This window comes from Capsicum annuum, chromosome 5, assembly GCF_002878395.1.
Source record: "Capsicum annuum cultivar UCD-10X-F1 chromosome 5, UCD10Xv1.1, whole genome shotgun sequence".
NCBI lineage: Eukaryota > Viridiplantae > Streptophyta > Magnoliopsida > Solanales > Solanaceae > Capsicum > Capsicum annuum.
In genome coordinates, this window is record NC_061115.1 from 148,365,578 (window position 1) to 148,437,666 (window position 72,089).

The following is a 72,089-nucleotide window of genomic DNA, read 5'->3' on the forward strand; positions in this document are numbered from 1 at the left end:
ATTTCAAAAAATGACTTTTCTGGGATTTTTTTAAAAAAAATCAAAATCAAAACCTAAATATAGCATGTAACAACAACAATGCAATATAGCAGTATCAAATTAAATACAGCAGCAATAACAACTAAAAACCAAATGTAAATACTTTCAAAAGTGGACAACACATACAAAATGTCCAACAAAAGTGAGTATAAAAATACTACAACAATAGTTTCAAACAACAAAATGTCTAAATTCAAAGTACAACACATACAAAAATTAAAAAACTAAAAGTCATCATCATTGAATTCATCCTCGTCTTCCATATCATCATCCATGCTGAAATCATCCAGGGGGCCTAGACCCTTTGCGGCCCGAACTGCATCACCAGGACATAGAGGAACAACCCATGCAGTCTGAATGAAAGAGCTCAACTGTTGCTACAGTTTCTTGAATTGTGATGTTGTTGCCTTCTCCGTCTTCTTCTGCCTCTCTCTCTGTTCAGCAAGCTCTTCAGTGAGTTGAGAAATCGTATTTTGTAGTCTTTCAATGGTTTCTCTATCAACTGAAGAGCTAGAATAGGAAGTGCCGGACGAACACCTAATATTATCGCCAAAATATTTTGTGTGGTATCCGTAGAAATGACCTCTATTTGCAGGACCCATAACATTTGTCCATAACTCCTCCTGTACATGCTGTGGTATTGGGTCACCCTAACTTTCAGGAGGCTGACTACTACGATACTCACCAGCAAGACGCGTATATACGTACTATATTCAAAGTAAAAGTTAATAATAAAAGTCAAAAAAATTAAAGTAGTTATAATTGAATAATATCAACTTTGAGAAAAAGATTCATAAATTCAAAATTTATTTCTTACGTGGACAGGTTTTGCACGAGCTTCAACGCAGACATTTTCATCAGTCGGGTTCTTTTTTTTTCAGATGAGTCTGCTCGAATAGCTCATCAGTTGATATTTTTCTACCCTTTTCTTTTTCCTACATATGAAAAAATTATCAATGTTCAAATAATTAAAAGATTTAAATAGAAATAAATAATTAAAACTGTAAAAGTTACATACCATTTTTTCCTTCACAGCAAGAGTACTTCTGGCACCCGCTGTATGTAGGGAGCCACCCTTGGATGATGCCCGGTCTTTCTTTCCTTTTTCACTCAATAATTGATATTCTGCACTACATCAATGGCGAAGGTACAGTTGCCATGTGGCTTCAGGAATCCACTTAGGTTTTACGAATTTCTTTCGGGCATAATTCAAGAGATCATTAAATCTGGCTTTACATCTTATGAGAAAGTTCTTCTTTATAAGAAATGTATTTGTATCACCCCACCAGTAAAATTTCTACAACAAAAATATAATATTCAATCTTGTGTTCTAACAAAGTGTTAATAAGTAGTCGATAAGTTAATTCCTTACCTTAAATTCTTCAAACATTCTATCCCTATCAAGTTCTGAAATCTTTTGCCAGCTAGTCTAGTAGCCATTGAAGTGTTGAGTAATGCATATTCGCACCTTTTGTCCAACTCCAGTATTCGGCCTAAACCTACAACACAAGATCAAATAGTAATTTCATAGAGCATAATAATATAGTAATGAAAAAATGAGTAACGTTATTATATTTTGAAATCTTACCCTCTCACAATTGGAATAAGATAAATCCTTCTAGAATCATATCTGTCTCTTGTCTGCCTAGAAAGTGATGGTGGATGCACTGGTGTGGGCGGATCTGAAGCACCAGATGGAGTGACTCCAAGCTGAAGATCCAACAACCCAATAGATCCAGCTGAATCACTGTGCGAAGCTATGTGACTGCTGCAGGAGGATATCGATGATGGTAGATGTCGGGAGGGGCCAGCAGCCGTCCGATAGTACTTTGCTGGTGCTGGCACGGTCATAGGAGCAGAATGAGTCGGTGTAGACCCATGTAGTGGCCCCACATATGTAGGAGTAGGTATTGAATCCTCGGACGACCTAGAATATGAGGGTTCTACTGTCGCGTCAGCAAAACGACCCTCAGATATATGAATACTTGTCAGTTGTTTATAAGGCGGAGGTTGTCTATTCTTTTTTTGATTTCGTAGTATCAACTTTTCCTTTACCTTTGTCACCTCTGCCTAACATCTAAATTATGTTAAGTTAACAAGTAGTTAGTTCCTACAAAATGAATGTATAAGAAAATATTCGAAGTAAATAATTTCAAGTTACTAATTCACATTTCAAATCGCTCCAACAACACGAGATATAGATAAAAAAACTTTATTACTATATAAATCATGAAAAAGTGGAAACAACAAACTTAAACAGTATATTACATATCAATCTTAAACAAGACACATAAAGGTAAATATATAGTACAAAGCATAAATACATCAATACATAATAAATACAGCCTACGCAACTAATCCTCCTCTTCTGAAGACTCTCCACTAAACCATTCTCCCTCTTTGGAGGTTTCCCCATCTCCTACCCACTCAGCCTCTTCTTCCACAATATTAACTTCTTCAAATATATTTTCTGGGTGATTCAAACCGTCCACTAATTCAATGTCCACTAGCTGGTGATCAATCTGCATTTTATTTTGATACACATTCTCCAGCGCATTCTCAACTTCCAACAGGCCTATAGGCTTTGTTTTGATTACATCCCACCAATCAGACTTATCATTGCGCAACGGATAAGGAGCATAATACACTTGTTTAGCATTTTGCGCTAGAAAAAATAGATCGTAAATAGGATATGAGCTATTGTGCTTCATTTCAATGATGTTATGCTCTCTATGTACTCTTGTGCTTGGATTAAACCACTTACATCGAAAGAGGATAATTTTTTTATTGGAAACCAATATACTCCAGTTCTAAGATCTCGTGTACAATGTCAAAGTAATTAACATCATCATCACCCTTAACCCAAATACCACTATTGTTTGTTTTCCTTATTTTGGAGTGTTGTTTGGTGGAAAACTTAAACTCATTTACTTTGTATTGGGACATTGCATTAGCTTCAACTGGACCCAAAGAAATATCTCTCAAGAGCTGATCGTATGCGGCTGCATTTGGTGAATGGTGTACCTAAAAATATTATACATATATATATTTTAGTTGAGGAATGTGTAAATATTTAAACTTTGTAGAAATATTAATACACTTACGAACCTTATGTTTAAACCATGTTACAAAGGATGCATACACTTGATTTTTATGGAATTGAGTGTTAAATAAACTGAACATCCAACATGGGAAACACAATTAGTTTCTTTAAGGGAATGAGTAAACAAATAAGATACGTTAAAATTTTAATCTCCTTACTTCAGAAAGGGCTCAATTTTTGGGCAACTCAGCATAACATACAAAGTTGCTGATTTGCGCTCCGTGGGAGTGAGCCGGCGAGGTATGGTCTTTTTAGCCTTACAACCAGATTGATTGAAAATTGATATCGGTTGCAAATAAGGCTCATTCACATCGTCCTGATGACGATTCAATAGGTTTCTTGAACAAGCAACTTCATCACGAAAGTAGTATGAACAAAATTGAGAAGTTTCTCTTGCAAGATATGCCTCAACTATAAAGCCTTCAACCCTATGTTTGTTTTTGGGACCCCTTTTCAATTTTTTAATTTCCCTGTATAATTTTAAGGTTAGATGTTTACTATATTTAAAAAAGCTATGTATGAATTTAAATATGTTGTAAATGCTTACCGTTTGAATGGATACATCCACTTAGTTTGAACTGGACCGCCTAGTCGAGCTTTGTGCACAAGGTGAATGGGAAGATGTTCCATCACAATGAAGAACGCTGGCGGGAAAATCTTCTCCAGCTTGTTGGTGATAACAACAATATTACTTTCCATTCACGCCAGATTTTCTTCTTTTAATATGGTGGCATATAAGTCTTTGAAGAACAAACTGATCTCTGCTATTGGTTTCCATATGTTTTCAGGTAAATCAATAAAAGTAATTGGAAGTAATTGTTCCATGAAAACATTACAATCATGGCTTTTCATTCCATACAAGATTCCTTGTATCATATCAACTCTCTTTCCCAAATTTGAAGCATATCTATCGAGCATCTTCAAACTTTGAACCCACTCACATATTTGACACTTTTGGTCCAACTTGAATGTAAAACTAGCCTTGGGCTTAAGAACATTATCGTTGGGCCCTTACTGTAAGTGTAATTCTTTGTGGTTGCGATATTCTGGTAAGTCAAGTCTGGCCTTAGGATTGTCCTTTGTTTTGCCGGTGACCTCCATAACTGTGTTGAACAAGTTGTCAAAATAGTTCTTCTCAGTATGTATGACATCAACATTATTTCTAAGTAAATTATCTGGCTAATATTCTAACTCCCAAAATATACTTTACTTAGTCCATTTATGCTAAACGTCATATCCATCAAGCCTATACAATCGTTCCGTGCTGGCTTTAGGCAAATCCTGAACTATTTCCCAGACGTCATGACCAGACAGCCATGGAGGTGGACCATTATGATCCCTTCTATACCTTCTAAATACATTCTTGAGTCTCCTAAATTCATGATTAGGTGGCAAGAAACAATGATGACAGTCAAACTATGAATTTTTCCTGCCATGTCTCAATGTGAAAGATTTTATTTTTTCCATGCAGTATGGACAAGCCAGCTTTCCAGCTGTCATCCACCCAGACAACATTCCATAAGCAGGAAAATCATTAACAGTCCACATTAGATATGCACGCAGATTAAAATTCTATTTAAGAGAGATGTCCCAAGTTTCAACCCCCTCATGCCATAAAATTTGAAGTTTATTAATCAAAGGTTGTAAGTAGGCATCTATTCTGCTTTTTGGATTACACGGGCCAGGAATAACACAATTTAGAAGTATATAGGACTAGTCATCAATAGTTTAGGAGGAAGATTATAAGGAGTGATAAATACAGGCCAACATAAATATGGCGCACCACTAACTGAAAAAACAAGAGAACCCATCCGCACATAATCCCAATCGAATATTTCGTGGCTTAGCTACAAAATCTGGATAAGTCGCATCAAAATGTTTCCAAGCCTCTCCATCAGATGGATAACACATCACACCAGTGGGCCTTCTATTTTCACTGTGCCATTTCATATAAGGAGATGAGCTATTTGAAGCATACAACCTCTTCAACCTTGGTATAAGAGGTAAATAATGCATCGCCTTAATAGCAATTTTATTTCCAGTAGAACCACTCTTATATCAAGAGTGTTGACAAAACTTATAGAACTCTAGCTTAGCATCTTTCTTAAAGTATAACATACAACCATTTTCACAACAATCAATTCTAACCGAGGAGAGACCTAACTTTGACACCAATCTTTTTGCCTTATAGAAAGAATTAGAAACCTCCAAGCCGAGGTCAATTAACTCTTTAATAAAGTCTATCATTGAGTCCATTGCTTCTTCAACAATATTTCAGTCAGATTTAATACTTAATAATCTAACAAAAACAGACAAATAAGAGTGCGAACACCCGTCAAACAAAGGATGACTAGAAGCATACAATTCTTTGTAGAAATTTCCCGCTTCTCTATTAGGAACATCTTCAATATTTTCCCTAAAGTCAATCCCATGTTGCATCCCAAAAGCATTGTGCACAATTTCTGTCATCCTAGTATCTTGATATTCATTATGCCCTGCAGGCCTACTACTTTCTCCAACAACAAAGTTATTTCGCGCAACATCCCCATGAAAACCACACAAACTTAAAAAGTCATCGTGAAACCCCTTACTATAAAGATGTTCCTTTACATCTTCTTCACTTACAAAATTTATACCATCACATCTAACACGAGGACAACGAATAACCCGATAACGTGTCCACATATCAAGTGTCTTAGCATGTCCAACAAATCTTTTGACACCTTCAACAAATTCCTCCCTAATACCTATTCTATTATCATTGCTCCGTTGATATATCCAACTATAAACAGGTTCCATCTACGCAATCAATTAGATTCAACTAATTAAATAAAGTCACAAAAATTTAACTATTTTCAAACAACTAAGTCACCTAACAAACCACATTCAAAACAAAAAAATTCCCTTTAAAGTCCCTAAACTTAACCATTTTCACTACTAAGTCACCTAACAAACCACATTCAAAACAAAAAAATCTCCTTTAAAGACCCTAAACTTAACCATTTTCAAGCAACTAAGGCACTTAACAAACCATATTCAAAACAAAAAAATCTTTTTTAAACTTCCTAGACTTAACCATATTCAAGTGACTAACTCACCTACCAAACCACATTCAAAACAAAAAATCCCCTTTAAAGTTCCTAAACTTAACCATTTTCAAGCAACTAAGTCACCTAACAAACCACATTCAAAACAAGAAAAAAATCCTCTTTAAAGTCCCTACACTTAACCATTTTCAACCAACTAAGTGTCAAAACAAAACCACATTCAAAACGAAAAAATTCCCTTTAAAGTCCCTAAACTTAACAATTTTCAAGCAACTAAGTCACCTAACAAACCACATTCAAAAAAAAAATCCTTTTAAAGTTCCTAGACTTAACCAGATTCAAGTGACTAAGTCACCTACCAAACCACATTCAAAGCAAAAAAATTTCCTTTAAAGTCCCTACACTTAACCATTTTCAACCAACTAAGTATCAAAATAAAATCACATTCAAAACACAAAATCCCCTTCAAAGTCCCTAGACTTAGTATCAAAATAAAATCACATTCAAAATACAAAATTCCGTTCAAAGTCCCTAGACTTAACCATTTTCAACCAACTACGTCACCTACCAAACCACATTCAAAACAAAAAAATCTCCTTTAAAGACCCTAAACTTAACCATTTTCAAGCAACTAAGTCACTTAACAAACCATATTCAAAATAAAAAAATCTTTTTTAAACTTCCTAGACTTAACCATATTCAAGTGACTAACTCACCTACCAAACCACATTCAAAACAAAAAATCCCCTTTAAAGTTCCTAAACTTAACCATTTTCAAGAAACTAAGTCACCTAACAAACCACATTCAAAACAAAAAAAAATCCTCTTTAAAGTCCCTACACTTAACCATTTTCAACCAACTAAGTATCAAAACAAAACCACATTCAAAACACAAAAATCCCCTTTAAAGTTCCTAAACTTAACCATTTTCAACCAACTAAGTATCAAAACAAAATCACATTCAAAAAAAAAAAATCCCCTTTAAAGTTCCTAAACTTAACCATATTTAAGTGACTAAGCTACCTACCAAACCACATTCAAAACAAAAAAATATCCTTTAAAGTCCCAACACTTAACTATTTTCAAGCAAATAAGTCACTTACCAAACCACATTCAAAACAAAAAAATCCTCTTTAAAGTCCCTACACTTAACCATTTTCAACCAACTAAGTATCAAAACAAAACCACATTCAAAACGCAAAATACCCTTTAAAGTCCCTACACTTAATCATTTTCAACCAACTAAGTATGAAAACAAAATCATATTCAAAACAAAAAAAAATCTCCTTTGAAGTCTCGACACTTAACCATTTTCAACCAACTTAGTATCAAAACAAAACCACATTCAAAATAAAAAAATCTCCTTTAAAGTTCCTACACTTAACCATATTCATGTGACTAAGTCACTTACCAAACCACATTCAAAACAAAAAAATCCTCTTTAAAGTCCCTATACTTAATCATTTTCAACCAACTAAGTATCAAAACAAAACCACATTCAAAACAAAAAAACTCCCTTTCAAGTTCCTACACTTAACCATTTTCAACCAACTAAGTATCAAAACAAAAAAAATTCCTTTAAAGTTCCTACACTTAACCATATTCAAGTGACTAAGTCACCTACCAAACCACATTCAAAACAAAAAAATCCTCTTTAAAGTTCCTACACTCAACCATTTTCAACGAACTAAGTATTAAAACAAAACCACATTCAAAACAAAAAAATCCCCTTTAAAATCCCTACATTTAATCATTTTCAACCAAGTATCAAAACAAAACCACATTCAAAATACAAAATCCCCTTCAAAGTCCCTAGACTTAACCATTTTCAACCAACTAAGTCACCTACCAAACCATATTCAAAACAAAAAAAATCCTCTTTAAAGTTCCTACACTTAACCATTTTCAACGAACTAAGTATTAAAACAAAACCACATTCAAAACAAAAAAATACCCTTTAAAGTCCCTAAACTTAATCATTTTCAACCAAGTATCAAAACAAAACCACATTCAAGATACAAAATCCCCTTCAAAGTCCCTAAACTTAACCATTTTCAACCAACTAAGTCACCTACCAAACCATATTCAAAATAAAAAAAATCCTCTTTAAAGTTCCTACACGTAACTATTTTCAAGCAACTAAGTCACCTAACAAACCACATTCAAAATAAAATATCAATAAGACCAACAAGATGTCAAGAACAATGCTAGTGAATCGCACAAGGCCACACACGGTTTCACTAGACTTTAATATGATCAATGAAAGGAAGATAACAACAATAGTGAATCACACAAGGCCCCACACGGCTTCACTATGTCAACATATCTTTGATATTTTCCTTAATTTCTTGATATTTCAAAATGGCAGCTTCAATCTGCTTATAGATTCTCTCACAGGAAGTTGCAATATCGAAAATAATGAGCTTAGCAAATTAAAAGATAGAATACTGCAATTTTCTTCAAAATGCCCATCTACTCTATGCAAGATATTACTCATTTCATTCCACATAAAACACACAATCCATACTACATTCAAGTTTATATCCAATTTCCCCATTTTCAACCAAAACATAAGAACTAGGGTTTCAAAATTTAAAATAAAGTGAAGTTAACTCAAAATAAGATCAACAAATCTCACATTCTTATTTACTTGAGTTGGAGAAATCAAGATTTGCTACGAGAACCTACTTGTTAGAATGATTTCGAGTGTCAGTATGTGTTTGTGTGTGTATGCGGGTTGAGTGTTTGTGTGTATATGTTGTTTCCCATTTTTTTTGTGTATATCAATTGGGAAAGTGAATTATTTGGGTGGATCGGGTTGGGTTATAAATTGTTTTTATTTTTTTATTTAACAGTAAAACCGACCACACGTTGTTGGTTTTCTAAAAATATTTTTGAAAACCGACCACTTGTGGTCGATTTTTATAAATTTTTTGATAAATTAAATTTTAATAAACTACAATTAGTAAATTAAAATAAATTAATAAATTAAAATTAATTTTTAATAAATTAAATTTTTTAATAAATGCTATAATATTTATAATAATATCCAATTAATTTAATACAATGTGTATTATATAAATCAGATAATTAGTTATTTTATCATCACATTAACACGAGTAGTATATTTCTTCCATCCTATAATAATATCAATGAATTTCGCAAATTACGATAAATTTTTGGTTCACTAGCTTTTAATTACGATATTTTATATATATATATATACACATATACATATATATATATATATACGTGTTAATCAGATAAATTATCAACGTCTTACGTTATTACAACTTCAACATTATACGCGTATCTACATTGACACAAAATAGTATATCTATTTCTTCAATAGTATGATATCAATGTATTATTCAAAATATTTTGATATATAGATTCAGTTATCGAGCTTTCGATTACTGCATATGTCACTACACGAGATATATGTATATATACATATATTCAATTATTTATCACCGTTTAAATACGTAATATAAATATCACATATACTCATATACACAATTTTTAAGCAAAAAAACTCAAATTCACCGCCAAGATTTGGCGGTCGTTCAAAATTCAAAATTTAAAGCAAATGGTAAGTATATACCAGTTTCATGATTCAATTTTTTGTCTCCCTCCCCTACTTCTTTCCTCCCCCCATATACCTCGTAGTAATTGCCTTACATTATTACAACTTCAACAATATACGTGTGTCTACACTATATTGACACAAAATAGTATATCTATTTCATCACTACACGAGATATACGTATATATAAATATATTCAATTGGCTATCAATATGAATGTTCTAAAACACTAAAAATAGCCTCGATATGATAAAACTTGTACTCCTGTGAAAAATTTTTAGCATACTTTCTAATTACTACAAATTAAATATTCTAAAACAAAATTTATGGTTTGAACACAACATAATATTAATAGTGTACAACTTTCGAAAATTCAATTTCATGTTCTCATTACACGTGCAAAGCAATAATTTTCATGTCGTGTCCAGAGACTATTTTCATTTTATACATCAATTGATACCTCTAAAAGTGAAAAGATCTAGGAACCAGAGCAAACACTTTCATGAGGACAATAGAGCCCCATACCTTCAAAGACGAAAGTGAAAATACAGCTGAAATATCTTGCAACCCCTAGAAACTAATATCATAAGATATTCTGCCATCTTCTTTGAAGAGTTCAAAGTTCCTCTCTGATAATTGACCTACCTTTTGATACTCACTGAACAATTCTAAAATATATACCTTCAATATTTTTTCGACCTCAAAGGAGTTCCTTTCTTTTTGGCCGGCATTTTATGCAAAGTGCAATTATATGTTCTAGCATTACTCGGCGTGGCAGCAGTTTCATTATTGTCACCATCTGAGGCCAGTCTGTTCCATTAACTATAACTTTTATTTTTCTAAAATCATTACCTCTAGAGCTACATATGTTGCATCAACTTGAGCATTGAGCAATTTATCATAATAGAGATGAGTTCTACTATCAATAATTTCCTTATTTGACTCAAAAAAGAATAATTTATATCTATTGTATCTGGATCATAGGTGGTCCCCCAAAACAAGTAAGAATTTAAACGGCATGGAGATCTAATTTTCAAGAAAAACTCTAAAAGTGGCTTTAGCAACACCATCCTTAAATAAACAGATTAGAGGGAATGAATCAACAAAAATAGACAGTGGATGAGCAATCGATAACTGAACATCATCACTTATGCCAAGAGATTTTGTTACATTATATATATTCTTTACAACATTCAGAAGATCTATCTCCAGTTCATTATCGCTACCCCTCAAAACATCATTTTGAATAGCCATGCCAACAATTTTGATATCAAAAAGGAATGTTTTCACATTATTTTTACCAAATTCAAAGCATGATCTATATTAATACTCATTTCTTTTACCAATCCATTCAGAAGTCCAACCACCTACTCAAGCCTTGTCCCTTTAAATGCATTAAGGACACTAGGTTCTACATAAAAAATTCTAACATTCTTAATTTTTGTTGCTCTAAATAGTTTAACCACTATAATAGGTGAAGGGATGTTATCTGCAATTCTTCCATAGTTAATCCATATGTTCCCGTGAATGCTCTTCTAGTCGATTGAACTGAAAAAAGAAGGCAAACAAAGCCAATCAGTATAAAGGAAAAGAATAAGAAAATCAGTTCCACACGAAATGTTAGGGACTCAAATGTGTCTGACATAGAATGTAGACATTAAAGATGAAACTATTGATGTTGATTCGGGTCAAACCATACATTTTAGCCAGCCTATCAATTCATAAGAGTCAACTTGATGTGATAAGGGTTTGGTAAATTAAAATTAACATAGACTTGCAGGAAATTTGTTTAGTCAATTTCTAATGAAACTTGTGAAGCATGCACCTAAATTATTAAGCAATAAATAGTTTGAGACTAAACTAAAAGGATTGTTGCCTCAATTTTTTTGTTAGAGAAAAAACAACTCCCAAAACTCAGAGTACAACTTATAAATCTTAAAACTTTCTATAGCCGTAAAAATTATGGAGATAATGCTATCGTTGAGATTAAGTCCATGTCCATATCAAAATTCATTTTAGTATCAATTATAAAAAAATACATCAAAGGTGCTTCTTAGAGCATTTTCAACTTATAACCAAGATCATTCTTCAAAGTCATAATGCAATAATGCATTTACAGAACCTATCTACTGATGAATTGAATATAGGAAGAATGAAAAAAGTCAAATCTTTCATGAAATGTTCAAAGTGTTAAAAGAAAATATTTATCAAATTAAAATCTCACTTGGTAATTGTATGGAAGCATATGTAAAACTTCACTAAAAAAATAACTACTCAAAAAGATCGTTGATAAAGTAGGAAAGGTCAACATATGGTAGTAACATAAGCAATACATAATTGTAGACATTAGCTAATATATTTCATGAAAAGTATATCAAAAATAAAAATTCTTATATCGTTAATTAACTGAATGCTTTTTTGATAATTTCATCTTAAATGTCCTTTATGTTGAGTGATCATCTTTGCTATTTGACATCAATTACCTAATCAATAGCTTCATGTCTTTTAATCTTTTAGCTCGAGACAAAGCCACACAAAGATGACCATGGAAAAAATGGGCTCATGCAAATAAATTCTAACATAGACTAATGTTTGATCTTGAGCCTTATTTATAGTCATAGTAAAACATAATCGTATTGCAAATTGTGCTCTCTTGAAAGAATCTGACAAATTCTCATCAAATAATGTTGATAGTGGTATGCGAGGAATAAAGACATGTTTGTTTTGAAAATTACCGCTGACAATTTTAGCACGTATAACATGTGTTTTAAAATTACAATACGTCAATTGATACTGTTACATAAAATTTTAAAAGGATTTAAGTTTTGTAGCAATATCGTTCTTTTAAAGTTAACATGTAAGGTGGTAAATTGGCGGGATGTAAAGTATGTAGATAATCTTCAAGTTGACTTTGATCATTTGGTTTTATAGTTTTATCAGTCGCAATAAATAATTTTATAGTATTCAAAAATTTTGATATAATCATATCATTTATTTCATGAAGATAATCATTTTTTGTTGTTAAGATAATACAAAAATCTAAAGAAGAAGAGTTATGAAATAACAAATTATATTAGGATATGTTACCTTGAATAATTCATTTAGAGATTGTCCCTTGGTAGTAAAAGAAACGAGCAAAGATTTGAGAATTTCAACTTTGTTGTTGGAGTTAAGTTTTTCTTTTTCATTGTCAATCCTCATCAGGTACTGAGAAAAAGATAGATCTTCGTGCACACATATTCTTTGATAGATGTAATTTTTCTAGTTGGTTCTAGATTCGTGAATACAGTAAAGCTTGTGAAATGAAGTCTTTTTTTTATTTCGAAAAATAGAAAGAATTTATCTAAAATCACCACCTAAAATAACAACTTTTCCATCAAAAAATATCCTCGTATCCATTAGATCTTTCAAGAGTATATAAAAAGCTTAAATAGTTTTTCCTTTAGCCATTGATGTTTCATCTCATACAATTAACTTTGCATCTCGAATTAAAGAGGAAAGTGAGCTTTGTTTTCTAATATTGCAATTGATATTTTCATCAACATCAATAAGTATTTTAAAGCATGAATGAGCAGTTCGTCCTCTAGAAAGAATAGAGGCTGCGACACTGAAACTTGTAGTTGCTAATGCAACAAATTCTTTTGTTATTATCAAAGCTAATATAAATAGATATAAGAAACTATGACCATTTCCTTCATGTCCATCAACAAAGAAAGCTCCTGCTCTATTTGAAAAAAAAAACTCTACCAATTATTAAGGTATAAGCTCTTCTTTGTTCTATATTAAGTTATTTTCCTAATAATAAATTCTCTTTGCAATCTTTTATATTTCTCTCAAAGTGAACATATTTATCTTTTTTGAAGTTACGGAGTATTTAATATTGTCTAAAATAGACTTGTAGTCATTAATATTGTGTCTCATCGAGTGTAATTCGTCATTAATATAATTCAAACCTCGACCATGAATAGCTTTAAGTTCAATGCTTTTTAAGTTTTAGATCTCCAGACATAGAGTCATCAAATTGTTTCCATAATTCTTTAGTATGGGTAGAATTATAATACACTAATAACGTAGAGAATAATCGTCTCAAACTATATGGTAATCGGTAACACACAACTTCTGTCATACAATCAATCAAATTGTTATAAGAATGTAGTAATCTTCTTTTTTGCTGATTCTCTAAAAGTAGAAAAATTTCTTTCGGTGACTTTATGAAGATATCTATATGACTCTGGTGCTCATACATTCATTAATTTTAATCTAAAATAATATCTTTCTCCTTCTGTTGAATAACATGAAACAATGCACTCGATAACTAAATTTTTTTTTTTTACATGTCCACATTTAATATGTGTTTGACCATAAAAAATATTTAGGGGACTCTTTGAATAATAGTTTAAGTTCTTTAGCATCTTTATTTGTCTGATTCATTATAAAGAATTCAGCTAGCATTGTTTTCTAATAATTGGATTCATATAATTGAAATTATAGTTTGAATACTTAAGAAAATATATTGTTAGTCTTCAAGATGTAATTGAAGATGGTATACACTTGGTGTCATCTCGCTAATATAAAATTCAAATAAGCGCTATATAGATTTAGACAAAGATACCCACCGATCAGATTGATACTCTTTTATATCATCGATTTTTGTTTGTTTATCATGCTCATGTATATAAAAATAATTTTATCGTGTCTTTTACAATTTATTTGTAAAGATACTTCACAACTTTGATGTTAGAACATATTTTAACATTTATATGACAGTTAAATTTATCAAGTAAAAATAAATTGTATGGTACCACCCACGAATTATCGAGAAATTATTCTCTAACATTTATAGTATGTGAGAAATTATTCTCTAACATTTATAGTATGTCCCGTCTTTCGTCTTTTATAAGTTGGATATGAGTTTTTATCTTTTGATATTCGCTCAGCAAAACCTCTAAGATAGTAAAATTTACAATATTCATTTTGCATACATAGATTTGTAGGATTTAAGTGGCCACAAGGACCATATATAATATGATGTACAACAACCGTATGTATGTAAGTTTCTTTATTGGAATCACATAATTCAGCATGAATAAATTTTTCATAGGACTCAGGTGTCAAAAATTTGTATTCATTAGCAAGAATTATAAGAAAATGTGCATGTGGGAGACCACATTTTTGTAATTCTATACTATAAATGAAAGCAACAACCTTTCCGAATACATTTCTCTTTAGTACATTGGTTTTAGTTCCTCAACCTTTGCCCTAAAAACTCTGTTAATTAAATCATGTTTGTTTTGTGCTTTGTTAGAAGGTAACAAATGTTCTTTTATTTGTGACCATGCTAGATTATATGACATTGTTAAAAATAAATCAGATTTTTTGAAATGTTAGACTAAAGCAATAAAATCAAGATATCACTAACGCATGTCTCTTGGCCCTCTCGTAAATGTAACAGGAATGAATGTTTGTTTTTCAGTTTTTGCAGCATCTCTTTTACCATGTCTTAAGACATTAAGAAGTCCTTGCAAAACTTTCATTCGAAATAATTTTGGATTGAAGGAAAATAATTCAGTCTTTGTGCTTCAAGTTTTATGAGCATATCAATAATATATTGTTGGAATTCTCTTTCAGTATGTAAGAGTTCATCATTTTCATTTGAATTTTGTAGAAATAATATCATGACAAGAGAAGTATTTTTTTTTGTTTATTGTTCGAGCATTTGATCTTTCATATCAAGAAAGTTATCTATTGAACAAATGTTTCTAACACTTGATAAGTGTTCCTATTCACAAGAGGCATGATATGTGGTAGTATTATTTAGTTGTAGTATTTTTTTTTATACCACAATGTCATCCATTTTGATCATACGAAAATAATAATGGGTGTTACAAGGGATCATAACATTTGTTTTAGTAATTAACTAATTGGCTTAGATTATTGTGAGTATAAATTTGAATATGAGGTGTGGAGATAGAATGCACATCTCCATCAGCCCATACTGCTAAAATCTCAGATATAATAGTAAAATTATATACACCACTACTAAAAACATGGCTATTAGTTGCCAAGGTTAGCGAGGGAAAAAATATATGTCGCTATTGCGAGGGACTTTGCGATCTTGTCCCTCGCGCAAGTCAAATATTTTAACTTTTAATTTTTTAGAAGATAAAGAGGGATATCCCTCACTAAATTATGGTGATGATAAAAAACTGATATTTAATTTACTATAGCGAGGGACTCTCTCTCTCGCTAAATAAGAAGAAATAAAGTAATATTTCAAATAAATTTAAATATAATAATTATTATTTTTTGGCTAGTACCCAATGATTTATTAATTAAAAATAAATAAAAATGAAATATAAGTTATCCAAAGAGTCCTTCGATATGATATATTTTATTATTTTATAATTTTTTCCCAATGTAGCGAGAGAAGTCTCTCACTAAATTAAATATGTAAAATTATATTTTTAATAAATAACTATATTATGTATTTAAAGAAGAACAATAACAATAATATCCAAGTTTTTGATCCCTCAATAATTATTTTAAAACTTTTCTTTTCTTTTCATACTTTTATACTACATCACTTATATATATATATGTATATATATACATACACACACACACTTTAAAATATTATAATTGAATGAGTATCTTAGAAAAGTGGAGTAAATTAAAGAAAAGGTGTCATTTAAGTCTTGAATGAAGGATTGGTGACATTGACCAACTTAAAGGGTCAAACATAATTAGGAAACTTGATTAAGTCAATTGTGGACTGAATTAATATTTTAAAAACTTTCTAATCTTTTCAAAAATACAAATCAACCCACACCCCTCTCCTAAAAAAATCAAACGTCTCTCATCTCTCTCGATCGATAGTTTCTCCCAACCAATAGTTCTGCAAATTGCTCCTTTCGATTCCCGACGACTTCAACCTCCGGCAATAAATAGTTGAGCTTCGAGTTTCTTTTCGACTTTTAACCATCAATCAACGCGACAACCTTTCTCCTTGTCCATAAAAGCTTCGAGTTCTTCATACTCCCTTTTCTTCTTTCACAGGTAAAAAATTATGGCCTTTTTAGTTTTGAAGAAAAAGAGGAACTTGAGCTAATTTTTCACTTCTCTTCTGTTCTAGTATTGGTGAACAATTTTAATATTTGTTGCTTTAATTTTAAATGAGTTCTAAATAAAACCCTATTTTCTTATATTTCTTCTCATCTCTTTTCGGAGTGAAATATAATTTTTTGAAGTTTGATTTTTGTTATTTTTGTTTGTACAAATAAAATAATGATGTTGGTGTTTTTGGTGTTGCGCCCGTTGTTGGGTTGATTTTTTCTTGTTCTTGGTAAAAATGGTGATATTGATGTTGTTCTATTAAACAAATCATGCTACTATTTTTTTATTTGCAATCGATTAACCATCCGATGCAATAAATTAATCATTTGGCGAAACAAATTAACCATCTGGTGCAACAGATTAACCATCTGAGGCAACAGAGGAACCATCAGATAAAAAATTTGTTGCAACAGATTAACCATCTATTGCAATAGAGAAACCATCGAATTAATAATCTGATGCAACAGATTAACCATCTGATGCAACAAAGTTACCGTCGGATTAAAAATCTGATGCAACAGATTAACCATATGATGCAACAAATTTAACATCGGATGTAACAGAGGAACCATTTGATTAAAAATATGACATAATAGATTTACCGTCTGATTCAATGGAGGAACCATTAGAATAAAAATATAATGCAATAGATTAATCATCTGATGCAATATATGAACCTTCTGTTGGATAAAATCCTATCAATTATTCCAACAGGACATGTCCAAGACTTGATTTTTTCAACTGATTATTTAGTTGTCTCGATAGACAACCCTTCTATTAGAAGAAATCTAAATAATATTGATCATTGATAACTGTTCCAACATATTACTCATATGTTATAACAGATGTGTGATCTGTTGCAGAAACCAGTCATTTGTTTCAACAGATGAGTGTTCAATTTTTATTATTGCAACAGATTACTCATCCGTTGCAATAGGTTAGTTATATTATAATGCCCCAAAAATGGGTCCCGAGACGTCACACAATGCTTAGGACCACAAGTGATCCCAAGCTAACCCATGAGCTGGCATACTGATAAGCAACTGATTAAACATGTATAAAATGACAGAGTTCACTGTACGGAAACATAACCATGATGGAATCTGAGAAAAATACAATACTGGTACACTTGTATATTCTGATAAAATCTGAAAAGAGGGACTAAATACATAACTGACCCTAACTAACATCTGTAAAGCCTCTACTATACTGACTATAGATAGTTGGGACATGACCCCTAACTATCCTAAAGCAATACGACTAAATAGATAAAATAAAATACTACTCAAACTATATGACTGACTCGAGCCCTTGAATTAAGAGGACTCGTCACCTGCTGACTGGAAGCTGCAATCTATTTTAATATGGTATGTGTGCTACAACTGAACTGATACCTACATTATGAGACAATGTAGCACATAGACGTATATGTAGATCATTATTTTAAGGATGTACTGAGTATATAGGGGTGAATGCATAAGTAAAACATAATATCAATCATGATAATTTGTAAGACAATTCCTACTAAATGTAAATGACTCACATAAGTTGGAATATCTGAAATACTGAAGATCATGAGTAACAAATCATACTTTATAAATCTAGTGAGTCATAACATCTAGTTCTAAAAGTTGTACTTGCATTCTCTCTTTAAACCATACTATTTAAGTGTAGAAATAATTCACTCTTTAAATTTGAAATCTACAACTAATATCTTTCTGTAAAGCATAATCTGAGTAAGCTTTGTGAGCCTTTACACTTAGTTTTATAAAAGCTTTCTGTTATTCTTTTCTGGGGAACTATTCTAAAAATCTTTACCATTAAGCTATAAGGAAAAATACTTTATCTTAAGGATTTAAACCAATAGATAGTTTTAAGAGTAGGGAACATCTTTTGGGAGGTTCTTCTAGTCGACAATACACTATGTGAGCATCCATGGAGTGCCACAACTGGCCCTCGTTAGGTAGGGTTATTCTACCCTTGTCATCGGAGTAGAACATTCTAATATGAGTGATCACAATCTGAGTCATCCACGTAGAAGTGGGAATAATCTGATAATCTGTACCTACGGTGGCATGTAGTTCTTGGGTATGAAACCGTAGTAACTTACCCATCTCTGTACTAAATATTACTCCCAAATTCAGGCTCAAAATCTTAAGAAATCTACTTTAGAATTCATACAAAGGTTTACAGAAAAACCAACTATGCTTTGCTTTTCTTTAAATATCAAGTTTTCTGAAATAAAGTGGATTCTTTATCTAAAATTTGAAAATAATCTAGTCATGGGTTGCTTATAGCACAAATAATCTTAAAACAACAATCTTTAAATGGGGTCTATTGACCCAAGCATCAATCTCATATTAAAACATCTAAAAATTCATACTTGGTAATGTAAACATTCATAAATCATCTTAAAATCTGGAAATTTCAGCAATATCCATGGAAACATAAACATAATCATGTATTTCAACTTCTATTTCAACATAATCATTGAAAAGAATAACAATGCGTATAAACCCTAACTTGAATTTCATGAAAAATCATATAAATTACAGTAAATTTGTAAATAAAATAAAGTTTTGAGCACAAGGATGAAAGAATTATCCTTATTCAAACCCCACATTCCTCAATTGATGATCTTAGATGCTAAAACTTGAATCTTGGATCTCTATTGATGCTTTGAAGATGAATTCTTATAGTTCTTGTATTGGGAATCCTTAATCTTGAGTTTCCTTGGAGAATTAATGGAGGAATTTGGATTTCTTAGTGAGAAAGTTTAAGCTTTAGGGTTTTATTTTGAGAGTGAATAGATGAAAAGTGAATATGATGAGCTTTGAATGAGTTAAATTCTTTGTTATTCACGGCCTAGGGCTTGGAAATACCAAAGAGCCCTTTTTAAACTTCAAGTTGGAACTAAAAAATGCAATATTTTTCCCGATCTGGTTGGCCACTATGACGCACCATAATCATGGAGGCTCACTGGAAAAGGACGAACAGGAACTGGGCGCTCACCGTGACACGCCACAATCATAGTGCCCCTTGGATTGCCGTTTTGGCCCTTGGCGCGACACGCCAGAATCGCGGAGTTTCAGTAGAATGGGAAAATTAGGAAAATAGGCTTCTCCGCAATGCGGGGCTATCACAGAGGGCCACTGAAATTTGAAAATTGCGGATTTTGCCTTCTCCGCGATGCGCTGAGAGTCTAGGTGGCACACTATTTTATTAAAAATGCTCTAACTTCTTCACCGAGTGTCAGAATTGGGCGAATTTAGTATTGATGGAAAGCTTATTTAATTTTTCACACAATAAAAATTCAAAATCTTGAAAATACTATTTAAAATAAATGGTATTCATCTTTAAAGCAAATTCTTGACATTCTAGGGATGTATTTAAGCTAGGAAAAGTACGGGATATTACATATATGTTACAACAGATCACTCATATATTGCAACAACAAATGATCTGTTGCACAGACCATTCATTTATATAGATGAGTGATCTATTTTTATTATTGCAACAGATTGCTCATTTATTGTAATAGGTGAATTCGTAATTGTTCCAAAAGATCACTCATATATTGCAATAGATGTATGATCTGTTACACTGACCAGTCATCTATTTCAATAGATAAATGGTCTATTTGCAATAAATTACTCATCTGTTGCAACAGATTAGTTATATATTATAACAGATAACCTATCTGGTGTAACAAATATGTGATATGTTGGAACTATTATTTTACTATTGTATATGTTAGATATAATGTTATCCTTTTTAACAATGCATTAATCAATTATTATCTATTTTATGATCTATTAATTTTAGATAATATGGCTCTCAAAAAAAAAAAAAACCAAATCAAGTCCAAGTAAAGGAATAAGTGAAGCAGCTAGGATACATCCACCACTCTATGAGTTTGTTTTACAAGTATTATCTCAATCAGGAGTAGAAGATAATGAACATGGGGAGGAGGAATTTTTCAAAAGAGATGATCCAAATGCTAATAGACCTTCCACCGAATAGTTGGTCAAAACCTTTAGCATTGATAATTATCCTGTGAGAATGTAGTGTGATAGTACTACAGATTTAATGGGTGATTTTGTGGTTAAGTCAGCCATGGGAAAATCTTTCGACATCTTTAAAAAAATACTTCTAGAATAAAAATTGTATGCTTATTTCAGGGATAGTGCTTTGAGCAATATCTTAATTTGTCAAAGGACAACAATGCTCGTTTCTAAATAAAAATGGTATATGATCTTCTTAAGCATTGGTTTATGTATGAAAACAAAGATAAGATGGATAAGGTATGGATAAATTACTATGACATGCCTGTTTGTTTTGGTTGGAAGGAGTTTGCTATAGTTACTGGACTAAAATATTGTCCTCCCCCTCCTTGTCAAGCTATACCTATTCTAACCCCCAAAAAAGCATCCCGCACACCCAAAAAGGCAAATACAAGTCGAGTGATCATGAAGACTTGGTGTCCCTTGTTGGTCCATGCTTCAAAAATAAAAGTTTTATAGAAGTGTTGAAAGGTAAAAGACTTTCAAAGAAGCACAAGCAATCATTGTGCTTGGTTTGGTTTATACATAATATTCTTTGGGTGATAAACGTTAACAACAATATACCACTTGGTTTAATAAAGCTCTTTGAGGAGCTTGAGGCATTTAATAGCTATCCTTGCGGTTATGAAAGCTTCAAAATGACTGTTAAATATTTGTTGACTCCATTAGCGCCAAAGATAGTCAACTTATATGGCTTTTCATGGGCTTTCATGGTAAATGTTTCTTTTATAATGATATGATTTATTTTTTTTATTCAATAATGGTTTTGATTTATTGGCATTATTTTATAGGCTTGGGCGTTTGAAGCCATTCCTTATTTGAGACAACAAGTGAACTACCAGGAAGAAGTTTCCTGTCCAAGAATCTTAAGATGGTTGTCAGCCAAAACAGATAAAAATGCAAAATTTCTTGATCTCTTCAACCCTCTGAAGGATGCAGTAAGTATAATTATAATTAATTTTTTATTTTAATTAATAATTTTTTTGAATGGTCTAATCACCATTCTAATATATGTAATAATTTATGTTAGATTGTGCATCTGTCACTTGTTCCGACCAATCGAGAGTTGAGGATGTCTTTTTTTCTTACTTTACGATCTGTGAAAACTTTATCAGGCCCTAAGGTCATAGACAGAATAAAAATAGAATTTTTTTTAGCAACAACCATCACAAGAAAAATAATTTTAGAGGGTGGGCTTGTTATTGTTGATGGTGTTAGTGGTGATGGAGTTGTTGGTGGTGGTAGTGGTGCTGTTGTTGGGGATAATGATGCTCCTCTTACAGTTCTTAAAATAAATTATTATGAGTATGATCATATTGGTTATATAGAATTTTCCCCTCCTAGTGAATATTCTGCATGCAAATGTTAAGTCTGCAAGGCAAAACATGATGTATTGATTAATGCTATTATTGCATTAACTGCTTCTATATAGAAATTTACATCTAAGAGGGGTGTCTTTCAAGTAAAGAGGATATCATATCCATCCACTCCATTAGAGATTAAGTCTAAGAGGGAAAGGAAAGTAATTTTCAAGGTATTATCAAGCATCCAAAAAAGCAAATTGCAACTCCGCTGTCTTTGTGTTGTACTACTGAGCAATGTACAAAGGCCACAGGAGAGTAGCACGAGCTAAAGAATTGACTAACCTATTGCATCAGATACAGTATCTGTTGCAACATATGTCTCATCTATTTTAACAAATCAAATAGCTCTACTCAACATACCATTTTTATTTGTACCAATGGATGACCTATCTGCTGCAATGGATAGGTCATCTTTAGGGATAAATTAAATCAAGACTTCCTACCATTTCAATTTTTCCAAACAAATGAGTCATATGTTACAATAGATGGTTCATCCATTGGAAATTATCATACAGGTCTTTCTAATGTTATAATTTGTTCCAACAGTTAATCTATCTATTGCAACAGAAATATAATTTTTTTGGGATAATTTAAAACAGGAAGAAAACCTATTTGATTTGCTAAAACAGGTGAGTTTTCCTTTTTTATTTTTTTTTGTATCTTGTGATTAACATTGACTAATTTTGGATTTTCAGGTGGATGTCATTGTAGAAGCTACTGCTGAATAGCATTGACAATATGCTACTCTTTTTATGGAAATACGGAGAAGCAAAAGCACAGAAACCATACGCAAGCGACATTAAAGATCCACGATGACCAAAGCAGAATTTCATAGCACCGGATGAAGAACAACTTCTCCATATTGAGTAGATCTTTATAGCTTGAGTCTGTCAAAGTAATAACCTCACCCCTCCTTAGGAATTGTTGGCATCAAAATTTAAATTGTTGATTTATTTATTAAGATTTGTACCCATAAAAAATTTTCTACATTTTATTTATTTGTTGATTTATTTCATGTAATTTCTGAAGGCTTCAGTTTATTTTATTTTATCTATGAATTTTATTTTATCCTTAGATTTGAACTTATAATTAAAATGGAATACTAGATTCAAATATTACAATAGATAAGGTATCTGTTGCAACATATGACATATCTGTTGGAAAATATCAAACCAATTTAGACATATGTTGCAATTAGGTCATCTATTGCAACAGATTAACTATCTATTATAAATTATCAAATAGGTGTTGCCATCTATTGCGATAGAGGATTGAGCCATTGAAAATTTTTAAACAGTAATCATCTTCGGTTGCAACAGATGAATTATATGTTTTAAGATCTTTTTTTTTATATGTTATAGCAATTTCCTAATTTCCTATCTGAGATGAAAAACATAAAATACTAAGATGGTAAAAAATATTACTTGGATAACTTAAAAATCTCCTCATTGAGTAGTCTTATCTTGTCTTTTCAATGTCACCGTCTCCTCGTGCCCCTCAAAGTTATTAATGAATATTTAAATCTCATCTCTAGAATTCTCTCTCTTTCAACCATAAATTAACTCAACTCATCTCTCTTTTTTATTCAGAATTCTTTTTCTCTCCTCTTTGGGGTAATCACAATCGTCTTTTTTTTTTCTCTTTTCTCTCCTCCTTTGCATGAGGATCCTTTCGGATCTCAATCGATCAATACCTTTTCTCAACTAAAATAGGTGTTCTAATCCCTTTGCTTTTTTGACATTGCAGGTATGGTTCACTATTGCTCTTTTCTTCTCTTCTTCTTCTTTGTATGCTATTTAAATTAGATATTTGCATCTATTGTTATTATTGATTTACCCATTACTAGTTTTCTATTTATTGAGAAAATTGAAGGAAAGGTGACTTTTATGTCTTGAATGAACGAATCGTTGTTTTTATTAAAATTTGTGAAAAAAAGTTATCTGTTGGGAGAACTTGAAAAGCCTTATTGTCAGTATCATTTTTTTTGTCTTTTGTTTGTTACTTTAGTGGTGGTGGTGGAACATGTGGTATTTGTGTTGTTTATAGTGTTGGAATATATGGTGTTGTTTCTTTATTATTGATGTTATTGTTGATGTTGGTGGTGGTATTGCAACAGTTTACTCAACTGTTGGAATTGATGAATCAGCTGTTGGAACAGACAGAGCAACTGTTGAAAGAAATCAAACCAGTAGCAAGGCTGGTTTGATAGATGACCCATCTTTTGCAATATGTCATCCATCTGTTTCCACAGATGTGCCGCTTGTTACAATAGATGACTCATCTGTTGAACAGATAGGGAATCTGTTACATCATATGGGTCATCTGTTTATTCATTCAATTTTGTGTTACTCTTTTGTAATGTTTTTTTTGTTCTTCTCTTGTTTGACATCGAATGTTTTCCTTTTGTTTGCAGATAAAAGGAAGTAAAATTGGATCAACTTTTGCTCGACCAATATTAAAGGCTAGAGTAAAGATGGGTTTGAAGGAATAAGCTGCTTGCAGATGAAACCACTTAATATGTGGGAGGTATGTATTACTGATCAACTTATAGTGAAAACACATATCCAGTACACTGATTTTGTGAATATTGGTTCTTTACCTATTAGGCGTTAATTTTTCAAACAAAATATGGCATTTTACAGTTAAGATTGTTAGGTTCGAACTGGTAAGGCTGAGGGACCAAGTAGGTGGCGTCGATACCTTGTTACGGTTTATTAAAGATTTTGCTAATGTTTATTTGTCAAGTTTGGAGTAGAGTTCAAGTTTATGGTGGCAGTGTAAACATTTAAATAGCGATTGGACTGATTTTAATGGTTCAATGGACTTTTGAAAGGCCTTTGAAGCCTCACACTACTGCAAACAATAATAGAAATGAATATAGTTATTGCTCTGGTCCAAATTTATATGGATGGGTTACCTAAGAAGACTATTCTGCAGCAGAAGATGATTGGAAGAATACTCGTACAGGAAGGGGGAGGTGGAGAAGACTATTTATCAGCTCAAAGCTTATTAACGAAGAAACACAAGGTAGGAAGAAAAGTGTAGCAAAACTGGCTGATGAAATTGACATAAAAAATAAAATAAATTGAATGAGCTGCAAATGTGAAAGTGTATCCAAAAATGAAAATCCATCAGTTCATTTTGAAAAGAAAAATGCTGAAGTGGATTGGAGCTCTGCACTTTTTTAGGGGATTGCAACTAGCTAGTGTGGCGTGAATGAAGACCCATAAAATACAGGACCAGAACTCTAAGGTTTTAGCTTTGCAAGCACTGATGGTGGTAAGATTGTCGGTCATGAACAAAACCTGAACCAACAACTCCTGAAGTAAAATTAAGGGATCAAGCTAAGGTGGAAATTTCTGAAGTTAAACTTGCATCCCATGTCTCTTGTTTATGGATCTAGTCTGGTCAAAGGCAGTGGAAACAATAAGGCATGGGATTTCTATCCAACTTCAGACCTTTTTATTTCTACTTCTATTGACCTGATCAGAACCACAAACAGAAGACATGGGATGCAAGTTATACTTCAGGAATTGATACCTTGGCTTCTCTTATTTTACGTCTGGATTTGTAGGTTCAGGTTTCATTCTTGGCTGAAAATCTTACAAACCCCCTATGCTCGCCAAACTGCTTCTTTAGAGTTCTGTTCCTGTACTTTTTGAGTCCTCATTGAGGCCACACTCGCTAGTCGCAGTCCCTAGCAAAGTGTCTAGCTCCAGTCCTCTTGAGCATTTTTATTTTTCAAGAACGACTGACGGATTTTAATATTTGGATACACTTCCACATTTAAAACTCATTCGGTATTCTATTCTCTCATCAATTTCATTGGCCAGATTTCCTAGAAGTTACTTACTTGCTTTCCTTTATTTCCTCTTAAACAAAGTCTGAGTGATATATTATTTTCTCTACCTCCTCCTTCCCGCACAGGTATTCTCCCAAACCTTCTGCTGTATAATAGTCTCCTCGAACAACCCATCTATATAAATTTGGACCAGGGGAATTTCCATTCTTATTTGCTGTAGTTCGAGGCTTCAGAGGCCTTTTAAAAGTCTATTGCACCATTAAAATTGGTTCAAACACTATTTGATATTTACATCACCACTAAAAGTTTAAACCCTTCTCCAAACTTGACATAAAAACATGAGCAAAACCATCATTAAATTGTAACTGGGTATTAACACTACTGTCTTGGAACCCTTTGGCCTTATCAGTTTGCACCTATAAAACTAAACTATAAAATGTAGGATCTTGTTTAAAGGATCAATGTGTAACCGGTAAAAAACCGCATTGACAAAATCATTATCATTTATGTGTCTGTCAAGATAGCCTAGTCAATAATACATAACTCCCACGCATGAAAGTGGATCCATTCATCTGCACGCACCTTATTCTTCCTACTCCATCAATGTCAGACAGTGTTTATTCTTCATTTACCATCGTTAAGTAGTGTATAAGACTACGGAGGCTCAAAGGGTAACCATCTTCAATGTTAGATGACTACTTACCCGTCAAGAAAAAACAAGTGCTACAACTCGTGACTTTTTACCTTTTTTGTTTTTAAATATGTTCATATAATAAAACAATCACCAATTTGGATTAATTAAGGTATGTGATGAATTTTAAAAAAGAGGTGAACAGTTGTGACTTTTTTTCTAACACATTCAAATAGTTGATTAATCAAATTTCCCATCTGTTGCAACTGATGAATCAACTGTTAGAAGAAATCAAAATATCTCCTCCAATAGATGATCCATCTGTTGCAACAAATAATCTATATGTTGCAACAAATGTTTCATATAATGCATATACAGATCATCTATTGCAATAGATGGTAAATCTATTATGATAGTGGGTTATCTGTTGTGAAAGATGGACGATCTATTGAACAGCTCAATAATAACGGTTGATATTAAGTCTCAAACCGTTTTGAAAAGGTGAGAAGTTTGAATGTAAAAGAAAAAGTTGTGACTTTTCACAAAAAACAAAAAGCCAGTAGTTTGAAAGTAATTAATACAATGGAGCTGAATAGTCATGCCTTTTTTTCTAACATATTCAGATTTAATCTTTCACAACCCGACTCGAGGCCTGGCCGTAACGAGCATCCCAAACCATGGAGGTCTGGGTGTACTTCTATATCTGGTGATCATGCACAATACTCATACAATAAAGAAAGAATGTAGAAATATAAATCATTATTGAATCATGGTCATGTTCTATGTTAAGTATATCAATACTAAAGAAGATCCATCAAAATCTAGATAGTATTTGTTTCTATCTGTGAAATCTCTAATACATACAAAAAATAACAAACTGTCTAAAATTATGACATGCCCCCCAGTCGGACCATGAATTAAAGTAAAATAACAATGACAAATACATTAGGACTTCCAGAAAAAGGGAGGCTCACCAACTGTAATTCTCTGACCAATCAATCTACGGCTTAGCAGGCTCCTGGAACTAAGTCTAAGACCCTGAAATATAGGGGGTCAATACAAATGTACTGGTACACAGAGCAATCCAAAATAATGAATTTATACATATATAACATAGGTGACATCAAGCCATAAAAATGTTATGCATGAATAGTTTAAAATACATGGGCAATCTCAAATGATCTGAAAATAATCTTGTCAATGTCGTTCTATTCTTTGTATTACTTCTGAGTTAGGTGGTACACCCTACAATTCTACGACCCCACGGGCTATATGGAGTCCGCTCTTAACTCGACGGCCAAGCCCCCAACCTAATTTTTTCGAAAGAGTTGAGTTTCTGATTCTAATATGCCACAGAGCACTAGGCTAGTGTAAAATCCCTGTAGGGGACATAATAACCCATATCGGCAAAATACGATTTTGGGCAATGATTTTTCTGAACTCGTGCCTTCTTCGGGTAACTACCTAACATCTCTTTATGTCCATTTTTAGCCTTTTCTGAACATGCGTCTTTCTTAACTCATATTTTAAAAATATAAGTGAAATCTGACTTCTATTATGTTCTGGATCTATTATGGCATTATCTGAATTGGTATTGTCATACCTAGACTTGCACTTCATATATCTGAGCCATAAATTATCATGCGAGATTCTTTCATTTAAAACAATGTTCAAACCACCAAATCATTCAGACAAGTGTAAGAGAATTCATATTTCAAAACATAAGTCAAAACAATGCAAAGATTCTCATCTTTTCAACAATTCCAACAAACAAGTGGTGGTCATGTATTTTTGACAAAACCATGCAATTATTTCATTATATATTTTCAGCATTTATCAATATGTAAAAATCCCTCTCTTCAATTCAAAATCATAATTAAGTCATAAACAATAATCAAGACATTTGTGTTATGCTTCTCAAAATACATTCGAAATAATTCATATCGTATGAAAAGAATGGGAAATCATAGCAAGAGAGGGATTCTATATTTTCATGCTCTCAATTAAATATTCAAATCAATTTCATACATACATATATACTAGTACAAATCAATTTGGGGGAAAAGCCACATGACGAAAACAATAATATCATTAAAGAATTCATAATGCAAGATTGTAAACATAATTCCAAAACACCTTTAAAATTTCATGATTTCAATATCTTTAAATCTTGTTCAAAGAGTTTTCAACAAGCCCATGTAGTTTAGAAAAACCCCACGTACCTTAAGTTTCGTAGAAATAATGAAGAAATTTTAAAAAGATTGGACCTTTAAGCTTAAGTGGCCAAACCCTAGTTTTTACGTGAGTTGATTTGAAGAAGAAAGGTAAATAATGGCCCTTTTGGGATTATAATTCGTGTTTGGACGTCTGGGATGGGGGGAAAAGGACTAAACTACCCATTGGCCTCTCTTTACAGTGTATATAACCATTGTGGCGCAATTCCCAAAAATGAAAATAAAACTCGCGTTGCGACTCCCAGAAACGGGAATGAAACTCGCATCGCGACCTTATTGTGAGAGCTCACTGCCTCATACGAAAAAATGACATAACTTTTTACTCGGGTATCGGATTTTAGCAAAATTGGTATCTTTGGAAAGCTAATTTGATTTTATACAATCTGGTGGGTCTTAAGCTAAGAAATTCTATGTGTATCAAAAGTTATATATGTTCAAAATAGACCCTTGTAGAATTGAATATCAAACTTTGGATGAATGAATGACCTTTAGCTCAACTTTGCTCCAAGTGATTTTTATGAACACTTTTCACCTCGTAATCACTTCATACACTAGGAGAAGGATCGTGACATATGAATTTAAATATAAACCATGGAATTAAAGCTTACGTACATAGGAATGATGGTTCTCTTTCTAGCTCGAAAATGCGGGGTGTTACATTATCTCCCCCTTGGGATCATTCGTCCTCGAATGATGGGTAGGGACTTGTTGAAGCTATACAAGTGTATAATAAACAACAAAACGTCACATTGAACATGTTTCCTTAATGAAATATATAAAGGCAGCAAACGAGCTTCATGATAACCCCTAGTGAAACGTAAAAGCACGAAACATGAGATAATGAGACTTTACATAGGGATGATCTTGCGCGTGAGTTTTATGAATCATAAACATCACAACACAAGCCAGGGGTTTATTTGATGATCATTGATTGATTTATATTGGTACTAATCTTGAAATAAGGTTTCGCGGAAGATAGGGATAGAAGTATTCTCCAACTCAATACAACGAATAGACTTAGCTTAAAGGCACTACTCACTATGCCCCAACGTTAAATAACATACTTCATCCTTTCCATTTTACAATTCTCCTATCACACATCTAACCATAAGAGTTTTAGTTCCACAACAAAATGCTTTTATGTTGAAGCCTAACTCGGAGTAGCAAGGTGATACATTCCTTTAAGAATATTTCCTCAGCTTATCACTACCATCAAACACACTCGGGATTTAATTTAGAGAGTACTAACCACATAGCCCATAGGTTTGTATTTTCAGCAACCACAACATTCAAGCCTAATCATTACTAGACCTACTACATGGATTTCCCCACTAAGACCAACGATTTCAATCACTCTCACAAATATTTTTACCATATTTCTCCTTCTTAGCTATTTAACACAACAAAAGTGCATCCCCTTCTTTTCCCTTTCACCTATAACCTTATCCCAAGAATCACATCAATTTTTTTAACCTTCAAGAATATCTACTCCCCTACCTAACACATCACCACGCTTTCACAACCACCATTATACTAGCATACGGAGGGTCATTAAGGGACCCGAGAAAAATGTCATGAATGGAAAGTTACACTACTAGACCCATAACTTATACTTATTGCACTACTCAAGGAGGAACATGAAATGAAGATACGATAAAATAGACACGGAGTGCTCCATATATCAAGTGTCTGGATCATAAGTAGAGAGTCATTCACAAAAAACACAATACAACAGGAATTCTTAGGATAGAGCATAGTGAGAAAACATTGGTGCACATATCAAGATAAAATATGGGAAAGAGACTGAATTACCCTCCTGGTTCCAAAAATTATTAAAACGAATTGGGCACCCGACGCTTTAAGTGACACTGCGTCAGTCCCTACCAGCATAGTTCCTGGCGTGATGCGTCGATATCGCATTGGCGCACTATTTTGATCATCCAAACATGCCTTAAACGGTTTTTGAAAAATCTGAAACTTTTCTGAGACACCCCCTTTACACCCCTGATCATGAATCAACTCACAAATCTATGTCTCGGGGTTGGGAAGATCAATTTGAAAATCATGGAAGTTAAGAGATCAAAAATATGACTAAGTCTTTTAACAATTAGAAAAAAATTTAGGTTGTCAACTCTCCATACATGCAACCAAGAGTGGTATTGAGTCGAGAATGGTACGGGGTATTACATTACAACTAAGATAAAGATTTCCACTTGAAGCGATTTCTCCTCATTTAAGGAACTAAGATTTTCCATGAGTTTGCATAAACTTTATCACATTGGATAAACCCGACATAGGCTGAATCGGTGAAATGTAGAAACATATCTTCTTAGGACCAAACATGTTGAGGGACATAATTTTCGTGGATCATGAACAACATAACATATGGCTTGAATACATGAAAGACTGGATTACTGAGAGACATAATTACTTCTAGTTTAGAGGTCAGATAAAAAATATAAGTCCATAGAGAACTCGAACCATAAGCATAGGCATGACTTGAACAAATGACGTAATACATTAGTAGGATACTCTTCTAAATTGAAGTAGGAGAATTATGCTTGAGTAGAAATAGGTTTATCATGGTTCCTCCCCGCAACTTGTCACACCAAGAACATTCGGGAACTACCTTCATTCACTATCTCCCCCTTAGATCAAAGTCACAGTCCTAGACTTACGGATATATCCCCATATCAAAATTTATAGCCACAACTCTCAACATAAAAGAGACATCACCGCACACTTAAACTCTAAACTCTCCCTGAAGAACTATACTCTGAAGGCCTTGCTTTTTTGTAAATGCTACTCTTAACTTCCGCTAGCCTCTATATCCATCACTCTACAACTCCCACTCTCATGAGTGCACATATCCACACTCCTTATCACAAAAGGGGTATCAGTATATACATGAGCACAAACTCCTCTCATTAGTTTCTAATACAAAGACACTAAATTACCTTCTAGGACATCCTTTTTCAGGGACACTAATCGTAATTTCTTATAACTCCCAAAGTCATCAACTTACGATTAACATTTTCATGGGTATAGACACCCACGCTTCTAAATAATTAATGCTCCATCTTCAATTCCTTAGAATACTATTATTACACCTCTAATCACATAACCTACAACTTTACAAAATCCGTAAGACTATACTAAGGGCGTATATTGCCTACCTATTTTTACTCAAATTAACTCTAAAGAGAACCATACAACAACTTCCCAGACTTCTCCATACTACAAGATTCAAGAATTACATCTAGGTATACAAAACACCTATACACATAAAACTTTATTTAGCAACCTGCTACTAGGGGTTCAACTTATTCCTATAGACTCATGTTCTCATCCACTTAATGATTCAACTATGATTCATCGTTTTAACACTAGTCCTCATGTACATATATACCTCACGATCACCACTTAAACTTTTTATAAATCTTTAACCTAGGCCATTTCACACATCACATCAAGACTGCTAATTACTCCACACAACATGCATCATTAATCTTAAGCTATTATTATCACCACTACACTCCACACCTAAACTCCACATCTAAAGTTCAAGTCTATTATCTATGCTCAATTATATACCACCAGTAAAGCATGCCATATACTATACTAGTCTATCAAATTGGGAAATCAACCCAAATACTTCACTTTATTTAGCTGCTACCTAAAATCATAACCCCCCCTCATAACCTCATTATTACAACTCAAAATCCACTAAATACCTTCTCACCTAAAGTGCTAGTTTACTACTACTAAACAAAGGACCATCAAAGGGGTAAAGTCATATGATAAGATTAGTCAATCTTAATCTTGTAATATAACCCATTTCAATCTTATCAACATATTCTAATTTCTTACATCTTATTACTTACCTAATCGTACATCACAATGATCTTCAAAAAATCAATAAACACTAATGAGTCTCTACCTACAACTTATTAATAATCTACCTCCTTTCCATTTACCACTTATAAATGATTTCTACAACCACCATAACTATCCACTTTGAGCTCTTTCTCTACTTTGAACAAATAATATTCATATCCAGCCACTCCCTTCAAAGATTATCATATAATCTGCAAATACTGCTACCATATTATTTTATCACTATACAATGTTAAACCATCCCTCAATCAATGGTTAAACAACTAAATCTATTTATTTACACAAAAGTTACCCTCACTCTGACTTCTAACCTTGTGACTCATATTATCAACTTCTTGGCCAATCTCACTACCAATAGGTCATGACACTTTAACAAATACTACTACTTGGGTGGAAACACAGTTCCAATATTCTGCTACGTATCATTACCCTTATGCAATACATCTGCAATAAGAATTTATTAAAGGAGATTGAATATACTCCATACCTCAGGCTCAACCGCACGACTGATGCAGATAGGGGTATATACTTAAATAAACATACTTTAAAGCACTCATGGATTCCTCCTAAGTCCTTATGCAAATTCATAACTTTATGAACAACTCAATCAAAGAGAACCACATCGCTGGAGGAGTTAGACACTTGGACTTATATTTCCTAGATCATGAGGCATGGCCCATGAAATTAGAACAAGGAAGGAATTTTGGATAACTTTATTATGGACGGCACTATAGCATGAACTAGAGTATGAAAGAATAAGAAATAACTCCTAAATACCCGGTAGCCTCTTGATTATAAGTGTGATGCACAACACACCAATAAGCAAAACTCTACTAGACACGATTTTGCAGATACCCTGGGACCATAAATCGTGTTCTAATACCAAGTTTCATGACTCGAGATGGGGCCGTGGCTGTAACGAGCATCCCAAACCATCATTATAGAATCATGGTCATGTTCTGAGTTAAGTATATCAATACGAAAAAAGAACCATCAACATATAGATAACATCTATTTCTATCTGTAAAATCTCTAATACATACAAAAATTAACAAAATGTCTGAAACTAGGACAAGACCCCCAGTCGAACCATAAATCAAAGTAAAATGATAATGAAAAATACATTAGGCCTTCCAGAATAAAAGAGGCTCACCAACTGCAATTCTCTGACCAATCAATCTACGGTTTAATGAGCTCCTAGAAATTAGACAGAGACCCTAAGATATAGGGGGTCAATACAAATATACTGGTACGCAGAGCAATCCAAAATAATAAATTTATACATATATAACATAGGTGAGAGAAAGCCATAAAAACGCTATTCATGAATAGTTTAAAATACATGGGCAATCTCAAATGATCTAAAAACAATCTTGTCAATGTTGTTCTATTCTTTGTATTACTTCTAAGTTAGGTGGTACACCCTATAATTCTACAACCCCACAGGATATATGGAGTCCTCCCTTAATTTGACGGCCAAGCCCCCAACCCAAGTTTGCCGCAAGAGTTAGAGTTTCTAATTATGATATGCCACAGGACACTAGGACAGCGTATAGTCTCTTTAGGAGACATAATAAGCCGTATCGGCAAAACACGATTTCGAACAATGATTTTTCTGAACTCGTGCCTTCTTCAGGTAACCATCTAACATCTCTTTATGCCCATTTTTATCCTTTTCTGAACATGCATATTTCTTAACTTACATTCTAAAAATATAAGTGAAATCTGACTTCTATTATGTTTTAGATCTATTATGGCATTATCTGAATCGGTATCATCATACCAAGACTTGTAAGTCGTATATCTAAGCCATAAAGTATCATGCAAGATTCTTTCATTTAAAATAATGTTGAAACTAGCAAAGAATTCAAACAAGTGTAAGAGAATTCATATTTCAAAACATAAGTCAAAACCATGCAAAGATTCTCATCTTTTCAATAATTCCAACAAACATGTGGTGGTCATGTATTTTTGAAAAAATCATGCAATTCTTTCATTATATATTTTCAGCATTTATCAACATGTAAAACCCCCTCTCTTCAGTTAAAAACAATAATCAAGTCATAAATAATAATCAAGTCATTTGTGTTATGCTTCTCAAAATACATTCGAAATAATCCATATTGTATGAAAAGAATGGAAAATCATAGCAAGAGAGGGATTCTATATTTTCATGCTCTCAATTAAATATTCAAATTAATTTCATACATACATATATACGAGTACAAATCAATTTGGGAGAAAGGCTGAAGACTAAAATAATAGTATCATTAAAGAATTCATAATGCAAGATTGTAAACATAATTCCAAAACCTCTTTGAAATTTCATGATTTCTATAACTTTAAATCTTGTTCAAAGAGTTTTCAAAAAGCCCATGTAGTTTAGGAAAACCCCACATACCTTAAGTTTCATAGAAATCATGAAGAAATTTTGAAAAGATTGGACCTTTAAGATTGAGTGCCCAAACCCTAGTTGTTTTTCTCCTATTGTGTTCTTGATTTGAATAATGAAGTCCTATTCTTGAAACTTTCTTGAGAATATCAAACTTGAAAGGATTAAATTCTAGATTACTTAGAGGAGAAGAGTTGAATTGTGTTCTTGGTGAAAGAGGAAGGTTTTTACGTGAGTTGATTTGAAGAAGATGGGCAAATAATTCCCCTTTTTGGATTATAATTCATGTTTGGACTTCTGGGGATGGAGAAAAAGGACTAAACTACCCCTTGGCCTCTCTTTACCATGTAATAACCATTGTGGCATCATTCTCAGAAATGGAAATGAAACTCACGTCGCGACCTTATCGTGAGAGCTCACTGCCTCACATGAAAAAGTGGCATAACTTTTCACTCGGGTATCAAATTTTAGCAAAATTGGTATCATTGGAATGGTAATTCAATTTTCTACAATTTAGTGGGTCTTAAGATGAGAAATTCTATGTGTATCAAAAGTTATACATGTTTAAAGTAGACCCTTGTAGAATCGAATATCAAACTTTGAATGAATGAATGAATGACTCTTAGCTCAACTTTGCTCCAAGTAATTTTTATGAACACTTTTCACCTCGTAATCACTTCATACACTAGGAGAAGGATCATGACACATGAATTTAAATATAACCATGGAATTAGAGCTTACACACATAGGAATGATGGTCCGCTTTCTATCTAAAAAATGTGGGATGTTACACAATCCTCTATAAATAGGTCCCTCCTTAATCTTCATTCTACTCTACTTTTATTTATTTCTTACATTTATTATTTTCGTATTACATATTCATCCACTTCTATTCAAAAAGCATATTTCTTTCACGTTGAGGTAAGTTTTTCTGTGTAAATCTACCAGTTGATAGTATACGTTGTATTATATTTGTACTCTTTTCTTTACTTTTATGTTTATATTTTTCATCAATTCATGTGTGTTCTAGATATGACTGATCCTATTTGGGATATTTTTATTCTGTGCGACACCGTGCGGGAACTTCAGAGGTAGGTTAATGACCTGCAAAGGGAGTTGGTCACCGTGAGAGCAAGGATACTTATAGAGATGCAGAGGCTGATGAAGGCCCTGCTATTGCTAGATGACAATTAGTTAGCTGGCAATAATAATGATGATGATGATAATAATAGTTAGAATGTGTTTTTCTTTTAGCGTATGTATTTTCATTTTTCTATAACGGATCTATACCTAATGTATTTTATTTTTTGCTTAATGAAAAATTTATTTTTGATCAACTTTGGCTTTTTAATTCTTATTTAATTTTAATTCTATGTATTTCTTCTTCTAAACATGTTAACATGTTGATGGTTAGAGGTAACGAGTAATTTTGAATCCAGTAATAATAGCAATTTTGACTTTTGAGTTCTTTCAACAGATGGACCATGTGTTGAAACAGATTGGTCATCGGTTGGGTTCTGTCAATAGATTGTCTATCTATTGCGACAGATTTGTCATCTGTTGGAGGAAAATATTCCAGTTTGATAAACTGTATTGTGTTCTTCTAGCTAATGTTTATCTATTGCAACAGATGGGTAATCTGCTGAAAATAATTTAGTGGTCTGCTATATTTAGTTAATGTTTTGCCTCATTTTATTGATGCACAAGTTATTAAAAAGGATATTTTATATAATAAATGATAATATTTACGTTTACAACAATGAGTTAAATATATAAAAGTCCACAACAAACAACAACATAAGTTTTTGCAATTGCAACGATCATGGTGGATTATGATCTAGGCATGTAGTTCTTTTGTGGCATACACTCTTACATACGATCCACTTGTTTCTTCTTAATGAAAATAATTCTCCGACTCCACTCCTCCTTTTATATGGCCTTCATTCTGGTTTGATAGTGCCTGGGTCAATATATGAAGGAGGTAGTAATCTGCTTAAAAGCTCTGCAAGAACAACCCAAGATTCTCTGGGAGGCACCGGAATAATATGCCCACTATATGCCATTGTATATTTATTCACCGAATAATATGGAGAGGAGTAATCCTAAATTTTAGTTCCATATTTTGCATCGTATTGAGCTCGTAACGCTGCCATAACATATGGATAGGGTATTTTGTCCAAGTCAAAAACTCTACACGTACAAGATCTTATTTGAAGATCGATCGTGGAAACATCACCATGACCATTGATACTAAACTTGTAATCTGTTATTTGATGAGATAATAACCTATTCCCCAGGCTGATGTTCGTTGATGTTATTTTTTCCATTTCTAGAACAATTAGGGTTCCTACATCCTCAAACTCCACAAGTCTTTCATGAAAAAATTGGCCATACTTATTGTTTATTATTTCAAATAGAGTCACGATAGGAAATTCCCTTTCATCACCAAACAAAGAATTCACATATTCAGTTATGTTTGACGTCATAATATTATACCTATATAAAAGAATTACTTAGTATGACATCATACTAAATGTGTAACTCAAACAAGACATTAAATTCATAAAAATATACCTATTTGCCAGACAAAATGTCTGGCTCCATCTCTAGAAACTAGCATATATGAGATGTTCTGCTGCCTTGGGATGCATATCCGCTATTTGATAGAAATAGTCTAAAAACCCTCTCTACTATATGCTTTAGATTCTCTATAAAAATATGTCATGACCCTTTCATTGTGAAAGTTGGTCTGAATGTTCTCTCCAAGATGCCTGATGCAACAACCAAAATGAGTTGAAGTGAAGAAAATTGAACCCATCTTTGGAATACTTGGATGTCTATATGAAACAAAACACAACTTTTCGGTATCTTTGACGCAGCTTCGCAGTTGTTCAAAAAAAATATCCATAAGAGGCATCACATTCCTTGTTTGCTACACAAAAAGCGACATGAAAGATGTGATTCTCCACATCCTGCACCACTGTCACTAGCAAAACTCCATTATACCTGCTCCTCAAGAAGGTACCGTCGATGGCTATCCTTTTTCTCAAATGTCAAAAACCTTGAATACAAGTACCATAGGATACAAAAAAGTACTTGAACCTTTTTATCAACATGCAACGCCGTCTTACTTTCAAAATTCATAGACTCAAGCATGTAATGGTAGGCATCGAGGACTGCATACCCATGCTCGTATGTCTCCCTAACCAAGTCCTTGGCAATCTCAATGGCCGTATATATCTTTTAATAATTGACTAGGATACCCAATTCTGTAAGGATTTGATTGGCCATAACCCTTGTAGAAGGGCCTTTGCCATCGGGGAATCTATTCTTAAAATATTCACCGAGGACCTTTGCCGTGGCATGAGGATTTCTACCCAAAATGTGCTCTGAACGACATGTGTGATACTTTTCACATTTATGAATGACAAATCTGTCAAAACTTAAGTACTTCACTGCTCTTAACCACCACTTGTTGTTCGAATTAGCACATTTGTAGGAAAAGACTTTCCTCGAATTAATCACCTTCATTATTCTGAAATCTTTGTTCAAGAAAGAAATAAACAAAGTAATATATAGTTTTTTTTTGTCCTTGAATGAAATTCCCTTGTAAAAGCCGGTCTCATCATCTTGACGATTGCCAGATTATGTCGATCGAGAAGAACGGCCCACCGAATTGGTTGCATCAATGGACGTAGCTGTTTGATCATCATCTGGAATATTCATGTCTAGATCATCCAACCTATTATCAAAGATGTCTTGTTCTTATTTTTCTTCTATATTATGGTTCTCATTCTCTCTCATTTTTTCAATCACGGACACCCTTAACACCAGCCTAGATGAATCACTAAGATAAGCATGCATCCGTACCTGATCGATTATCTTGAAAGGTAGTCCCTCTAATTTTTAAAGGATCTTTGCATGTAGCTAATGATAAGTTCTTCCGATTGATAATTCATTCCACAATAGCTGATGATTAAGTTCACAAAATCATCATATAAAATATCACTTTGGACTGTTATAGCTATCATCTCTAGCATTTCACCCTCTTTCCAAGGCTATACATATTGATTTCTCTTCTCGATCCATTGACCAAGACAATCCACCCCTATTATTATTGATCCATCCATTAGTGGTACCTAAATAAAGTCATTTGTTAAGAAGTTAATATTAATTTCATAGTAGCATAACATGAATCCCAACAGATGTGTAATCTGCTGCAACAGGTAAGTGATCAATCGCAACAGATTACTTACCTGTAGGATTCATGTTACGCTCCTAAAGATAATTTCAATAGATAAGTCATCTGTTGTAACAGGTAAATCATATGTTGTAGAAGACTATACATCTGTTGCAATAGACGATGCATCTGTTAGAATCGAGTGTAGGTTTTGTTGCAACAGGTTACTAATCTATTGCAATATATATTTACCCTGTTGCAACAGATGACACGTCTATTGGAATCGAGTTTAGGTTTCGTTGTAACAGGTTACTAATCTGTTGCAATAGATATTTATCCGGTTGCAACAGATAACTAGTCTGTTGCAACAGATGGGTCATATGTTACAACAGATGACCCATCTATTTGATTTATGTTACGGTACTATAGAACCATAAACATGAATCCAACAAATGTCATCCATTGCAATAAATGGCTCATCTGTCGTAACATATGATTGATCTATTTAAACAGATGTCTCTTATGTTGCATTCATGTTCGCGTGCTATCTATTGTTGAAAAAATAGCACAATAACAGTTACCCAGATGACAAATTCAACTAAAAATCATAGTTTGACTTACCAAAGCTTCCTGTGAAGTAATGCCAAAGTGGAAAGTGATGTATGAAACAAAATTTGACCTAAGAAATTGGTCAAATAACAGCAGTAGAGGTAACAACAACAACAACAATGGTCAACTAGAAGAAGATGAAGATGATAATGAATAAAAAGATGATGAATAAAGCAGCAGCAACAATGAACAACAAAAATCGCTAAGAGAGAGAAAACAACAATGGATGAGAAGAGAGAGAAATGTGCCTTCTTTCGCTCCGTTTCCTATTATATTAGGTAAATATTTGGATCAAAGAATAAATTTAAAAACTCATGGGCTATTCTCAAACTTACCCAACTTTCTTAATCCATAATAAGTAATTGTCACCTACACTTAATTATTAAGACTTAAGTCACCTACACCTCATTTTCAAACTCTTTTATCACTTTTAGCTCAAAACCCCTAGAAAGTGATAGTTAAAATAAGTAGAAATATTTTAGTGGTATTCTTAATAAAAGTTGATGATTTATTAGCTTATAATTTGACAATAAAAATAGAGGTGTATTAGTGGTTTTAGTAATGGTATTATTAATTGATTAGTTATGTAATGTTATTGATTGGTTGTCCTATAACTTGATAATTACACTAAGTAGCTATGCACTACAAAATATCATTGATTGATTAATTTATATGTCAGTAATTAAAATAAAATAGAAGTGTATCTTTAATGCCTTTATTAAAATGATATTGATTTATTAACTTATACGATAGTTAAACTAAATAAAGTGCATTAGTAATTTATTTTAAAATATTATTGACTAGCTAACTTATACATTGAGAAATATATTAACTGTAAGTATATTATTGATATCATTTAGAAATATTAGAGAATGATATATTAACATATATTTTAACAACTATATTAATAATACTAAAAAAATAGTTTTCGCGACCACGGTTGGTGGCCACAAAAAAGAAACCACTTGTGGTCTTTTTTCTTCCATTTTTTTCTAAAAAGAATAATTAATTAAAACCAATCACATGTGGTCACTTTAATATTTTAAAATTGTGAAATAACCATTTCAAAATTCATCTCAATTTTTATATTGATTATTCTGTTTTTTTAAAATAAAAAGCAACCACTTGTGGTCGGTTTTTTATTAAAAAAATTTTAAAAGAAAATATTTATTTAAAAAAATGGCCACAAGTAGTTGGTTTTATTAAAAATAAATTAAAAATATTATGTAAAAAACACTTGCTTTTTGATTGAAAAGAATAAAAAAGAAGATATTTACAGAAAGCGATCACAAGTGGTTGATTTTTACTTTAAAAAAATATTTTTCAAAAAGCGACCACAAGTGGTCGATTTTTTAAAAAAATAAATTAAAAATAATATCCAAAAAGCAACTATTTGTAGTCGCTTTTTAATTTTGAAAAATAAAAAATAAAACATTCACCAAATGTGACCACAAGTGGTCAATTTTCATTAAAAATAAATTAAAAAATAAAAAAGAAGATATTTCAATTATTATGTGTAAAATCAAATATAATTTTAATAAATATATTTTTATTATTTATACAATAAAATAAAAATAAATTAATATTTAAAATTTATAAAAAAATTGTATTAAAAGATAAACTAAGAAATAAATAAATAACGTTAAACATAATCTTTATTTTTTGCTTATGTTTCAATAAAATAAAATTTATTTTTTATCGAGATATATTACTACCATGTAGAAATGCGGTAAAGCAGGCACGTCTTCGTTGACTTTTCTGTTTGCTCCGTGATTTTACTATATCATCCTTAATTAATTTACTAGTATTGAGAAATGGGATGAATCAGGCACCTCTTCGTCGGTGTGTCTGCTTGCTTCGTGATTTTACTATATCACTCTTAATTAATTATTATATGTCATTTACGTATTGAAAAATTAATAATATTTAATAGAAAAAATTAAAATAAACATTTATGACATGCCTACTTTGGTTGTTTCAACTACGTGTTTGTCAACATGTCTTCTTACTCCGTGATTTTACTATATCCCCTCTAATTAATTATTACATGTCATTTATGTATTAAAAAAATAATAATATTTAATTAAAAAGATAAAATAAGTATTTATGACATTTGTGCTTCAGCTGTTTCAACCGTATGTGTTCATCAACATGCTTGTTTGCTCCATGATTTTACTATATCGCTCCTAATTAATTATTATATATCACTTATGTATTAAAAAAATAATACTAGTATTTAATAAAAATAAAAAATAAAATAGGCATTTATGACATGTCTGCTTCAGCTATTTCAATCGTAATTTGACTCTATCCCCCTAATTTATTATTATAAGTCATCTAAGTATTAAAAAATTAATAATAGTTAATTTTGAAAAAGTAAAATAGATATAAAATAATAAATTAACTTTTAATGTTTTAAATTAACTTGACATCTTATATGAGGTATACTTAAATTGCTTCACAAGAATTTTTTATAGAAATTTTGCTATATCACTTCTAATTAGTTATTATAAGTTATTTAAGACAAATCTGTTTTGCTACTTCAATTGTGTTATTTGGTTGAATCTTATGTGTTGGAAAATTGATCATGTTTGGTAAAAAAAATAGACATTTATGACATGTCTGTTTCGGCTGTTTCAACCATAATTTTATTATATCACCTTTAATTAATTATTATAAGTTATCTAAGTATTAAAAAAATTAATACTGTTTAATTAAAAATAAAATAGACAGAAAATGGTAAAGAAACTCTTGATGTTTTAAATTAACTTGACATCTTATATGAGCATAATTAATTTTTTTTCACAAGTATTTTTTATAGTAGTTTTGTTATATCACTCCTAATTAGTTATTATAAGTTATTTATGATATATCTGCTTCGCTACTTCAATCGTGAGATTTGATTGACTCTCGAAATTATATCAATGTCACTTATATTGAAATAGAAGAAAAGATATTATAAATCACAATAATTTAAAACTTAAATTATTTTAAAAATATAATTGCCTACCAATGTCACAAAAGTTTGGACAAGGAGAGTATTATAAATTATGATAGCTAACAACTTAAAATAGTAAATCACAGTCCAAAAAAAGTATTATTAATTACAATAGCTTACAACTTAAAATATCTAAAAACATATTAAAAATATAATTAGTTACCTAAATTTTATTTATGTCACTTTAATTGAGACAAAAATAACATATTATATATATACATACACATACACACACACGCACAGTATATGGCATGTCGTATTTACATAGTAATCAACAGATAACTGAATGTATACAAGTATATTGAATATGTTGATATCATACGGTCGATGTAGACACCTAATTTTGACCTTTCGATACTCCTCTTAGGCAGCTATTTTAGCAAAATTATTAATTTCAAATATTAACATTTCTTACACATTATTCTGGTATCAAATAGATATTGGCGTTTCACATTCAAGATTTGAAAATAAAGAAATTGTTTTATTACTTTTTATTATAATTTTTTTACAAATTATTAATTTAATTATAATATTATTAAGTAATTTGTTAATATTTATTAAAATTATTGTAATATTCACACCCGTAATTTAAAAATATCTAGTTTTTAGTATTATTATTAGAATTATTATTTCTATCATTATTATTATTATTAAAATAACAGTTAATTTTATTTAATTTCTTATATTCGTTTAATTTTTAGCCTTTTTAATACTTCAATGATGTCAATTTTAATCAGAATTGATATTAATTTTGATCCCTAATTAAAATTAAATTTGTGAACTATTTTAAATTACCATTATTTTATTTTTAATCTCAGTCGTCGATCAATCTTGATCAATGGTTGATATCAAATCTTCCATTCCTTTTCTTTTTAAACCTAAATTACCCTAACCCTAATATATTTTTAAAAAAAAAAAGGCTGCACAACTAGCTCACAACTTTTCTCTGTCTTTTGATTCCTCAAAACCGCCACCTCTTTTGCCCAGCCACCGGTGAACCGCACCACTACGCCCTTATACGTATCTTCTCCGACCAACAAAATGACAACAATTATGGACCAGCATCACAGCGAAGCCGCTGATGACCCAACCAGCCAGCAGAGCCGGTGTTCTCCCTATTATCGCCGCCCCTCCTCTTCTCTAGTGCCGCTAGTTGCGATTTCAGCCGATGAAAATGGCCAGCACTGCCACCACCTGCCTCTGTCCATCCCATCAAAAATATATAATGACAAATATCATATTTATAGGTTTGATATATTGTTCAAAATTTACATTTAGTTTCTCTTCTCCCATTTTTTAATTGATTCCATGATTTGAAATTGTAAAAGTTTGGTTGTGATTTTCTTCAAATTTTCCTATGAATTAGTTATTTGAAAGTCGTTAAGTATAGTTCTTCAAATTTTTCTAATTTTCCTACAAATTAGTTATTTGAAAGTAAGTATAGTGACTTGAAATATGAATTAGTTATTTAAAAATGTCTAAGGATAGTGACTTGAAATGTAAATTAGGGACTTGAAAATAGTTAAGCGTAGCTACTAGAAATGTTTCCTAGTGAGTTGAAAATGATTAAGTGTAGTGACTTGAAATGCGAATTACTTACTTGAAAGTGGTTAAGTATAGTAACCTGAAATATGAATTAATTGCTTGAAAATAACTAAGGATGGTGACTTGAAATGGTGAATTAGTGACTTGAAAATGGTTAGGCGGAGTTACTTGAAATGTGAATTAGTGATTAGAAAATGATTAGGTCTAGTTACTTGAAATGTGAAATTAGAAAATGATTAGGTCTAGTTACTTGAAATGTGAATTAGTTTCCTTAGAATGGCTAAGGATGATGACTTGAAATGTGAATTAGTGACTTGAAAATAGTTAAGCATAGTTACTTGAAATGTGAATTAGTAACTAGAAAATGATTAAGTCTAGTTACTTGAAATGTGAATTAGTTACTCGAGAATGGCTAAGAATAGTGACTTGAAATGTGAATTAGTGACTTCAAATGGTTAAGCATAGTTACTTGAAATGTGAATTAGTGACTAGAAGATGGTTAAGTCTAGTTGTTTGAAATGTGAATTAGTTACCCAAGAATGGCTAAGGATAGTGACTTGAAATGTGAATTAGTAACCTGAAAATGGTTGAGCATAGTTAGTTGAAATATGAATTAGAGACTAGAAAATGATTAAATTTAGTTACTTGAAATGTTAATTAGTCACTTGAGAATGACTAAGGATAGTGACTTGAAAATGGTTAAGTATAGTTACTTGAAATATGAATTAGTGACTAGAGAATGGTTAAGTCTAGTTACTTGAGATGTGTATAAGTGTAACGCCCCGAGTCTGTACCCCGGATGCTACAAGGTGCTCATAATCCCGAAGGACCACAAGCTAACTCATGTTTGGTACCTACTACAGTAGCTGAATAATAATACTATAACTTTGCGAAAATAGGCAGATATTTGCCATAAGGTTCAAATATGAAATAAATACTGAATATGGTATCACAATACCAAAACTTAACATCGATACTAAAAACTAAACAACTGTCTGAAAATACTCTAGTTTGGAAAGCCTCTAAACTGTCTGAACTGTGGACTTGATGGGACAAGCCCCTAAATAACTCCGACTACTGAAAATGAACCGAAATGCTAAAAAAACAATCATATCCTCAAACTATGAGGACTCACCACTAACTCTGTCTGCTGAGAATCTAAGCTGCTAAGGGTGCTCTGGAGCCCGTACGTCTTAACCTATGATATAAGACATCATAGCGCAAAAGAAAAGCATGCGTCAGTACTTAGAATGTACAGGTATGCTCAGTGAGGTAGGATGAAATGCATGGGTTTATATTCATGAAAAATACAAACTGAATAACATGAGTATGACTGACTGAGAGTACATGCATGAATACGTAGACTGTAACTGAGATCATGATAACACTAAATACTGATTTACTAATATCTAAGTTTACTGATACTGTATTATTGATAACTGAATAACTGTATCTGACAGTCTTGATTCTGTGGAACTATACTGAGTTTTGTACTGAGCTGACTGACTGTAACTGATAGTCCTGAGTCTGTAGAACTGGACTGAGTTCTATACTAAGACTAAATCTAAAATTGAGACTGTGAGAGGTAATTATCCAACCAATATGCCCTTTTTTAAATAGATTGGGGTCCAACCTGTAACACCAGTTGGAAGGGTGCCAATATCGTACCATAGGTAGAGACAAGCTGTGAGTTAACCGTCTCTGACAGGAAGTTCTTTCGTCAACCCTCGCTGGCAGAAAAACTCAAATAAGATGTATTAACCCTAATAATATTTGGTAGAAAGATATCTCAACCTACGTTGGCTATGTAGTTCTATAAAGCAGGGATTGCTACTAAGGGACAAACCCTCTACTGGCAGGAATGCCCCCATCCCTGGGTTCGCTCGATGCTGAATCCTACTCCCAACTGAATAAACACTGAGCTGATTTCTAGTCTGTACTAGGATGGAGTGAACTGTTACTGAATTTATGGAGTTCTGTTGACTAATGAAATACCACTAAATGAGTTTACTATGGTCCGAACTGATTACTGAACTAGGATGGACTAGTACTGAGTCTACTAAGTTTTTCCTAAGTCCTGTGACTGACTGAGAGTACTACTGATCATGACATGACTGATATTATCTTGTAACTGACACTGGCTCTAAGTACACAACTAAATTGTCAGGTGTTAAATACCCCCAGGACTCGATAACATGAAAGTAAATCATAACATAGTCTTGAAAAGCATAATCATGTGCACTTGGTCACAACTCATTCATGGAGGCATTTTATCAAACACTTGCATGATACAATTCGCACATAAGCTGACATGACATGATTTCCTTCTCTTATTGGTTCACATGAGCAATTCATTAAGCACTTAATGAGGATGATACATAAACATAACACTAAACGCAAGTAAACATCATAATTCAACTCCAACTTCACAATTTCAAGGGTTCAACATGGATTCACATGATATTACATGTATATCAATTAATACCACATAAAACTTATCATAAAACATGAATTAGAATCCCAATTAACCTTTATAAACATAAATATAATCAAACCCAACAATGAAATTCATAAAATCCATACACTTGAAGCTTAAAAATACTTTCTTGGACTCCAAGGGTGGAAGGAACCCTTGGATGAACACTTCACATACTTTAGTTTATGAATTCATGAAAATTAACAGTGTAATCTAAAGCCTTGAATGTGAATTTAATTTACCTGGGGTTTTTGTTCTTGAGCAATTTGTGAAAGAATAAATATAACTTTCTAAAAGAGAGCTAAATTTTGTGTTATGGGGCTAAAGGGCGTGGGAAGAAAACTTAATTAACCCTGAGGAAGTGGCCTTTTAATGACTGAAAACTGTGTTATCGATGCACTAAACGACGTACCGCGTCATTGGCATCGATGTGATGACCAATGAATCGCGTCATGTCCGCATCGGATTACTAGAATTTTCACTAAGCTGAGGGAAAAATTATATGTTGACACAATGGATAATGCAATGCATCCATATCGCATCGACTCACTATTTTTGTCACTTGAACATGGTCTAAACGAGGTCCATAAAATTCAAAACTTGCCTGGGAATACGTATTGACCTTTCTGATCATGACCTAACTCAAATATTAACATTTAATATACGAAAAGGTCGCAAAATGAGATTGCCAACTTTTGAAGGCTAAAATAACACTAAGTCTGAATACTTAGCTAGAATTTTCTAAGTCTGGGACCCCCCTTAACAAGCTTAAAGGACTAAATTAAGCTAAGAATTTTGCGAGATCTTACATTATCTGCCCCTTGGGAACATTCATCCTCGTATGAGACTGACTAAGCTGAGGATACTGGTAGACTAAACTTACTTACTGGACATGAATATCTGAAACATGATTATCTGACTGACATTATTGACATACTGAACATGAATATTTGATGCATGAGTACATGACTAAGTTGTTTCATGAATGCATGATTGGGATTTCTGATAAGCTGAGTTCCTCCTATGGAACATGCATATCTGATGTATGAATACATGACTGAATATGCAATGGTAACTGATACCAAGTTTGTAATAAAAATCTAGGTATGAAACTGAATAAGCTTAAGGAAAACTATTACCTTGGGCTGAGTCTGAGTTTGCAGGGAAGAGGTGAGGATACTTGATCCGCATATCTGCTTCTGCTTCCCAAGTAGCTCCCTTAACGGACTAATTCCGCCAAAGAACTTTGACCATAGAGACTTCTTTGTTCATCAGTCTATGAACCTGATAATCAAGGATTTTGACTGGAATCTCTTCATAAAAGAGGCTGTTCTGAACATCTGTGCCCCCTACGGGGACTACGGCTGATAGGTCACCTATGCATTTCTTTAGCAAGGAGACATGAAACACTGGATATACTGAAAATAGATTTGAAGGAAACTCAAGCTCGTAAGCTACCTTTCCAAAATAGATGAGAATTCGGTAAGGACCGACATATCGGGGATTGAGTTTCCTCTTCTTGCCAAATGCTTCACTCCTTTCATAGAAGAGATTTTCAAATACATAAAATCACCAATCTCGAACTCGAGATCTTTTCTTTGCATATTAGCATACGATTTCTATCAGCTCTGAGCTGTCTTAAGCCTTTCCCTAATCGACTGAACTTTCTCTAAGGCATCAAATACCAAGGCAAGCCCTATCATTGTGGCCTACCCCACTTCAAACCAACCAATCGGAAATCTACACCTTCTTCCATAAAGCACCTCAAATAGAGCCATTTGAATATTGGAATGATAGTTGTTGTTGTATGCAAACTCAATCAAAGGCAAGTGGTCATCCCAACTACCTTTAAAGTCTAGTACACACGCTCACAACATATCCTCTAGATTCTAAATGGTCCTCTCTATTTGACTATCTTTCTGAGGATAAAAAGACGTACTGAGATAAACTCAGGTACCAAGACCCTTCTGGAATGCCTTTCAAAAATGAGAGGTAAACTGGGTACCTCTATCTGAGATAATGAACAATAGAACACCGTGCAATCTGACCAACTCCCTGATATAGAGTTTGGCATAATCCTCGACTGAGTAAGAGGTATGGACTGGTAGGAAATGAGCTAATTTGGTCATTCTATCTACGATAACCCAAACTGAATCATGCTGACAACGAGTACAAGGCAAACCCATCACAAAGTCCATGTTCACTTCTTTTTATTTCCAAGTAGGAATGTTGAACTTCTGCATGGGCCCACTAGGCTTCTGAAGCTCAATCTTAACCTGCTGGCACGTTGAGGACTTAGCCACAAACTCTGGAATATCTCTTTTAATCCCACTCCACTAATAGATCTCCCATAAATTACGGTACATCTTAGTGGCCCCTGGATGAATAGAATAGCACTCACCATGTGCTTATACAAGGATTCTCTGCCCTACGTCATCTACACCTGGCACACATAGCCAACCCTAGCAGTGCAACATACCATCTCTCCCTTGGGAGAAAATCTCCATTTTTTTATTTTTGACTGATTCTTTCAACTTGACTAGGCTGGGATCCCTATGCTTCTTTTCCTTCACCTCAGAAACTAGGGATAATTCTGAACTACTCTGCACCCACACACTACCTTCTGTTGAATCGACTAAGCAAACACCTATTCGGGCTAGGTGATGAACTTCCTTATCTAACTTCTTCTTACCGACTTTAACATGGGATAAATTACCCATAGACATTCTACTGATAGTGTCGGCCACTATATTGGCCTTGCTAGAATGATACAAAACACTCATGTCATAGTCTTTCAACAACTTCAACCACCTTCTATGATAGAGGTTCAAGTCTTTCTGAGAGAATACATACTACAGGATTTTATAATCAATGAACACATTAACGTGCTCACCATATAAATAGTGACTCTAAATCTTTAAGGCAAACACTACTGCTGCTAACTCAAGATCATAAGTAGGATAATTCTTCTTATGGGGCTTAAGTTGTCTAGAAGAATAGGCTATGACCTTACCTCTCTGCATCGGAACATACCCCAATCCAACTTTAGAGGCATCACAATACACAACAAAGTCGTCTGAACTATTTGGTAGTGTAAAAACTAGAGCTGTAGTGAGTTGAGTCTTCAACTCCTGAAAACTCTTTTCACAAGAATCTGATCACTGGAATTTGACCTTCTTCTAAGTCAGTCTTGACATAGGGGATGCAATAGATGAAAACCCCTCAACAAACCTTCAATAATAGTCGGCCAAGCCCAAGAAAATCCTGATATCTAAAGGAGAGATGGGTCTGGACAAGTTTATCACTGCCTCGGTCTTTTGGGGATAAAATCTAATGCCATTATCGGAAATGGTATGGCCGAGAAAAGCTACTGACCTTAGCCAAAATTCACACTTACTGAATTTGGCGAATATCTGATGATTTCTGAGAGTCTGTAATACTTTTTTGAGATGGTCTGCATGGTCGTGCTCACTGCGGGAGTAGACAACAATGTCATCTATGAAGACTATGATGAACACATCCAAGTACTGCTTGAACACACTGTTCATCAATTCCATGAAGTCTGTTGGGGCATTGGTAAGATCGAAGGACATAACTAAGAATTCAAAGTGACCATACCGAGTTCTGAAGGTTGTCTTCGAGATGTCACATTCCCTGACTCTGAGATGATGATATCCTGATCTGAGGTATATCTTAAAAAAGTAACTAACACCCTGAATTTGGTCGAACAAGTCCTCAATTCTGGAAAGTGGATACTTATTTTTGACCGTGACTTTGTTTAGCTAACGGTAGTCAATACACATTCTAAGAAAACTATACCGTGACTTTGTTTAGCTGACGATAGTCAATACACATTCTAATAAAACTATCTTTCTTATGTATGAATAAAACTGGTGTGCCGCACAGGGACATACTGGGTCTGATGAATCCCTTATCTAAGAGATCTTTCAACTATTCATTTAATTCTCTGAGTTCTGTAGGTGCCATTCTGTATGATGAATAGATATGGGTTGAGTATCTGGAAGAAGGTCTATTCCAAAGTCGATTTCCCTTTCGAGAGAAACTCTGAGAAGATCTTTGGGAAACACATCTGGGAATTAACATGCTACTGATACTGATTCAAGAGTAGGGGTTTCTGAACTAGAGTTCTGGACTCAAATGAGATGGTAGACACATCCCTTAGATATCATTCTTCTCACCCGAAGGAAAAAAAACAAGCTGACTCCTATGTGCTGAAGTACTGCCCCTCCACTCTAGGATGGGTTCACTAAGAAACTAAAACTATACAATTCTATTTCTACAGCCAACTGAGGCATAGCAAGAATGAAGCCAATTTATTCTGAGAATGACCTGGAAATCAGTCATCTCTAATTCGACTAAGTCTGCTGAAGTGATTTTCTGAGATATCATAATCGGGCAGTTCCTGTATACCTGCCTGGCTATGATAGATTTACCCACTAGGGTAGAGACTGAGAAAGGCTCTGCTAGAATTTTAGGATTGACTCCGAAATCAATTGCTAAATATAGAGTAACAAAGGACAAGGAAGCTCCTGGATCTAGTAAAGCATAGGCATGTAAATGGAAAACTTATAATGTACTAGTGACCATATTAGGAGAACTTTCCTGATCCTTTCAGAACTAAAAACATAGAGTCAGTTTAAGCGCTGCCTACTGGTGGCACTAGATGCAGCACTCTATTGAATCGGGCGATCGGACTGATCTGAGGGATGGTTATGCTGAATCTAAGAACCCACCTGAGGACACTGTCTAATTCTGTGGCTGGCTTTCCATATCCAAAACACACATCACTTCTAGCTCTGCAGATACCCTGGTGGTTTTTGCCACACTTCTGATAAAGGAGATTGGTTCAGGCACTGCTGATACTACCCTAGGGTTTAGGGCCTGACGCCCTATCCCTATTGCCATCTCTGAATTTTGGCACAGGATCACTAGCTTAAGACGGAGCTGGAACTGAGGATTTCGGGTGGAACTGAGAATGATTCCCACCCTCTGACTTAGGCTGAGCGAAATTGAAACTACCTATTCTCACTCTCTTGATCTCCCTCTTTTTCTCTTTATTTTTGTCCTCCTCTATCTAATGAGAATGGACCATGAGCCTGGATATGTCCATATCCTTAATCATCATTGCAGTTCTACACTCTTTGACCATACTGCTTGACATACCTAATACAAACTTACTTATCTTCGCTCTGCTATCTGCTACTATATGTGGAGCATATCTGGCTAACTGATTAAACTTGAAAGAATACTATTGTACTATCATATTTCCCTGGTTCAGGTTTATAAACTCCAAAACCTTTGATTTCTTCAACTCTAGCAAAAAGAACCTGTCTAGAAAAGAAACTGCAAACTTCTTTTATTCTATGGGCCCTGCATCTACAGCTTTCTCTGCTTTCAACTATTTAAAACATGAGTGTGCCATATCCTGTACTTGATATGAGGCTAACTCATCGCTCTCAACGGCCATCACCCCCATAATATTTGTAACTTTTTACACCTTATCAAGAAATTCCTGAGGGTCCTCATCTGACTTAGACCCGGTAAACGATGGAGGGTTCATTCAGGTGAAATCCCAAATCCTGGTAGCAGCAGTATTGGCCACTGGGTTTGCCAGAACAGTAGCCGAGCTTTTATTTTGGGCTGCCAAAGAATGAGCTAGGGTGGTAAATATTGCTCTAAACTCAGTGTGGGAGACATACTCACCCAAAGGATCTGGATGGATGGGCTGAGGGGTTGGCTGGTTCCTGTTTGTCTTCCCTGAGTCCTCTTTGGAGGCATATTCTATAAACGAAAGAGAAACTTGGATTAGACTAAGAATTTAACTGGAGCTCATGCTCACTCGCACGACATGAATGCTGAATGAAGGGAAACTTTTCCTAAAACATCACATAGCCTCCTATCTATAAGTGTGGCACGGTACTTACTAATACACAAGACTCAACTTGATGCGGCTTTCAGACTTCCTAGGACTCTATTGAACCTTAGGATCTAATACCAAGTTTGTAACTCCCCGAGTTTGTACCCCAGACGCTACACGATGCTTATAATCATGAAGGACCACAAGTTAACCCATGTTTGGTACCTACTGTAGTAGCTGAATAATAATACTGTAACTTTGCAAAAATAGGCAAAAATTTGCCACAAGGTTCAAATATGAAATAAATACTGAATGTGGTATCACAATACCAAAACTAAACATCAATACTAAAAACTAAATAACTATCTAAAAATACTGTAGTCTGGAAAGCCTCTAAACTATCTGAATAGTAGAGTTAATGGGACAAGCCCCCAACTAACTCCGACTACTAAAAATGAAATGAAATGCTAAAAATAATCATTTCCTCACACTATGAAGACTCACCACTAACTCTGTCTGTTGAGAATCTGAGCTGCTAAGGGTGCTCTGGAGCCCGTGTATCTGAACCTATGATATAAGACATTATAGCATAAAAGGAAAGTATGTGTCAGTACTTTGAATGTACTGGTATGCTCAGTGAGGTAGGCTGAAATGCATGGGTTCATATGTATGAACAATACTAACTGAATAACATAAGTATGACTGAATAAGAGTACATGCATGAATACGTAGACTGTAATTGAGATCATGAAAACACTGAATACTGATTTTGAATACTGATTTACTTATATATTAGTTTACTAATACTGTATTACTGATAATTGAATGACTTTATCTGACAGTCTTAATTCTGTGGAACTATACTGAGTTTTATACTGAGCTGACTGACTGTAACTGATATTCTTGAGTCTGTAGAACTGAATTGAGTTCTATACTAAGACTGAATCTGAAACTGAGACTATGGGAGGTAATATCTAACCGATATGCCCCATTTTAAATAGATTGGGTTCTATCTTGTAACCTCAATTGTAAGAGTGCTAATATCGTGCCACCGGAATAGATAAGCTATGAGTTAACCCTCTCTGACAGTAAGCTCTTTTGAAAACCCTCGCTGGCAGAAAAACTTACATAAGATATATCAACCCTCATAATATCTGGCAGGAAGATATCCTAACCTATGCTAGCTATGAAGTTCTGTAATACAGGGATTTCTACTAAGGGTCAAACCCTCTGCTGGCAGGAATGCCTCCATCCCTGGGCTCTCTCGGTGCTGAATCCTACTCCCAACTGAATAAACACTAAGCTGATTTCTAGTTTGTACTAGGCTAAACTGAACTGTTACTGAATTTATAGAGTTCTATTGACTAATGAAATACCACTAAATGAGTTTACTGTGGTCCAAACTGATTACTGAACTAGACTGGACTAGTACTGAGTCTACTAAGTTTTTCCTGAGTTCTGTGACTGACTGAGAGTACTACTGATCATGACATGACTGAGATTATCTTGTAACTGACACTGACTCTAAGTACATAGCTAAATTATCTGGTATTAAATACCCCTAGGACTCGATAGCATGAAAGTAAATCATAACGTAGTCTTAAAAAGAATAATCATGTGCACTTGGTCACAACTCATTCATGGAGGCATTTTATCAAACACTTATATGATATAGTGAGTTGAAATGTGTTTTGAAATAATAGTTAAAGTTGTCACTTGAAATGTGTATTAAAACAATGGTTAAATGTTGTCACTTGCATTTTATCAAACACTTGATCTACTTGTGTTTTGAAAGTGGTTAAGTGTAATCACTTGAAATGTGAATTTGTGACTTGAAAATGGTTAAATGTTGTCACTTGAAATGTGTGTTAGTGAGTTGAAAATGGTTAAGTATAGTGAGTTGAAATGTGAATTAGTTACTTGAAAGTGGTTAAGTATAGTGTTTTAAAATGTGAATTTATGACTTGAAAATCTGAACTTGTGTTTTGAAAATGGTTAAGTTTGGGACTAAACTAATGACTTGAAAATGTGAATTAGTAACTTGAAAATGGTTAAGTATAGTTATTTGAAATGTGTATTAGTGTGTTGAAAATGGTTAAATATAGTGACTTGAAATGTGAATTAGTTACTTGAATAGTGTATTAGTGAGTTAAAAACGGCCAAGTATAGTGACTTGAAATATGAATTACTTACTTGATATGTGTACTAGTGAGTTTAAAATGATTAAGTGTAGTGACTTGAAATGAGTAACACCCCTTATTTCCCTAGCATAATCTAAGTCCCAATACATGAGTATTCGTACATAAAAATTTCTAAACACTCATTATTCTTCAGTTTAGAGCCTGCCATTACGTAGGAAATTGAATTAGCTTTCCAACGATATAAAATTTGCCTAAATTCGATAACCAGTAAGAAGTTATGGTGATTTTAAGTTTCAGTTGTTAAATATTGTCATTTTACCTATCAGCGCTCCGTGGAGTATGTCAAAATAGAAATTGTCAGTTTCCAGTGTTACTTTGCGATAGTGGTGTATCGCGCCATCAGTCAATTTCATAATTGTCAATTCCAGTGAAGGTGCGCGATCATGGCGCGTCACGGAGCAGGCCAAGTAGGCAATCCAAAGCCTTACCATGATAGCTCTACATCACGGTGTCCGTCCAGGTCCAGTTGTCCAATTTCCAGTGGCTTGGCGCGATAGTGGTGCGTCATGCCAAGGCCAAAAATTGGATTTTTCAGTTTTCAGCTTCCGTTTTTAAATACGTTTAAGGGTATTTAGGTCTTTTTCCTAAGCCCTAAACTCATCCTAAACGCACAATTTAACCCCTAATTGACCTAAATACTCATCATTATTCACTTTCTCTCAAATTAAAAATCCTCTCTCTCAAGAACAAGAAATCCTAGCTCTCAAGAATCAAGGTCAAATCTCAAGAACTCTCCATCAATCCTTCCAATTTCAGTAACTAACGTATGTTAGATGTCCATCCATGGATTTATTTCATCCATGGAGCTCAAATAACCTTTTTAATCATAAAGATATTATCTTTTTAAGTTATTGATATTAAATCATGATTTCACTCATTAATCTTCATGAACTTTGATTTAATACCATTTTTAATGAAGTTATTGTTTTTATTCGATTCCTCATGTTTTAGTGTTATCAATTGTCGAATTAAATCATGACTTAGTGTTTTCCATGATAATTTTATGTCAATTATGCCAGTTCTTTAGTATTCTATGATTATTTTAAACCATGAACTATAAGTTTTTAGTAAAATGCCTACAAAAGCAATTGTTTAATAAGTCTTCTTGTTGCATCCTTCGATGTTTAATATCATGCTACTACTATTTTTTTGAGTCCTGGGTGTATTGAATACCCAAAACCATAGTTGTTTACTTAATATTGTCTCAGTATCTTTAGAATAACTTCAGATTATATCATGAGCATTATTAAAACAGTCATTAAACTCAGAATAGTCTACCATTTCAGTGTCATTCAGTTGGGAGTAGGATTTAGCATCGAGCAAGTGTAGGGATGGAATCTTCCTCGTCAGATAGGCAAAGTCATTAGTAGTAGTCCCTATACTCCAGAACTACGTAGCCAGCATAGGATATAAGTAGTCACCCATCAGAATAGACTTGACTATCTCGCAGGGGTCACCCGTCAGTTCAGGCTTGACACCCTTAGTCCTTTGGACATGATATCAGTTTAGTGGATCCACACAGCTAGCGTTAGTACCCGTGGTACAGTATTAACACCCTTCCAACTGAGGTTACAGGTTGGACTCTGATTAGCTCAAATTGGAGAATGTCGGTTAGATGATACCTTCCACAGTCTCAGATATAGCCTCAGTTACAGTCCCAACTCAGTTATTCAGTCTTAGTGTTGTTTGACCAAAGTATACATATTTTAGTTATTTTCAGTATTTCAGTTTACAGATCTCATCTAGTTCATGTCATATGCTTGGTCATGCATCCTCAGTGTCTACAGATTTTTTGTATCTTCAGTATTTTATAGACTTTCATGTATGTTCAGTGTCTACAGATTTCATGTTCTCTATTTAGTATTCCATGCTTGACATGTACATTCAGATAGATCATTACTCCTATTCATGAAACCTTGCATGTTAACCTACCTCATTTAGCATACCATTACATTCAAAGTACTGATCGCATACCTTTTTTTACTCTATGATGTCTTATATCATAGGTGTTGATGCTCAGTTCTTGGATCACACTTAATCCCTCAGATTCTCAGCAGTAATAGCAGTGGTGAGTCCTCATCACTCGAGGATAGGCTATCTTATTTTCATGTCTTTATTTCAGTAGTTAGTAGAGTTAGTTAGGGGTTTATCACATCAACTCTCAGCTAGTTAGTCTTAGAGGCTTTTTAGATATTACAGTCAGTTAGTTGCTTAGTTTATCAGTACTTTATTAGATTCAGACAGTCATGTTCCTATATATATATTTCAGTTTGAATTCAGATATTTAGAACCTTATGGCACTTCAGTTACTCTTCTATATTCATGATTATATTATTCAATGCTCACAGCAGGTACCAACTCATGGGTTATCTTGTGGTCTCTCAAGACTGTAAGCACCGTGTAACAACTCGGGGGTAGTCTCAGGTCGTTACAAACTTGGTATCAGATCCAGGTTTTAAAGTGTCCTAGAAAGTCTGAAAGCAGCATTGAGTAGAGTCTTATGTATGGGTGTGTAGCGCGCCACGTTTATGGACGAGAGGCTACAAGGTGTTTAGGAAAAGTTTCCCTTCTTCCAATTATTCATGTCATGTGATTAAGTATGATCTCAAGTTAAACTCTCAGTTTAATCTGTTTCTTCTTTCCATTTATAGAATATGCCTCTTAAGAAGAACAGGAACTCAGCCAGCCCCACAGCCCGTCCAGGCAAATCCTATGGATGAGCATGTCTTTCATGCAGAATTCAGAGTTGTGTTCACTACTCTAGAAAACTTATAGCGGCATAGAATGAACAGCCAGCTATTGTTCAAGCCAACCCAGTGGCCAATACTGCTGTAACCAAAATTCAGGATTTTACCTGGATTAATCCTCATTCTTTCACGGGATCCAAGTCTAAAGAGGATCCATAGGAATTCTTAGATATGGTTCAGAAGGTAACAGATGCTATGGGGGTGACGTCTAGTCAAAGTGTCGAGTTGGCTGCATATCAATTGTAGAATGTAGCCCATACTTATTTAAACAATGGAAAGTTGATAGAGGTATTGATGCAGGGCCTATAGAATGGGAAGAGTTTACCACGGATTTCTTGGACAAGTTCTTTCCATTAGAGTTGAGAGAGGCCAAAGTGTAAGAATTTATTAATTTGAGGCAAGGCATCATGAGTGTGAGGGAGTATTCTCTCAAGTTCACTTAGTTAGATAGATATGATCTTCATATGGTGGCTGACAGTAGGTCCAAGAAGAGTAAGTTTGTTCCTGGCGTGTCAAATAGTGTGGTCAAAGAGTGTAGGACCGCATGCTAATTAGTGAGATGGATTTGTCTAGGCTAGTGGTTCATGCTCAACAGATAGAGGAGCAAAAGATTAAGTAAAGGGAGGGAGAAAACAAGAAAGCTAGAACAGGTACTTTTAATTTCAATCAGCTAAAGTTAGAAGGTGGTAACCATTCTCAATTTTATCAGAGGTCTTCTTCCCTAGTACCTTCTTCAGCCAGCGCCCCAGTACCTAAATTCTGAAATGAAAATAGGGATAAGGCACCAGGCTCTAAGTCCCAGGCCAGTGTTAGCAGTACTTGTACCAATCCTTTATGTCAGAAGTATGGCAGACACCATCAGGGTAAGTGTAAAGCGGGTATCAATGTGTGCTTTGGGTGTGGAAAGCCAGGCTATCAGATTCAAGAGTGTTGAGTAGTTTCTCAGAAAGGTAGGGATACGCGCCAATAGGTCCAATACCATCAATCATTAGTTCTATCCAGTCGCTCGACTCAGTAAGGTGCCGCTTCCAGTGATACCAGTGGTTAGCATCTGAATAGATTATATGCTCTTTCGTCCCGCCAAGAATAGGAAAATTATCCTGATGTAGTTACTGGTACGTTGCAAGTCTTTCACTAACATATTTATGCTTTACCAGACCCTGGAGCTTCTCTTTCTTTTATAACTCCATATATAGCCGTTAATTTTGGAGTCAGTCCCAAAAATCTAGCAGAGCCTTTTTCAGTGTCAATCCCAGTAGGCCGTTCCATCATAGCCAGATAGGTATATAGGAATTGTCCTATCATAATATCTCAAAAAGTTACTTCAGTTGATCTCATAGAGTTAGAGATGATGGATTTTGATGTCATTCTCAGCATTGATTGGCTTCACTCATGCTATGCCTCACTTGATTGAAGAAACAGAATAGTTCATTTTCAGTTTCCAAATGAACCAGTCCTTGAATGGAGGGGTAGCGCTACAGCTCTTAAGGGTCAGTTGATTTCTTACCTTAGAGACAGAAAGATGATATACAAGGGGTTTGTCTACTATCTTATTCGAGTCAAGGACTATAATTCAGAAACTCCTACTCTTGAGTCAATCCAAGTAGTAAATGAATTCTCAGATTTATTTTCTGAAGATCTTTTCAGAGTTTCACGCGAAAGGGAAATCGACTTTAGAATAGACCTTCTCCCAGATATTCAGCCTATATCTATTATGCCATACAGAATAGATCCAACTGAACTCAAACAACTAAAAGAACAGTTGAAGGATCTCTTAGATAAGGGATTCATCAGACCCACCGTCTCCCTGTGGGGTGCACCTATTTATTTGTGCATAAGAAAGATGGTTCTCTCAGAATGTGCATAGACTACCATCAATTGAACAAGGTCACAGTCAAGAATAAATATCCACTTCCTACAATCGATGACTTGTTCGACCAACTTCAGGGTGCCAATTACTTTTCTAAGATAGACCTCAGATCAGGCTATTATCATCTTAGAGTCAAAAAACATGACATTCCAAAAATGGCTTTCCAAACTCAGTATGGTCAATTCGAATTTTTGGTCATATTCTTTGGTCTTACCATTGCCCCAACAGCCTTCATAGACTTGATGAACCAAGTGTTCAAGCAGTACTTAGACATGTTTGTCATAGTCTTCATTGATGACATCCTTGTCTATTTTCGTAGTGAAAATGATCATGCCCATCAGTTGTTTACTAAATTTAGTAAGTCTGAGTTCTGGCTAAGATCATCAGCTTTTCTTGGCCATATTATTTCTAGTGATGGCATTAGGGTTGATCCTCAAAAGACTGAAGCAGTGAGAAACTGTCCTAGACCTATCTCTCCATCAGATATCAGAAGTTTCTTAGGTTTAGCTAGCTATTACCGTTGGTTTATTGAAGGGTTTTCTTCTATTTCATCCCCCATATCCAGATTGCCTCAGAAGAAAGTTAAGTTTCAGTGGTAAGATTCATGCGAGAAGAGTTTTCAGGAGTTGAAGACTTGACTCACCTCTGACCTAGTCTTGACTCTACCGATGGTTTTGTTATGTACTGTAATCATCCAGAGTAGGTTTGAGCTGTGTCCTTATGCAGAGAGGTAAGGTCATAGCCTACGCCTTTAGATAGCTTAAGCCTCAGGAGAAGAATTATCCGACTCATGATCTTAAGCTAGCCGCTATAGTGTTTGCCTTAAAGATTTAGAGGCATTACTTGTATGGGGTACATATAGATGTGTTCACAGATCATAAAGCCTTCAGTATGTGTTTTCTCAGAAAGATTTGAATTTGCATCAGAGAAGAAGGTTAGAGTTATTAAAGGATTATAATATGAGTGTTGTGTATCATTTGGTCAAGGCCAATATAGTAGTTGATACTCTCAGTAGAATGTCTATGGGTAGTATAGCTCATGTTGAGGATGGTAAGAAGAAGTTAGCTCAGGAAGTTCATCAGCTTGCCCGACTAGGTATCCATTTACTCTATTCAGCAGAAGGTAGTATATGGGTATAGATTAGTTTAGAGTCATCTCTAGTTTATGACGTGAAGGAAAAGTAGGACAGAGATCCCAGTTTAGTTAAGTTGAAAGAATCAGTCAGAGATCAGAAGGTGGAGGTTTTCTCCCAAGAGAAAGATGGTGTTTTACGTTGTCAGGGTAGATTGTGTATGCCTGGTGCAGATAATTTATGGCAACGAATTCTTAAAGAAGTGCATAGGGCGTGTTACTCTATTCATCCAGGGGCCACTAAGATGTACTGCAATTTGCGGGAGACCTATTGGTGGAGTGGGATGAAGAGAGATATTACAAAGTTTGTAGCTAAGTTTTCTATATGTCATCAAGTTAAGGTTGAACACTAGAAACCTAGTGGGTCTATGCAGGAGCTCAGTATTCCTATGTGGAAATAGGAAAAAGTGAACATGAATTTTTTGATAGGTTTGTCTTGTACCTACCTTTAGCATGATTCTATTTGGGTTATCATAGAGAGGATGACCAAATCAGCTCATTTCTTGACAGTCCATACTTGTTATTCAGCTGAGGACTATGCTAATCTCTATCTCAGAGAGTTGGTTAGCTTGAACTGTGTTCCCTTTCTATCATCACTGATAGAGGTACTCAGTTTACCTCTCACTTCTGGAAAGTATTCCAAAAGGGTCTTAGTACCCAAGTCCAGCTCAGCATAGCCTTCTACCCTCAGACAGACGGTTAAGTAAAAAGGACCATTCAAACTCGTGAGGATATACTGAGAGCATCCGTTGTTGATTTCAAAGGTAGTTGGGATGACCATCTGCCTTTGATTGAATTTGCATATAATAATAGCTAGCATTCCCATATTCGTATGGCTCCATTTGAGGCTCTTTATGAAAGGAGATATAGATTTCCAATTGGTTGGTTTGAAGTAGGTGAGGCTGAAGTAGTAGGGCCTGACTTGGTATTTGATGCGTTAGAAAAGGTTCAGTTGATCAGAGAAAGACTTAAGGCTGCCCAGAGCCGACAAAAATCATATGCAGATATGAGGAGAAAGGATCTTGAGTTTGAGGTTGGTGACTTCGTGTACTTGAAAATCTCTCCCATGAAGGGAGTGGAGATATTCGGCAAGAAAAGGAAGCTCAGTCCCTGATATGTCAGGCCCTTTAGAATTCTTAGTCGTTTCAAAAAGGTAGCTTACGAGTTTGAGTTGCCTTCATATCTAGCCTCAGTACACCCAGTGTTCCATGTCTCATTGTTGGAAAAGTATATTGGTAATCCAGCAGTAGTTGTTCCCTTAGAGAGTGTAGATATTCAAAACAGTCTTTTCTATGAGGAAATTCCAGTCGAAATTCTCGATCATCAAGTTCATAGATTAATGAACAAAGAAGTTTCATTGGTCAAAGTTCTTTGGAAGAACCAATCCATTGAGAGAGCCACTTGGGAAGCAGAAGCAGATATGTGGAGCAAGTACCCTCATCTTTTCTCTGCAAATCCAGATTCAGTATAAGGTATCGATCTTCTTAAGATTTCTCTCTATCATGCTTAGTTTCAGTTGCACATCATATTCATGTCAGTTGTGCTTTCATGAATCAGTTTAGTCATGCATTCCATGCATCATATATGCATATTTAGTGAGTAAGCTCAGTCCAGTAGTTTTCCTCAGCTTAACTACTTTCATTCGGGGATGAATGATCTAAGAGGGAGATATTGTAACACCCCGTATTTCCCTAGCATAATTTAAGTCCCAATACATGAGTATTAATATATAAAATTTTTGAAACACTCATTATTCTTTGGTTTAGATCCTGCCATTACGTAGGAAATAGAATTAGTTTTCCAATGATATACAATTCGCCTAAATCCGATAACTGGGTAAGAAGTTATGGTAATTTTAAGTTCCAGTTGTTAAATATCGTCATTTTACCCATTAGCGCATCGCGGAGTATGTCAAAATAGCAATTGTAAGTTTCCAGTGTTACTTCGCGATAGTGGCGCATCGCGCCATCAGTCAGTTTTGTAATTGTCAATCTTCACTGAAGGTACACGATCATAGCGTGTTGCGGGGCAGGCCAAATTGGCAATCCAAAGCCTTAATGTGATAGCTCCGTATCGCGGTGTTTGTCTAGGTCCCAATTGTCCAATTTTCAATAGCTTGGCATAATAGTGGTGCGTCGCACCAAGGCCAAAAATTGGATTTTTCAGTTTTCAGCTTCCATTTTTAAATATGTTTACGGGTATTTGGGTCTTTTTTCTAAGCCCTAAACTCATCCTAAACACACAATTTAACCCCTAATTGACCGAAATACTCATCATTATTCACTTTCTCTCAAATTAAAAATCCCCTCTTTCAAGAACAAGAAACCCTAGCTCTGAAGAATCAAGGTTTAAACTCAAGAACTCTCCATCAATCCTTCCAAATTCAGTAACTCAGGTATGTTAGATATTTATCCATGGATATCAAATAACCTTTTTAATTTTAAAGCTATGATCTTTTTAAGTTATTTGATTTTAAATCATGATTTCACTCATTAATCTCTATGAACTTTGATTTAATACCATGTTTTAATGAAGTTATTGTTGCTATTTGATTCCTCAGGTTTTAGTGTTATCATTTGTTGAATTAAATCATGACTTAGTCTTTTCCATGATAATTTTATGTCAATTATGCCAGTCCTTTAGTAATTCTATGATTATTTTAAATCATGAACTATAAGTGTTTGATAAAATGCCTACAAGAGCAATTGTTTAATAAGAGTCTTCATGCTACGTCCTTCAATGTTTTAATGTCATGCTACTACTATTGTTTTTAGTCCTGGGGATATTGAATACCCAAAACCATAGATATTTACTTAATGTTATCTCAGTATCTTCAGAATAACTTCAGATTATATCATGAGCATTATCAGAACAATCAGTTAAACTCAGAATAGTCTAGTGTTTTAGTGTCATTCTGTTGGGAGTAGGATTTAGCACTTAGTGAGTGTAGGGATGGCAGCTTCCCTGTCAGATAGGCAGAGTCGTTAGTATCAGTCCTTATACTCCAGAACAACGTAGCCAGCGTAGGATATGAGTAGTCACCCATCAGATTAGGCTTGACTATCTCATAGGGGTAACCCGTTAGTTCAGGCTTGACACCCTTAGTCTTTTGGACATGATATCAGTTTAGTGGATCTACATAGCCAGCGTTAGTACCCATGGAATGGTATTAACACCCTTTCAACTAGGGTTACAGGTTGGACCCCAATTGGCTTAAATTTAGGAATATCGGTTAGTTGATACCTCCCACAGTCTCAAATATAGTCTCAGTTACAGTCCCAGCTTAGTTATTCAGTCTTAGTGTCATTTGACCAAAGTATACAGATTTTAGTTAGTTTTAGTATTTCAGTTTGTAGATCTTATTCAGTTCATATCATATTCTTGGTCATGCATCCTCAGTATCTATAGATTTTCATGTATCTTCAGTATTTTATAGAATTTCATGCATGGTCAGTATCTACAGATTTCATGTTCTCTATTCAGTATTCCATGTTTTACATATATATTCTGATATATCATTACTCCTATTCATGAAACCTTACATGTTAACCTACCTTATTTAGCATATCAGTACATTCAAAGTACTAATCCCATACTTCTCTTTTGTGCTATGATGCCTCATATCATAGGTGATGACGCTCAGTTTTAGGATCACACTCAGTCCCTCAGATTCTCAGCAATATAGTAGCAGTGGTGAGTCCTTGTCACCCGAGGACAGGCTATCTTATTTCATATATTTATTTTAGTAGTTAGTAGAGTTAGTTGGGGGCTTGTCCCATCAACTCTCAGTCAGTCAATCTTAGAGGCTTTTTAGAAATTACAGTCAGTTAGTTGCTCAGTTTATCAGTACTTTATCAGATTCAGACAGTCGTGTTCCTATATATATATTTCATTTTGAATTCAGATATTTAGAACCTTATGGCACTTCAGTTACTGTTCCATATTCATGATTATATTATTCAGTGCTCACAGCAGGTACCAGCTCATGGGTTAGCTTGTGGTCTCTCGAAACCATAAGCACCATGTAACAACTAAGGGGTAGTCTCGGGTCATTACAAACTGTAAATTGGTGACTAGAAAATGATTAAGTCTAGTTAATTGAAATGTGAATTAGTTACTAGAAAATGATAAAGTGCAATAACTTGAAAATTTAAACTTGTGTTTTGAAAATGATTAGCTGTAGTTCAAATCTTACTTAGAATTTATTTTATATCACTATTATATACTTATTTTACTTTTAGTGTAGAATTGATATGTTCAAGCAATTGATGAGCTCAAAAGGAGTTGGTTGATAAATGATTAAGGCAGTCCAATCATGCCATCAGATAAGGAAACTCTCTCCTACTGGTTAGATATAGTTGGAGCCGTGAACAAGGAAAGGGCATACAGTTTTTGTTCTTAGAACAACTTCCACCGCTTCTAATGTGGATAACAAGATATAGGAAGTTTTGCCACCATATCAGATAAACAACTTGAGAAAATGCAATAGAAAGTTTAGGAGCTTGCTAGGAACAATGAGAAGTAACAAAAAATAAAGATGGAGAAGGAGCGACATAGGACGACACTTGAGTCAAACGATTAAAAACTAAATGCTCAATTAAATACCTTAATCAAGATTTCTCGTTCTCCACCCCTGGCTCTGATGATAATGGTGGAGAGAATAAGAAGGATGGAATAAAGTATTAGGTGGTGCTGTTATTTTAGTTTTGGATTTTATTAGTTTGGAGTGTTTGAAAAAAATTATTTTACTGATTGTTTGTGTACTTTTTTTATACTTACTTTTGCATATTGTTTAAGTTGGATGAAAATGTATGAGGTTTGGTTTCTTAATTTCAACGTATGAATTGTTTTGGAAGTATGTTTTTTATTGTTTTATTGGTTGTATGTTTATTTTCTATTGAAATATTGTGTTTTGGTGTAGTAAAAAATTTAAAATACTATCAGATTTGCAAGGGATTTTGTGAGGGATATTCCTCAAAATATTCAAATATTAAATTAATTTTTATTTAACTTAGCGAGTGATATCCCTTAGTACATTTAAATTTATAATTTTATTAATTTTTATGTATCAAGGATCATCCCTCACTAACTTTTATACTAATATAATATATATTTATAATATAGCAAGGGATGTCCCACACTAAATTATATTTTTTTGAAAAATTATGAGGCCAAAATAGTGATGTCTGGGTGTCGGAGTCCTTCACTACTTTGCAAGGGCCTCCCTCACTAATAATTAGCAAGGCTTAAATTAGCAAGACACCTTGTAGTGAGGATGCCCTCACTAAATCTTGATTAGTTGTGAACGTCCCTCACTAAATCGCATGGCTTAAACAACACTTTTTAGTAGTGCACACTGATCTAAATTAGTGTCAAATTTCAGTGCAATGTAAAAGTTTGATAGTTATGGAACATCAGATAGAGATTTAAGAAGCAAAAATACAAATTAACTTCTACGATACTCATCAATTTTCTGTCTATTATTTCAAAAATTTTAGTCTAACAATACCAATTTTTTTTTAAGTTGCGGGATATAAATCATCAATCGCGGTACATTTTTTCTTGATCTCTAACTGTATAAATACAATGATATCTTTGAGCCAAGCCTTTGTCATATTTTACTCCAACTGAAGTTAATCCAACTATAATATTGTATTTTCTAACATATATTTGAAAATGTTCAGACTCTTCAGGAGTATCTATGAATAATGTCGTAGTTCAGTAGGCATCTATGTGTTGTAAGCTTAGTTGAACCATCATAGCAGCAAAGTGCTGGTGGTTCATAATAAAATCTTTTGGAAACACAGAATTTATAATTTGGCACAACTTTCAGAACTACATATTCTGTTTGTAACTAATTAATATTAATTCGACAAGCTCTATTTATCTCATGTACTGAATAGTGCAGAAAAAGTTAGAAATTAATCTAGAGTTGAAGGAAGAAATTAATCTAGAGTTGAAGGAACTGTAGTAAATACTGTTGCATGTTAATACAAATTCAAACCTCCGTTTGTTATATTTTTTTAAGCAAGACCATATTGGTCATTATGTGTATGTAATGTAGAGCCTAATATAAGACCAATTATGAATTACATGAGCATATGTGTGATGTCAGTAGAATGTTAACAAAGAAAATATGATTGTTATACTCGTTTGTCTCGAAAATGCAAAAAGGGTGAACTTTTTCCTTTAGCAGAACTATCAGGTGATGTATTAACTTCAAATGTAGTAGCTAATAAATAAATGGAGAATACATTAAAGTCATCATATTTAAAAAGAGTAAGAGATGGTATAATATTAATAGGTGCATATTTCAATGTATTTTGATATATAAAGAGCGAAAATTTAATTTGCTAAAATGCAGACATCCCTTATTGTAAGAGGTCAATTTTGTTGCGTTGATGACATAGAATTATTCAATGCAAAAATTTGTGCAAGACGCCTCCTTGAATGAATTTTTTTTATATCTTTTACATCGGCTGAATTTTATTTCAACATTTGTAGTCGATAGACATGGGCATTTATTGTTTTGGGTTGAATGTGTTGCGGGGGACATTTTCTTATCTCTGGATATCTGCAGCCAAATTATGTGAGAAATTGTAAAAGAAATAACAAAATTTTCTAAAGCCAAAAACTCAGGCATGAATGCGGAATGCACTACACAACAACAACTCAGAATAGAACAAAAAATGGAGAACAAATAGATATGTAGACAAAGATAGGGAAATAATTTTGTGTGAAATGAGAAATCATGTGTTGGGTACCACATTTTAGAAGATCTATAGATGCAATTCAGTTTATTGATGTTGCAATTGATGCTATTTCTTATTCCAACACAAGAATTACTTTCATCATAGTAGAAAGGTCTATAAACACGAAGGAGAACATTTTGTACAATTAGCTATTATAATTTCATTACTGCATTACAACATGAAATACATCTAAGTCACCATTACTTAATTGCATTAGTGACTAAAACTCTAACATGACTTCTTTTAAAAAGTAATGAAAGATGGGAAATGAGAAAAATTGGAAGAGGATGATAAGTCAGTAACATTATCTTGAGAACCTAAGGAGGGGTTCATTTATAGTAGTCAAAAATAATTCCAATCAAAAGGTAGATACTTCCTGCATTGTAGAACATAAAACAGGATAAAGAAAAGTAGACAAACATAGTCGTTCAGAAAACTATTACCAAATTACATCTTCTCAAGGTGTAGAGGAGAGAAATGGAGATCAATTCTTGAGGTATTATCAATTAGTTTAACATAAATTCTCTAACCAGTTGGGCAAAGTTCTTATGTCTATAGTTGTTATTGAAGTAATTATTTTTTAACCTTTCCTCATTCTGCTATATCATATGTCTTCTCTATTCTAATTTTATGTTTGCAGAAGCTATTCACAATATCTTTTGAAAGTGTCCAGTACCCTCGTCAGTTATTGCATGTCCTTCCACTGTTGCTGCAATGAAGAAAAGTAGGAAATCCAGGCCTTCTTTTGTAAAATCATAGAATAATGTTGTCATACGAAGAAGTCTAAGATCTAACAATGCCAATTAAGCTCGAAAGGTTCCTCTTTCCAATAATTGTGGTTAGTCAATAAAAAAAGGTTCCTCTTTCCAATAATTGTGGTTAGTCAAGAGAAAGTAAGCATTAAAGTGACTTTAACAAGGGCAATTTCATAACATAACAAAGTCTTTCCTTATTTCATAAATTCGATACCTCATTAAATGGTTCCACATAAAAGGGATGGAAGGAGTACAATTCTAGAAAGATAAAATACATCTACAGTAAAACCCTTTGTTACATGCACAGAATCAATCATACTAATTTTCATATGTTGTGAATCACCAAATGCAAAAAGGGCATGTGGCATTCAGTCAGCAGGTTCCAGGTCAATAAGGAAAAGTTCAAATTTTGAAGTTTTTAATCGCAACAAATACAACATATTTAAGTTATGGAGTTTTTTCTACTCATGCATAGACACATTGCATTATGTGGGTCCATATATAAGGATATCTTATTAAGAGGATGACCATGATGGTAACAGTTTTATTAGTTCAATTATAACTAAATGTAAGTGGCGGCACTAACACCTAAAAATAATTAAAACCTCAATTAAGATGACTGATTTAATTTAAACCAGATCATATAAGGATAATTTAATCAACGTCCCTATAAATCTCATCTCTTTTGTGGTTATTAAGCAATACAACCCACTTTCTTCTTAAATATTACTTCTATTGTTCTATCAAAGCATGTTGGACCTTTCCATCAGTTGTAGTTTCTCTCAAAACCTACTAAGAAGATAGTAAATACTCATATTCCTAGGTTTGTTACAGAGGTAGCACCACCATAGTTTGTAAATGTCATGAGATATCGAGCCAAGTCATTTTTTTAAGAGTTTTTTTGCTTTCACCATCTTCAAAATATTATTATTCTTCATCTTCTAATATGGAAAATCTAAATATTTTCTCAAATAAGTTCAAAGGTCTTTTTCTATATTTGCAAGCTAAAGTATCTACTTAGGCCTGGTGAGATTACTTTAATTTTCAATTCTACTGATTTCTTGTTGTTTTCCTTTGTAAATTTTCACTTAGTCACAAGAAAAAATTAAAGAAAAGGTGTCATTTAAGTCTTGAATAAAGGATTGGTGACATTGACCAACTTAAAGGGTCAAACATAATTAGAAAACTTGATTAAGTTAATTATGGACTTAATTAGTATTTTCAAAAATTTCTAATCTTTTCAAAAATTCAAATCAACCCACATCCCTCTCCTCTTCAAATCAACTGTCTCTCCTCTCTCTGTTTTGATAGTTTCTCCCAACCAACAGGTCTACAAATTTTTCCTTTCAATCCTCGGTGACTCCAACCTCCGGCGATAATTAGTTGGGCTTCGAGTTCCATCTCAACTTTAAACCATCAATTGTCATGATAGCCTTGCTATCCGGCCACAACAGCTTCGAGTTCTTCATCGTCCCTTTTCTTCTTTCACAGGTAAAAAATTATGGCCGTTTTAGTTTTGAAAAAAAAAAATAACTTGAGCCAACTTCTCTTCTAGTATTGGTGAACAATTTCAATATTTGTTACTTTAATTTGAAATGCGATCTAAATAAAATGGTAATTTTTGGTATTTTCTTCTCTTCTCTTTTCTGATTGAAATATGGTTTTTTATTGTTTGTTGCATTTTTTGAACTTTAATTATTGTTGTTTGTGTTTATACAAACAAAATAACGATGTTGGTGTTTTTGGTGTTGTGCCCATTGCTGCGTTGATTTGTTCTTATTCTTGGTAAAAATGGTGATATTGTTGTTGTTCTATTGAACAAAATCGTGCTATTATTTTTTTCTGCAACAGATTAACCTTCTAATGCAACAGATTAACCATCTGATGCAACAAATTAACCATTTGATTCAACAGATTAATCATCTAATACAACAGATTTATCGTATGGTGCAATAGAGGAACCATCAGATAAAAAATCTAATTTAACAGATTAACCATCAGATAAAAAATTTGATATAATAGATTTACCATCAGATTAAAAATCTGATGCAACAAATTAACCATATGATGCAACAGAGGAACCATCTGATTAAAAAACTGATGCAACAAATTAACCAGTTGATGCAACAAATTTAACATCTGATAAAATAGAGGAATCATCAGAATAAAAATCTTATGCAATAAATTAATCATATGATGTAACAAATGAACCTTCTGTTGGATAAAATCCTATCAACTATTCCAACAGAATATATCCAAGACTTGATTTTTCCAACTGAGATAGATGACCCTTCTGTTGGAAGAAATCTAAATAATATTAACCATTGATAATTGTTCCAAGAGATCACTCATATGTTGCAACAGATGTGTGATCTGTTGCACAGACCAGATATCTGCTTTAATAATGAGTGATCTATTTTTATTGTTACAACAGATTACTCATCCGTTGTAACAAGTTAGTTATATGTTTCAACATATCACTCATATGTTATAGTAGATGTGTGATCTATTGCACATACCATTCATTTGTTTCAACAGATGAGTGATCTGTTTTAATTGTTGCAATAGATACTAATCCATTACAATAGGTTAGTTATATATTGCAATAGATCAATCATACATTGCAATAGATGTGTGATCTGTTGCCCAGACCATTCATTTGTTTCACCAGATGAGTGATCTATTTTTATTGTTGCAATATATTACTCATCCATTACAACAGTTTAGTTATATATTGCAACAGATAAACTACTTAGTGCAATAGATGTGTGATCTGTTGGAACTATTATTTTACTATTATACATGTTAGATATACAGTTATCCTTTTTTAATGATACATTAATCAAATATAATCTATTTTATGTTCCTGTTAATTTTACATAATATGGCTCCCAAAAGAAAAGAAATCGAATCAAGTTCAAGTAAAGGAACAAGTAAAGCAGTTAGGCTACATCCACTACTCTATGAGCATGCTTTACAAGCGTTATCTCAATCAGAAGCAGAAGATAATGAATATGGGGAGGAGAAATTTTTCAAAAAAGATGATGCAAATGCTAATAGGCCTTTCACTGAAGATTTGTTCTAAACCTTCTGCATTAATAGTTATTATCATGACCCGAGGCTACCCCCTAGTCGCGACAACAGTTCTTACAGTCACAAGTGACCACAAGCTAACACATGAGTTGGTACCTACTGTAAGCATTGAGTAAACTAGTAACAACAACATGTTTGGAAAAATAACTGACAAATGCCATGAGGTTTTAAATGCTGAAATACAACTGAATCTGGAAGTCAGAAAACATCTGCAAAAATACTAAAATTTGACTGATAAAATGATAAACTAGCTAACTATCTCAATGTCTAAAAAACCTCTATCTAATTGACTGTGGAGTTGATGGGACAGGCCCCAACTAACACCAGACTGAACTAATTAAACAAAATGCGGGAATACTAAAATAACATAACAGGTCCTTGATATTTGAGGACTTACCACAACTGCTGCTGCTAATAAGTTAAACTATCTAAGCACGGTCAGGAAACTAAGCGTTCGTACCAATATAATAAGACATCATAGCACGAAGAAAGAATGTGGTCAGTATTTTGAATATACTAGTATATAAGATCAGGTTAGGCTGTAATGCATAGGTTTATATGTATAAAATATTGACTGACTGG

The 72,089-nt window shown here is 33.6% G+C and overlaps 1 pseudogene; it reads right to left on the reverse strand.

The window, feature by feature from the left end:
• Positions 1-10,237: 10,237 nt before the first annotated feature.
• Positions 10,238-44,272, reverse strand: LOC107876433 (annotated as a pseudogene).
• Positions 44,273-72,089: the final 27,817 nt, after the last annotated feature.